The sequence below is a fragment of the Phaseolus vulgaris genome, chromosome 10 (genome assembly GCF_051622355.1).
Source record: "Phaseolus vulgaris cultivar YP4 chromosome 10, ASM5162235v1, whole genome shotgun sequence".
NCBI lineage: Eukaryota > Viridiplantae > Streptophyta > Magnoliopsida > Fabales > Fabaceae > Phaseolus > Phaseolus vulgaris.
Window position 1 is genome coordinate 18,418,168 of NC_143507.1, and position 72,089 is coordinate 18,490,256.

The 72,089-nt window shown below is 39.3% G+C and overlaps 1 protein-coding gene across 11 annotated transcripts; it reads left to right on the plus strand.

Moving 5' to 3' along the window:
• The first annotated feature begins 36,519 nt into the window (after positions 1-36,519).
• Positions 36,520-55,193, plus strand: LOC137818273 (pentatricopeptide repeat-containing protein At4g18520, chloroplastic). 11 transcript variants are annotated; one of them, XM_090296464.1, is made up of 14 exons: positions 36,520-36,918; positions 37,776-38,119; positions 38,344-38,512; positions 38,925-39,077; positions 41,141-41,248; positions 41,927-41,971; positions 42,076-42,246; positions 42,395-42,565; positions 42,746-42,893; positions 43,932-44,057; positions 45,810-45,951; positions 46,081-46,436; positions 46,545-46,769; positions 51,680-55,193. In XM_090296464.1, exons 1-5 carry the CDS (start codon positions 36,765-36,767, stop codon positions 41,158-41,160), a joined length of 840 nt encoding a protein of 279 aa, XP_090152590.1. In that variant the 5' UTR covers positions 36,520-36,764; the 3' UTR covers positions 41,161-41,248; positions 41,927-41,971; positions 42,076-42,246; positions 42,395-42,565; positions 42,746-42,893; positions 43,932-44,057; positions 45,810-45,951; positions 46,081-46,436; positions 46,545-46,769; positions 51,680-55,193. The 11 variants fall into 11 exon arrangements, with proteins under 11 accessions (XP_090152590.1, XP_090152584.1, XP_090152592.1 ...); XM_068621583.2 differs by having other exon boundaries at positions 36,586-36,918; positions 37,773-38,119; XM_090296458.1 differs by having other exon boundaries at positions 37,773-38,119; positions 38,925-41,248.
• The last annotated feature ends 16,896 nt before the right edge of the window (positions 55,194-72,089 follow it).

Sequence of the window (72,089 nt, forward strand, 5' to 3'; positions counted from 1 at the left end):
TAGAATTAAGGAGGAGTTAACCTTGATTAGCTAAAGGTTTCTAGAAGCCTTCACTAATCAAGGGACGGTTTGTGAAGCCATGTGCACCCATGTGCCCATGTGCCTCACATTTCCATTTCATTTGGCTTACATTTCATCTTCTCTTAGCTTAACATTTACGGCCTCCTTAGCCTATAAAAGGAGAAGCCCATCACTTGTATTTGCAAGATTAAATTGAGTAATGTTATGCTGCCCATTTTGTGCCATACTTGCTCCTTACCTAGTTTCTAGGTTTTAATCTTCCTTCACCATCTATCCAAGGGCTGGTCGAACCTCCCTTCTTCCATACTCTTCATGCACCTTCAAGGTCACCACAACTCCTAGGAGGACCTTGCCGATTTCATACATAAGCTTCCGCACCATATTACCAAACATCCAAGAAGAGCTCCTTGAGAATGCCATCATTTGGTATCATGAGCAAAGGTTCTTCAAAGATGAGTATTTCTTGGTCATTTTCTTTTTTAGTTCTTCTTTAATCCGTGTTGTTCTTCACATTCCATATTGTCTTGCTGTTTTTTAATTTTTGCTTTGAATTGGTGTGCTGTTTGGAAATTCCAATCGGTGCATCTTGTTCAATTGTTCTTGAGCAATCTTTGTGCAATTTTTGGTAGGATTCCATATACATTGTGTTGCTGTTTTATTTTAGGTATTTGAGTCCTTATCGCAATTTTTATTTGGTTCATTTTATGTTCATTTGAGTCTTTTAATTTCTGAGTCTATATGTGTTTTGTCTAGTCATGTTCTTCCAAAATGTCATCAAATCATAGTAGTACTTTGTTTGGCTTATTTTGTTTCTTGATTTTGGTCTAAATGTTTGATTTTAATCTGTTGTGTTTTTGATCCTTTGGTGCCTTTTATTTTTAGCTTGAGTTCATATTTTTGTTTAGATCTACACAAATTCCTTTTCACCAATTCCATTGTGTTTTTTCTTTTGGTATATCTTGCTGTTTTTTCCAGATTTACAGAATCCTCTGTTTTGCATAACTCTGTGCTGGCTGTTTTGCTTAAGAAAATTATTTTCCCACATAGGAAATTTCTGATCCTCTGTATTATGCAAGATTGAGGTGTTACAGAAAAGACAAAAAAAGAATCAGTTCAAAAAAGTCAATAGGAGAAAAATGGTAAATATTATAAAAACAGTGTGCAAATTTGGCGCTACAGTTGGCGTAACTGAATACTGATTTTAGAAAATTTATTAAAAAAAAATGGTTCATACGTTTGGAGTGAAACCGACGCCAGAATTTAGTTGAGATCTTGAATTATTGGCATATAAATTTTGAGAAGCAAATCTTAAAAGGACAGCTCAGCATAAATCGGGGAAAATCATGCTCTCTGGCCCACAACAACTTTTCAGTGGTGCTGTTTTTAATTTTGAAATCAATTCTAGTGCTATTCTTAGGATCCATTTTGTGTGCCTACCTTTCTTTGAGTACCTTTATTTGCTTGTCTAATATTTCTTTGGAACTCTTTCTAGTTATCACAATTTAATTCCATTTGTGTGGTACTGTTTTTCCAATTAATTTGTTTCTTGCTTTAATTCTTTGGCCTCTAAATTTGGTGGTGGATTGATTCTCAATTGGTGCTTATTTGAGTGAAAATTTGACTTGAGTGAGGTCTAGTTTTCTTGATGGGTGCTGGATTGGAGAATTAATTCCCTAATTCTAAGAGGAACAAAGGCAAGGGCAGAAAACAAATACCTACCAAAAACACCACAAACATTGGAAGGCCCAACAAAGAAAAGACAACCAAGGAAGTGCCATTAACAAAAAATGATCAACAAAGGGAGTTTTCTTTATTTCCTTTGCAACTTAAATTTTGTTAATTACTTCTTTAATTACGTGATTAGACGGTGAGTGTGTCTTTAAGGGCTCCAAGTGTCCAAGAAGCCTCACCTAGGGCCGACTAGTGTAGAACTATCTAGTTTAGCAATTGTTAATTGTTTTAATTGCATCTCTTTGCTTTAGATAGTTACGTTTTTAATTGTTTTGTCTTGCTTAAAGCTTTGTTAATTCTTGCTTGGTTAATTAGTTAGTTGCATTGTTTTCTTGCAGTAAAATCTGATTTCTCCAACCTAATTGTGGTTTACTAAGGGGAAGCTTTATGTGAAGACATTGAGAGATAGCCTTTGGCTAAGGCAAGGCTTGGTATTTAAGTAGTCCATTGTGACTCACCTCCCTTACCTGGAAGACTACCTTCTTTGATTTCCCTAAATTTTCTCAAAGTAAAATACTTCTACACACAAAGCTCTAGTCATGTCTTCTTCTTCTCATTCTGCAAAGTCTATTGAAAGTGAAGTAAAATCTTTAAAAACTCTTTTGAAAGAAGTTTCACAAGCTGTGCAATTCATTTCAATTAGACAATTGGAGAATGAGACTAAAATCAATGAGTTGACTAAAGCCAAGGAAGAGAAGTCTCAAAAATCAAAAAAATCTCATACTCATACATCCCATTCTAAAAGAAATGAGTCTCTAGGGGAGGGTAGCCTTAGAATCAATGACTATTACCAACCACCCCCTAGAAGAAATAGGCAAAGGGAGGAAGAGAGCCCAAGGGAAGTAAGGGTAGACCTACCTCATTTCTATGGTAAGGAAGATGTAGAGGTATACCTAGATTGGGAGATGAAAGTAGAGCAACTCTTTGCTTGCCATAGGGTGAGTGAAGAAAGGAAGGTACCCTTAGCAACCCTTAGTTTCCAAAGCAATGCCATGTATTGGTGGACCTCTCTAGAGAGAGACCGACGTCTTCATAGAGAGCCTCCCATAGAATATTGGAATGACCTTAGGGGAGCCCTAAGACGTCGCCACATACCTTCCTACTACCATAGGGAGTTAATGGACAAGCTCCAAAGACTCCAACAAAAGAACATGAGTGTGGAAGAGTATAGGCAGAAAATGGAGCTCTACATGATGAGAGCATCCATTAGAGAGGAAGAAATCACCACCATATCTAGGTTTCTAAGTGGGCTCAACCTTGAGATAAGGGATAGAGTAGAACTTCTACCCTACCAAAACTAGAATGACTTGGTTCAACTTTGCATTAAACTTGAACAACAAAATTTGCGCAAAACTACAAGTCAAAGGGTGGGTTCTTACTCCAACTTGTATCCCAAGAAAGACTTTAAAAGGGAAGGTAGCACATCTATAGACGAACCCAAAGAAACTACCAAACCTTTAGTGAAAAATGCTTCCACCCCATCCATCCGTGCTAGGGACACCAAGTGTTTTAAGTGTTTTGGAAGAGGGCATGTGCAAGCGCAATGTCCAAACCAAAGGGCTTTGTTCTTAAAAGGAAAAGATGAGTACACTAGTGGTGAGGATGAACCTAGTACACAAGAAAAGGGGGAAGGAGAGAGGATAAATCCTTTGGATGGGGACTTATTGATGATTCAAAGAATCCTCCACAATCAACCTAGTGCATCCATCGAGACACAACGAGAGAACATCTTTCATACTAGATGCAATGTTTTAGAAAATATATGCTCTCTTATTGTGGATGGTGGATCATGCTGCAATTGTTGTAGCACTAGATTGATTGAGAAACTAAATCTACAAGTAGTTCCTCATCCAAAACCTTACAATTTACAATGGATCAATGAGAATGGAGAACTACGTGTAGACAAACAAGTGGAAATCAAGTTTTCTATAGGTAACTACAAAGACAAAGTTTTATGTGACGTAGTACCTATGGAAGCTTTCCACATCTTATTAAGTAGACCATGGCAATTTGATAAGAAAACCTTGCATGATGGTCTAACTAACGAGATTTCCTTCATCCACAAGCACAAAAAGTTTGTACTTAGCCCTTTACCACATTCCCAAGTGGTAAAAGACCAAATACAAATGAAACATAAGAGGGATGAAGAGAAAATAGAAAAAGAGAAAACTTTTGGGAAACAAAAGGCGTGGGAGAAGAGTGTTCCTTCCCACAAGGTCATTCAACAAGACAAGCACATTGAAAATACCCTTGGAAACATGCTTCTTGTTGAACAACCTAGCCTTACCTCTTGTAAAGGAACACTTGCAAGCATAAGCAAAAAAGAAGAGTCTTTAAAAGAAGCTTGCATAGATAAAGACTATTTCTCAAATGTGCTAGGATATCCCCAAGAGAATGTCAAGTTATCTATAAGCATCTACAAAAACAAAGTTTTGTGTGAAGTAGTGCCTAGAGCAACTTGTCATGTCTTATTGAGACAACCATTGCAAAGTGTACAAATTTTCATAAACAATGGTTGTACCAACGAGACTATCTTTACACATGAGAGAAAAAGTCTACATGAAGGAGAACTCATGGGCCAAATTAGAGTTGATAAAACTCTAGAGCTTTTAAAAAGAAAACTTTTGTCACCCATGAGAAAAGAGGTTCAAAGACATTACTTTAGGTACAATTCTTGTTTTCAAACTACACCTAAGGCAAAGTCTCAAGAACTCTATACTTCTTCACCTTTTGTAAATGATCCTTGGGAAGACACACATTTCATATTAGAGCTTCCTAAGACAACAAAAGGTTTTGATTCCTTCTTCATGGATGTGGATAAACTCTTTCTAAGAAAAGTGACAAGCCTCCATGATTTATCTTCAAAAATAGTGATGGATAGAGCTCCAAAATTTGAAAACATAGCTCTTCCTTCTATGCTTCACGAAATCATGAGGGACACCCACAATTCTTGGGATAAGAATCATTTTCCTTTTGAGCATGCATACAATGGAGTAGTCCACAAGATTACTCATATTTCTCCATTTGAAGTTGTATGTGAACATAGTCCTCTTGCCCTTTTAAAGTTGTTACCATCTTCTAAAGGAATTATGCCTAAGGGAAAGGTAACTACTATTGGAAATTTTAGAAAACATAAGAGGATTAGAGGACACATACAACCATCAAAAGGGAAATATTGTGAGAAGTTGCCAAAAAACAAAAGAAAAACAAAAATGGCAACTTCACACAATTAAATTTTCTCCAAATGCTCACACTAACTTCTTCGGTTTGTTTCAAGATTCCCATAGATTGACATTTGATCCGGGAGGACACACCTTGATGAAGCAAGAGGCACTTATCCGAGATCAAGTATGAAGATCTGAGGATAGATCTTCTAATGAAGGAGGAGATGATGGACACCATCCAGCCACAACCATCCCCTTAGGAAGCAAAAGCATTGGATTTGAGGACAAATCCTTTTCAAGAGGGAGGGGATGATGGAAGAGGGCCAAGCACAACCTTCCATGAAAGGCAAGAGCCAAGTCAAGAGCGTCTAAGACCAAGCTATGAGCGTCTAAGATAAGCTAGGAGCGTCTAAGACCAAGCTAGGAGCGTCTAAGACAAGCTAGGAACGTCTAGGACAAGAAGGCCAAGCTAGGAGCGTCTAGGACAAGAAGACTTGGATCAAGCTATGAATGGAAAAGTGGCATACTAGCAGATATTCCGTGAAGGCCCATCAAGTGTAGTTTAGCTTTAATTGGGGTGTAAATAGCATAGCCATGTGGACAAATGTTTATTTTTTCTGCACATTAGAATTAAGGAGGAGTTAACCTTGATTAGCTAAATGTTTCTAGAAGCCTTCACTAATCAAGGGACGGTTTTGTGAAGCCATGTGCACCCATGTGCACCCATGTGCTCCATGTGCCAATGTGCCTCACATTTCCATTTCATTTGGCTTACATTTCATCTTCTCTTAGCTTAACATTACGGCCTCCTTAGCCTATAAAAGGAGAAGCCCATCACTTGTATTTGCAAGATTAAATTGAGTAATGCTATGTTGTCCATTTTGTGCCATACTTGCTCCTTACCTAGTTTTTAGGTTTTAATCTTCCTTCACCATCTATCCAAGGGCTGGCCGAACCTCCCTTCTTCCATACTCTTCATGCACCTTCAAGGTCACCACAACTCCTAGGAGGACGTTCCCCATTTCATACATAAAGATGCCAAACTAAGAGGGGTGTAGGCGTAATAGGGAGGTGCCAAACTAAGAGAGGAAGTCACACCTTCCTCATGCTCTAGGATTGGCGCCACTTTTAGGGGGGAATTTTGAATTTAATTAGCTCTTCTTTTCAGCACCTCTTAGGCTATAAATAAAGGTGCTTACCTTGTAAAATTCAGATTGGAAAATTGTAATAGAGAAACTCTACTCAATTTGAGAGAGAATTTGTGAGAGCTTGCTTCTCCTTCACCTTGTCTTATCTTGAGTGCTTTTGGTTCTCTCAAGTGGCGGCACTAGCTCACTCATCTTGGAGTCTTCATTCTCTAAGTGGCGTGATCATCAAACCAAAGCATCCATCTCCATAAGTTCTTCTTTCTTTCATCTCCATTATCATACAAAGCATAAACATGTCTTAGCTTCTTTGTTCGGTTCATCTTCCTTCTCTTGCACTTATGTTCGGTTGTTTGCATTTGTTTTTGTTTTGATTCGGTTCTGTAGCTCCAATTCACATTTTGTTCAGTTCTTATGCTTTCTTAAGAGTTTTAATCTGTGCAATTGCATTTTTACACAATTTGTTCAGTTCAATTAACAATAGATGGCTCCTCCATATGAGTTTGGTGTTTGGTGCAAGTCTTGGTGAGTTCTTGAAACATAGAACCTTGATCCAATTCTATTATAAGTGCCTAAGCTATCTCCAACTCAAGTTGAGTCCATAGAATGTCAAAGAATCATCTCTTCTTTGCTATTGGATTCATATCACAATGCCTCAAGAAGAATAGCCGTTTTGCATGGACAGATGAGTGTGAAGCAGCGTTCCTCAAGTTGAAGGAGTACTTGGCGACGCCAACAGTGCTTTGCAAGCCACAAGTAGGCGTCCCCCTCTGATTATACTTTGCGGTAACAGAGTGGGGCATTAGTTCTGTGCTGGTCCAGGAGCAAGACCAACTGCAGAAGCCCATTTACTTCGTAAGCAAGGCTTGCAAGGCCCGGAATTGAGGTACCAGTCACTGGAGAAGGCGCCACTAGCAGTGGTGTTCTCAGCCAGAAGGCTCCGCCACTATTTCCACAGTTTCACAGTGGTGGCGATGACAAACCTACCCATCCAGAAAGTACTTCAGAAGCCAGAAGTAGCAGGGAGGATGGTTCGTTGGGCGGTGGAGTTGTCGGAGTTTGATATCCAGTACGAACCCAGGGGATCCATCAAGGGGCAAGTCTATGCTGATTTTGTGGCAGAACTATCACCAGGAGGAGATCCTTAAGAGGTAGAATTGGGGTCAAAGTGGATGCTCTCAGTGGATGGGTCCTCCAACCAGCAGGGGAGTGGCGCTGGAATAATCTTGGAGGGGCCTAACGGAGTGTTGATCGAGCAAGCTTTACGCTTCGCCTTTAAAGCAAGCAATAACCAAGCGGAGTACGAGGCGTTGATTGCTGGGATGCTTTTGGCCAAAGAAATGGGCGCTCAAAGCCTCTTGGCAAAGAGTGACTCACAATTGGTCACAGGGCAAGTAACGGGGAGTATCAGGCAAAGGATCCACAGATGGCCACATACTTAAGGTACGTCGAGGTGTTGAAGGGAGCCTTCGCCGCGTTTGAGCTGGTGCATGTCCCTAGGGAGCAAAATGCCAGAGCTGACCTGCTTGCCAAGCTGGCCAGCTCAGGCAAGGGGGGAAGGCAGAGGACTATCATCCAAGAGACCCTCAAAACGCCGCGAAAGTTTGTGACCGACAATAGGGTGGATGTCCTTCACATTAGTACAGCAAGAGGAAAGCCAAGCAGCCATCGCTCTCTGAGTCAAGACACGGCGAGGGCACCTGCATCAGTACTTATGCGACCTCGCCAGAAGAAGAGAAGGGCGTACAGGTATGCGCCTTGGAGGAAGGAGACACCTGGATGACCCCCTACAGGCGATACCTCGCGGATGGGATCCTCCCAGCAGAACCAGAAGAAGGCAGGAAGGTCAAGAGGAACGCATCAAGGTACACCTTAGTGGATGGGATATTATTCAGACATGGGTTTACGCACCCTATCTTGACGTGCGTAAGTGGCGACGAGTGCACCAGGATAATGGCTGAACTCCACGAAGGTATTTGTGGGAGCCACGTGGGAGGAAGATCCTTGGCATCCAAGGTAGTACGTGCAAGTTTTTACAGGCCAACGGTAAGAGAAGACTGCGTTCCATACGCCCAACGCTGCAAGCAGTGTCAGATGCATGCTGATTGGCACAGGGCGCGGCCAGAGTCATTAGAGACAAGAGAAATACGCAAAGGTAAAATCCTCCTTTGCCTTTGGGCAATGACCAGGCAGGCGACGCCTTCATGAGGAAGATTCCTTACAGATACGAAGACCAAGCGAGGTTCTGAGCGAAAGGGCCAAGAGAAGGGTGTGCCTCACACCTTAAGAAGAAAGAATAAGAGGGAGAGACACGTGCTACCTAAAGAGTAAAGGCGAACCAACCAAGAAATACTTCGAGGGCAAGTACCAGTTGTGCCTTTGATATAGAAAAGAAAGCAGAAACAGATAAAAGTGCAAGAGAAGTTAGAAGTAGACAAGAATGTGAAGATAAAGTTTAAGTATGCATTAAAGCAAATCAAAGGTTATAATTACAGATAAGGTTCATAACAATTACAAGTTAAGCAAAAGGTAACTATATACACATCAAATGTTTTTGTTGAAGCACAAGGTAAAGGCTATTCCTTATAGGCCTCCAAAGGCACAAGCTTGCCATCGACCACTTCGTTCAAGGGGCTACACCCAGAGACGTCGATGCCAGGGTTCACACAGGCAGCTTGAACAAGAGCCTTTTGCAAACCCATCAGCGAAACTGGTGGCAGCCTCCCCTATCAGCTTTTCCTCAGCAACCTTGAAGTTGGCGGCTTGAGTGGTCATTTCTTGGTCTTTGGAGGCCAAAGCAGCCGACAATTCTTGAACCTTGGCTTGGAGGGTGGCGTTCTCACTGGCTAATCGGGAGAATTCATCAGTCTTGTCCGCAAGTGTGACCTCAGTTTTTCCCAGTGTTTGCTCCTGATCCACGCACTGCTCCTCGAGTTTCTTCTGATGCGCTATTGAGGTCTTCGCCTCTGCTTCCAGATCAGCGATCTTCACTCGAAGGGGCACCACCTAATTGAGGAGCCCAGCGTTGGCTTGAGACACCTCATGCAACCGTTTGTTGGCCTCCTCTTTTGCTTTCTGCGCCACCCTCAGAGAGGTTTTGTACGCGTCCTCCTGACGCCCCTAGTGGGTGGCTAGCCTCTCCTTCTCCTCCTTTAGATAAGCAACTTCCTTCTCCAGCGCTTGGAAGGTAGAAGCTTTGACAGCCTTAGCCCTGGCCTACACATGCCAAGAGTGGGTGCAGGACATGAAGGCACACATGTAGTAATACAGACTTTCCCTCTGGGGCCCTTCAGCTTGGCCACGTGGGGACGACCTACCCAAGAGACCCCTCAGTGAATCTTGCATGGGAAGGGGGAGTTCTAGGGCAGGTGGAGGAACGGTTGTGGGCTTAGCTTCGACCCCTCCCTCCAAATCCATTGGTTGAGGGGGGGAAGTTGCAGTTGGAGGGTCCTCCCTCAAAGATTCGGCCCCATGCGAGGAGGAGGTGGCAGAAGTAACTTGCTGAGGGGCGTGCTGGGTTCTTTTTCGTTTGAAGACTTGCCCCTCAGCGGAGTCTTCATCGTTAGAAACCACCTCCACTACCCTTTTTCCCTTGTCAAGGGGGGCTGAGGGGGGAGCAGATTCGGCCAGCGCGAGAGGCATGGCCGAAATAGGAGGTGGAGAGTGTTGAGGCTGATCAGGAGAAGGTTGGACTGATGGAGTTGATGGCATCGTGGAAGGTTGAGGGCGAGAATTGGGAGAAGATGGAGAGGCGTTGGAGGTTGGAAGGGGGGACGCCGAAACCCCATCTTTGGACTTCAAGGCGTGAGCCAGTCTCAGCCTTCATTGTCTATCCATTTTTGAATCTGCACCAAAAAGATAAATGCAGTAGGGGTCAAGCACAAGCCAAACACTATACAAAGGAAGCAGATAAGTCATACACTAAGAAAAAACAAGAAAATGCAGGGAAGGAAGAGTTGTAGGGATGACTCTCATACTTATGTATTTTGCTAGAGCCTCAGCGTTGTACTCTAGGCTTATCAGAGTGGCGGTGTCGAAGCCCCCCGCGCTAGTCAGAATTTGACAAGCCTCTCGATCGTTCGAGGGCAACTCGTCCAGGGATTTGGGCTTCACGGTCTTCACCTCTTTCACCTAGTACAGGGGGAAGCCGTCAAGGGCGGTGGGGTCAAAGTCGAAACAACAAACCTTGAAGAATTTGCCCTTCCACCCCTTAAAAGATTGTTGGAATAGAGTCAGGAGGACCCTTCCAGGGATGTTGCTGAGGCTCACCCAGAGGCTCTTCCCCTGCTTCTTCACCTCGAAGAAATGAAGGAAGATGTCGACGGAGGGAGCGCGCCCGAAGAACCCGCACAATATGTCGAAGACCTTGACAAAGGCCCAGCCGTTGGGGTGCAGCTGGGCTGGGGCAATATTGATCTCCGTTAGCAGTTCCCTCTCAAACCTGGAGAAGGGCAAGCGCATCCCTATACGCTTGAAAACCACCTGGTAGAAATAGAAGAAGGGGACCCCGTTGTTGGCCCGCTCATCCCCACATACAGGCTCCCCTAAGGTACAAGGGAGCACTGCAATGTTGTCATCATGCCTTTTCGCGAAGGCACGATGGTCGTAGGCGCTTGACTCTCCTACGTGATCCCTCCAAGCTTTTGTGGAGACCAAGCTCGAATACTCGTCGAGCAGTTCGTCTGGAGCCCATGGGTAAAGGGCCCTATGGTTGACTTTGGGGGGTGGAGGGTTGGTCATTGTTTTGGTACGCGCCATTGATGAAGGAACTGGAGAATAAAGAAGAGAAAAGGTTTAGCAAATGGGGTCAGGAAGAAAAAGGGGAAGAAGCCCTAAGAAAGCCCCTACCCACGCGAGAAACCCAGAGAGAAGGAGAGAATGAGGAGATTCGGGGAAAAGGGGAAGAACACAGAGAAATGCAAGAAAAATAAACACTCTCAGGCAGTTATGAGATCAATAAAGTAAAGTGTAAGGAGGATCGGAGTAGAAAAACCATACCTTTGTGGTTGGGAGTGAGAAGATGCAGAGGTTACAGAGAAGATGAACAATAAGAAGGAATGCAAAGAGTGAATGAAACAGTGGTTTGAAGCGCGCGTTTTTGAAAGATGTAACGTTAACTTGAAGCGCTAACAACACTCATCCCCAGCCACAGGATCATGCCACGTGTCGGGAGATTAGCGCGCAACTTAAAACGTCACATCTTCAGCGCAGAGAATGTCGCGTCAGATGCTTAGAGAATGTCACGTCAACTGATCAAAGGAATGTCACGTCAGCAGGAATGCCATGTGGATGCTAGGGCGTTGACCAAAGTCAAAGTCAACGATTAAGGCAAAGTCAACATATAATGGGACCACTCGAGGAGTCCAAGGAAGGAAGTCAACAGACTGACCGCTTGGGGCGTCGCCAAGACAAGGCGTCACCAAGATGAGGCGTCGCCAAGAGAAGGCATCGTCAAAATAAGGTGTCACCAAGATAAGGCGTCACCAAGATGAGGCGTCGCCAAAATAAGGCGTCGCCAAGATAAGGCGTCACCAAGATGAGGCGTCGCCAAGAGAAGGCGTCGCCAAAGTAAGGCGTCGCCAAGAGAGGGTATCGCCAGATTGAAGCATCATCGGGTTAAGACGTAGCCCAAACAGTAATAAAAAGAAGAGAAAGGTGGCTTCAAGGCCATAGTTTTAGTACTAGTAGAGAGTAACCTGACTCGTGAAGTACCCATGCCACCGCTGGGAGACCCTGGGGCCGATACGACCCATGAGAGGGCCACGCCTAGGGGAGAACCACGTGCATGATACGAGAGAAGGGTAGATACACTCCCAGGGCGAATGACAAGAGACTGGGGCGCATGAGTTGGCACCCAGAAAGTCATCCCACGCGCTAGATGCACTTCAAGGGAAGAGGACTCGCACAATGGAATAACCCTAAGTTGGGTTACGACGCTGTGAGGCTCTCTGTGTAGAATAAACGATCAAGTCAGAAGAACACGTGGCAAATAAGCACTGAAAACATCAAGGCTTTCCTAAAAGTTCGCTAAGGTACGCGTTAATTCAGTTAAGTTTCGAACGTTTCAAGGGATATTTTTATATGCTTTCAATGCGCTTTAACGCGCTTTAAATGTGGGAGGTGTATAAAATGGGGCCTTGGGACGTTTGAAAAGGGATCCGAGTTTTGACCTAATTCTCGCAGTTTCACACACACGTAAACCCTAGTTGTTTCGCTGCGCACCCACGATACGCATAGACAATTAGGGCAACACACTATTAGTCACTCAGTACTATTGGACCACCTTCAAGAGCACCCAGTCACGGTGTTCCGATACGGAGGTGTGTCACCTTTGATGTTTCTCGTTAGCTGACTTGATCATCCGAGTGCAAACAGCCGCGAGGGCGCCCCTTTGTTCACATCTTTTCAGGTACTCACAGACGGAGCAAAACGAAGGTGCCCTAGCTCGTGAGGACAAGCCACGCATAGAGACGATCCTGGTCAACCGGCAGGAACACCCACGAAGCAGATGACACTGGAGATTACGTGCACAAGTTGGTACCCAAGCGGCCACTCTATCATTCGTTGCACTCTAGTTAAGGGAAGTTCATGTGCCATATACGCTAAGATTCTATGAATAGCGGCCCAAGGACATTCTCCAAGGAACCCTAGTCAAGGGCAATGACGCAAAGGTAAACCCTAGTAAGGTATGCAGTTTCTAAGACTGAAGTTGATATACACACTTTGTGTTTCTTTGTCCTAATACTTACTGGAGCGTCGGAGTGCAAACGGTCGCTAGGGCGCCCCTTTGTCTTTACAGGTGAGAGATTTCTTGATCAATAAGGCACGATTATCAAGCAAGATCGAAGGGCCAAAGCAGCTGTTAGAGTCAACCGGCGAAGGGAGTCAACCGATAGGAACAATAACCTTATTTATACTCTAATTTTGTTGATTTATGCAGCAGACAGATTATGCCCAAAACCAGACGATCTAACACATTGTATTAGACAGTCTACAATCAAACTTTTTTATTTGTTTGAAAACAACAGTAATCACTCGCTCAACTCGACTTGAGCCTAGATTGAAAAATCTCCATTTAGGCCTGAATGACTTGGCTCGACTTGTGTCTAGGCCCGCTCAGCTCGACTTGTTTCCGATCTCACTATGTTTAACCTAAAATTGTTGACTCGAATTGACCTAGGTTGGGCCAACTTGCCTCGACCTAGTTTGGGTCGACTCTACTCAACCTAGGTGATATGATTCCAATAACAAGATAGAGATATTTCATAGACATGTTATGGAGTCAACTTGAGTTGGAATTTGAATAGGCACTTTTCTAGAAATGGATCAATGTTCTTTCATCAAGAACTCACCAAATCTTAAGCCACCACACCAAAACTCATGTATAAACCCATTTCTTGTCAAATGAATCGATTGAAATGAACAAGAATGTGAAAGCACCGATTAAAACTACCTTAGAATCAAATGAACCAAACAAAAGCAAGAAAGAAAACTAAAAAACCGATTAAAATTGCTAACAAATGAAATGAACTGAACAAAACAAGGAATAGAACAAATGAACCGAACAAAAGTGCAAGAAAAGCCTAAAACATGTTTCTAGAGTTTATGTGGACATGGAAATGGATGAATAAGATGGAAGGAACAAGAGAACTTATGTGATTGGAGTCCTTGGAGAGGAACACGCCACTTGAAGGATGCAAAGCTCCAAGATGAGTGTAGATGCCGCCACTTAAGGCTCCAAGATTGCTCTCAAGATAAGACTAGGTAAGAGAAGACACAAGTCTCTCAAGCACTCACCAATTTGGGAGAATTTCGGTAGTCAAAATATCAAATCTGAATTTAGAAGGACTCAAGCCCTCCTTATATAGGAGGAGGACCGGTCATGAAGTACAAGAAGCTTACACAAGAAGCTATCCAAAAGGTCCCTTGCAAATCTCCCACTTTCTAGTGCCTAAAGTGAGTGATGAAAGGGTCAACTACTAGAATGTTCTAAAAACTAATATCTAAAGATGCTTTACATAAGAGGTATCTTTAGGTTTCCCTCTTAGCACCTTTCCTAAAGACTATATTTAAGCATTTTAAAGTTTATACAAAAGATACTACAAAAAGAGAAAACATTTGACCACTACTTCCTAATTCCTTAAATTTGCTCCTAGTAATCCTTTGAGGTGAAAAGGATGATGAGCGAATATCCTTTTGAGCATCTTCATCTTCGGCTTCTTCTTCTTGAGCTTGATCTCCATCACTAGGTTTGGGCCGACTCGCTCGACCTATGCTCAGGTTGTCTTGGCACAAATTGGGCCTGAGGCCACTTGCTTAATTTGGGTTCGGGTTGACTCGACTTAGTCTGGGCCCGATTGACTTGACTCGACCTAGGGGGTTGACTTAGCTTAACCTAGGTCAAAGTTGGACTTGAGCCCAGTCTGGTGTTGGTTGGACTTGACTTGAGCTGACTCGACTTGGCCTAGGCCTCAGACCAACTTGACTTAATATGGGGCCAGGTTGAGGCTGATTTGACTCGACCTTAGCTTAGTGGACTTGACTAAACTTCTCTATGATGAATCAACTCAACCTTTTCCCATGCCAACTCGACTCAATTTGTGCCCAAGTTGACTTAAGTCGCCTTGAGCCCGACCCAGTACTACTTTACTTGGATTTGGTCTAATCTACCATTTCATAACTTGAAAAGACATAAATACACCTTAATTTTAGAGTTTTAAAATCCAAAAAGTTATTCAACCCAAATTCAATTAAATGGGTTGAATTTGAAATAAAAAAAAAATATGAATTTGAATTTGAGATGAGGTGTTATGATGTTGCTTTAATGCATGGTAGTTAAATTTTATTGCTGTTTTGGATTTCTAAAAATAATTCTATTTTTTCTCTTATTGATAATCTCAAAAAAAATTCTTATATTCTTAAATTTAAATTTCTTAACAAATATTTCAAATTTGAACAAAGTTATATAAAAATAAACAAGTTATATAATAAATATATATTAAAAATATTAAATTTTAAAAATACAATAATATGATGAAATTGTGAAGGCATATCTTTTGTGGTGGTGTGATAGAAACAAGTTTCCATTTTGTATCCTCATAGACAAGAATAAAGATGAGGATAAAATAGTATTTGTAACAAATTTGTAGAAGTAAGAGGTGAAAACAGAAAACATAAAATAGGTGGGAATAGTAGCCCATATTGACAAGTTAATTGATTGAAGCCCAAATTTATTTATTGTTTTAACCCAATCTGAAATGTGATGAAGGAAATTACTTCCTGCACTTAAATACTTCTTACACTCCCAAAAGTTTTAAATACGGATTTATATCTTACTATTTTGACTTCTGGATTATTGGGTAATCTGTAAATGAAAGTGTAATTTGGAATATAATTTTTACTTTAAAATTATACAATTCAAAAGTTAATGTTATATTTTGAATTAAACAAAGGCAATATTATTTCTAAATTATATTCCAAAATCAATCATTTTTCACTTACAAAAATATACAATTTAGGGAACTTTAAATTGTACAACCTGAATAATTTTTGGATTATCGAATTAAAAAAAAAACTTCAAACCAAAAAAAAAAAAAACTTCAAAATCAAACTTAAATCTCTTATCCACCTTCAAGTTTCACTATTTGTACTTCAATTAAATTCTACAAAATTTTGTTCAACTTAGAGCACAAATCAATGTTGCAAGTGTGTAGAAAAGCTCACAAGAACACAGAACCCACGAATCCTCTTTTATTGTCTGTACCGACCAGTCTTTGGACGTCGTTGACTGCTAGTGGACGTGGGGCCACGTAAGCTAGGACCCACAAGCGGCAATGGCCAGCGCCTTGCATGTGGCACGCCCAGGGCGTCGAGGAGTGGTCAGGCCTCGGTATGCCCAGAGTGTCTCGCAGACAATACGCCAGAGGGTCGAGGAGTGGTTAGGCATCGGTCATCAGGATATACTGGCGTGTCCTCGGACCTCGGCAAGTTAAAACAACGGAGCTGGGCCACGTGAGGTGGATCCCAGACAACACACCAGTTACCAGTAGGGAGAAGCCTAGATCACGAGGTGCCCATGCGTGCGGTGTGGATGACACATTCAGGCGTAACACAAGTAAAGAGCCACTGGAAGAGATAAAGCCCGAGAAGGTTACGTTCCAGGGGTGGACTGCATGCATGGCACGTGAATAACTAGGGCACTCCCAGGATGGATGACCCTAGAGATTAGGTGCACAAGTTGGTACCCAGGTGGTCATCCCGTGAGAGGTTGCACTCCAGTAAGGGAGCCTTACGCGCTAGATTGCCCTAAGAGTGGATGATAGCGGCGCTAAGGCACACCTTCAGTTACCCTAATTGCGGTTAGTGGAAACAGCAGAAACCCTATAGTATATCAAGGGTAGTATCAAACCTAATAAGGTACACAAGTTTTACACAACTTTGACACTAAGACACACAGATTACACAGAGAGCTTTTGACAGCTTAGTCTTGGTGTTTCCTAGCCCTACAGTGACCTGAGCGTTGGAGTGCAAATGGCCTCTAGGGCGCCCTTTGTCTTTGCATTTTCAGGTGTTTGATTGGAGAAAGGCACGGACGAAAGCAGGGATAACTAGGCGTGTGATCATCGCAGACACGCAAAGATAATCGAGTCAACCGGCAAGAACATTTGGCGCCCACCGTGGGGCACAATTTAAAACAATGTCCCATCCGCAGGAACAAGAAAGATCAACCAAGATGAGAAATACGAGGCAAGGATCCGTTGCACCGAATAGAGGCGAAAGCCTCACCCTGCAACAAATCATGGAAACGATGCAGGTTCTCGAAGAAACGGTGGCTACATCAAGAGAGGATCAAGAACGCATCTAGATTGATCTGGTTGCGTCGCTAACAAGGAATGAAGAATTGAAAAGAACCAACAAGGAATTGCGCAGGCGGTTGCAGAATCAAGAAAGGGAGCGTGAGGTGGAAGATCAAGAACCTACAACACCACCTAGGGATTTTCCAATGCTCTTCTCGCAGGCGATCATAGACGCTATGATACCAGCCACGTTCGTGGGGCCCAAAGCCACCTTCACAGGGGTAAAGGACCTAGAGGCTCATCTCATGGCCTTTCATACGTAGATGATGTTGGTTGGGGGCTCTGATGCAGTGCCATGCAAGCTATTAATGAGCACACTGGTGGGAACGACGATGGATTGGTTCATCAACCTCCCTGATGGCCATGTGACGTCATGCGCAACCATCTAAACTGTTTAGGGAGCAGTACATCGTGAATCGGGCTCCCTACCCATTTCTTACGATCTTTTCGACGTAAAACAATATCAGGGAAAGTCCCTGAAAGAGTTCCTCAACCCTTTTGGGGAACAGGTGGTGAGGCTGAACACCAAAGATGAAACCATGATGGTGCATGCGTTCAGGAAGGGAATCGTGCCCGGATCCTTAGCGAATCACTCATCAGGAACCGCCCCAAAACTTTCGACGAGATAAGGCGTCGAGTGGTGACTCACATTGCCGCGGAGGGAGAAGTCAATGAAAAGCGCACGTGCGTTGTCCCTACGCGCCCACGGACACCAAGTCGACCTCAACCCCTGAGGGTGCATGAGGCAACGACAGAGAAGAGGGCCCCAGCGAAGCAGCAGCCTTACGAGCCCTGGAAGCCCCAGGCTAGGGGGCGCGCAAGGGAGAATGTGCCACTTAGGCACAACTTCGTGGTAGAATTGAAGGACCTGATCACCGTCCCCAACATAGCAGAGAGGTTGAAGATACCCGCTAAGACTGACAAGAAGTTAGGGCCTAACAAGAACGCCTGGTGCGAGTTCCACCAACCGTTTGGCCACCCCATACGCAATTGCTTGGCGTTGGGATATCAGTTAGACGAGTTGTTGAAGAATGGTTTCCTAAAGGATTACTTGGTGGAGTCACAGGGAGCCCAAAACTCGACAGCGTCAAGAGAGGATCAGGGGCACGAGATACCCGTACATGGCAAAATTCACACCATTGCGGGGGGATTCTCAGGCGGAGGGTGCACCGCTTCTCAGTGGAAGAAGTGTGCACGAGCAGTAATGTCGGTAGAGGCACAAGAGGCAAACGAGGCTCTCGACGTTGATCTTGTCTTCGCCAAGGCTGAGCTCCGAGGTGTTTTCCCCCACGACAATGACTAAGTGATGATCTCAGTAGTGACCGCGGGGAGAAAGGTACATCGTGTGCTGGTGGATCAGGGAAGCTCAACAGACGTGATGTTCTGGACAACCTTCAACAAGCTGCAGTTGTCCCCTAACCAACTGAGGCCTTATATTGGCTTTTTGTACGGCTTCGCGGGAGACCAGGTGGAGGTGCGTGGGCACTTAGAGCTGAGGACCAGCTTCACAGATGGTGCCACGTCCCGCATGGAGAACATCAGGTACCTCGTCGTCAATGCCCCCTCCGCATATAACATACTGTTGGGTAGACGTACGCTGAACAGGATGAGGGCGGTGGCGTCGACGAGGCACATGAAGATGAAACTGCCTGACTTGGGAGGAAGGGTGATAACAATCAGGTCGGACCAGAAAGAGGCTAAGAAATACTACGAATACAGCCTCAAGACCAAAAGAGAAGTGTTCATGGTCACCACGAGGGCACCAAAAGGGGTTGCCCCTACAGAGATCGCCCGAGAGAGGCGACCCGAACCAGTAGGAGAAGTCCTGGAGAGGGAGATTGGAGGCAGGACGTTCAAGCTTCACAAATTACTAGGTCAAGCAACACATGACCAGATCATCGAGGTCATAGTGCGACATCTGGATGCCTTCGCGTGGTCCGCCTCGGACATGCCAAGCATAGACCCAGACTTCTTGTGCCACCGCCTCACCATGGACCCCAAGGTCAGGCCTGTCTGCCGGAGAAGAAGGAAGTTCAACGAAGAGAGGCGACAGGTCATAAAAGAAGAGACGAAGAAGTTGTTGAGCGCCGGCCACATAAGGGAGATCAAGTACCCTGAGTGGTTGGCAAACATGGTCCTGGTGAAGAAGGCCAATGGGAAGTGGAGGATGTGTGTTGACTTCACGGACCTCAACAAAGCTTGCCTGAAGGACTCGTATCCTGATGTGAATGCAATAGCAAGAATACTTGATTCTTTGACATTCTTAGGAACAACTTGAGTTGGTCATGAGTTAGCACTTTAATTAGAATTGGATCAAGGTTCTAATTCAAGAACTCACCAAGACTTTGCACCGAACCAAAGCTCACATGGAAGTCCATGTATTGTCAAATTGAATCACCACCATAAGAATTGAAGAAACAACAATTGAACTCAGCCAGTGAAAGGAAAATACCAAACAGAATTGAAAATACAACAAAGGCACCAAACAGAATTGAAGAACAAGTAAGCTTGGAACATGAACATGAAAAAGAAACAAAGAAAGAGAATAGAAAACTTATGGAGATGGAAGAATAGGTGAGTGATCACGCCACTTAGAGTGTGGATATCAAGGCACCAAAGCTCTTCCAATTTCTCTCTCAAATTGAGTAGAGTTTTCTTACTTCAAATTCCAAATCTGATTTGTACAAGCCAAGCACCTCTATTTATAGCCTATAAGGTGCTGAAATGCAAAGCTAATCAAATGCAAATGTGCCCCTAATGACATGTGACTTTCAGAGCCAACTAGTGCATGAAGGAAGTGTGCCTTTCCTTCCTAGTTTGGCACCTCCTAACTCCTATCTACACTCCTCCCTAGCATCCCTTACTAAGTTCACACCCCCCTAAGCTTCTAATATTTCTAAACTATAACTAAGGATGCTTTTACAAAAGAGGTTTCTTATGTTTCCCTCTTAAGCACCATCTACCAAAGATATTACAAATAAAGAAAACAATTGTCCATTATTTCCTAAGGCCTTGAACATGCTTCTTGTAAGCCTTTGAGGAGGATGAATGACGTCTTGCACATCTACCTCTTGATCCTCTTCCTCTTCTTGTCCTTGTTGATTGGCTTCTATTTGTCCTTGGCCTTGATCTCCATCATACTCCCCGAGTTGGAGAGAATTCGTCCACGAATTCTGGAGACCTACAGAAAAAGGAGTTAGATCGCTGACATTAAAAGTATGACTACCTAAGAATGTATTAGGCATATCTAACTCATAAGCATTGTCATTAATCCTCTTGAGGACTTGGAAAGGTCCATCCCCACGAGGCATTAGTTTGGACTTCCTTTGAGTAGGAAAACGATCCTTCCTCAAGTGAAGTCAAACCCAATCTCCCTCATCAAACAACAATGCTTTTCTCCTCTTATTGGCAAGTTCAGCATACTTGCCAACCTTCTTCTCAATTCTCATCTTGATGTCTTTATGCAAAGTTTTTACAAAAGAAGCCTTTTCATCACCATCTTTGCACAAGACATCTCCAAGATTCGGAATAGGAACAAGATCAAGAGGTGTTAAGGGATTAAACCCATAAACAACCTCAAAAGGAGAATGAGAGGTGGTAGAATTTACTACACGGTTATAGGCAAATTCAACATGAGGTAGTAAATTCTCCCACACTCTAGGATTCCCAGAAATGAAGCATCTCAATAGTTGGCCCAATGTTCGATTGACCACCTCGGTTTGACCATCAGTTTGTGGGTGGCAAGTGGTAAAAAATAAAAGCTTAGTTCCAAGCTTGCCCCACAAGGTCTTTCAAAAGTGACTCAAGAACTTTGGGTCTCTATCGGACACAACAGTTCTAGGGATCCCATGCAAACGAACCACTTCTTGAAAGAAGAGGTTTGCTATATGACATGCATCATCCACTTTTTGGCAAGGAATAAAGTGAGCCATCTTTGAAAAACGATCCACTACCACAAAAATGGAATCCTTTCCCTTTGATGTCTTGGGTAAGCCTAAGATGAAATCCATAGATATGTCTACCCAAGGCATTGAAGGGATAGGAAGAGGGGTATATAAACCATGGGGGTGCATCCTAGATTTAGCCTTGCGGCAAGCTATGCATTTATCACACCAACTATGAACATGTTTATGCATATGAGGCCAATAAAAATGATCATGCAACACATCCAAAGTTTTAGCAACCCCAAAGTGACCCATTAAGCCTCCCTCATGTGCCTCTCTAACAAGAGATAATCTAATAGATCCTTGAGGAACACAAAGACGTTTTCCCTTAAAAAGAAATCCATCTTGTATAAAAAAATCTTTGTGTCCTCCCATAAGACACTCTCGATAGATTTGAGAAAAATCAAGGTCATCATGATAAAGATCCTTGATGTGATCAAAGCCAAGAAATAAAGAGCCTAAAAGATTGAGCAAAGTATATCTTCGAGAAAGTGCATCGGCCACAATGTTTACTTTGCCTTCCTTGTGCTTGATCACATAAGGAAATTGCTCAAGGAATTCCACCCACGTAGCATGCCTTTTGTTGAGCTTGTTTTGGCTTTTCAAATATTTAAGAGATTCATGATCACTATGGATCACAAACTCTTTAGGAAAAAGATAATGTTGCCAAGTATACAAAGCTCTAACAAGGGCATATAACTCCTTATCATAAGTGGAATAGTTGAGATGACTTCCTTTCAATTTCTCACTAAAGTAAGCTATGGGGTGGCCCTTTTCAAGGAGGACAGCCCCAATGCCTATGTTGGAAGCGTCACACTCTATCTCAAAGGTCTTAGTGAAATTAGGAAGGGCTAATATGGGAGCATTAGTCAATTTTTCTTTTAAAAGCTCAAAAGCGTTTTGTTGTGCTTCTCCCCATTGAAAAACCACATCCTTTTTCACTATGTCATTGAGAGGTGCGGCTATTGTACCAAAGTTAGGTACAAAGCGTCTATAGAAAGACGCAAGTCCATGAAAACTTCGGACTTCATTCATGTTTGAAGGTGTAGGCCAATTTTGAATGGCCACCACCTTAGCTTGGTCCACATGGACCCCTTTGCTACTTACAACAAACCCTAGGAATTCTATATGGTCAAGAGCAAACATGCATTTAGCAAGATTAGCATACAATTGTTCCTTCCTAAGGGTTTCTAAAACTTCTCTAACATGCACTCTATGGTCTTTCAAAGATAAGCTATAAATGAGAATATCATCAAAATAAAGAACAACAAACTTACCAATGAAAGGTCTCAACACATGATGCATGAGGCGCATGAAAGTGCTTGGTGCATTAGTTAAGCCAAAAGGCATAACTAACCACTCATATAGACCAAAGTTGGTCTTAAAAGCCGTCTTCCATTCATCACCCGGTTTGATACGGATTTGATTGTAGCCGCTTTTAAGATCAATCTTTGAAAAAATTTTGGAACCATGTAACTCATCCAACAAATCATCAAGTCTAGGTATGGGATGCCTATACTTAATTGTAATGTTATTGATAGCCCTACAATCCGAACACATCCTCCATGAACCTTCTTTCTTAGGGACAAGGATGATAGGCATAGCACAAGGGCTCATGCTATCTTGAACCCAACCTTTTTCTATTAAAGCTTCAACTTGTTGGCGAATTTCCTTGGTTTCACTTAGATTGGTCCTATATGCTGGACGATTGGGTAAAGAAGATCCCGGGATTAGATCAATTTGATGCTCAATTCCTCTCAAAGGTGGAAGGCCTTTGGGAGGATCTTGAAAAACATCATTAAACTCCTTTACCAAATCTTCCAAACAATGAGGACTATCAACAAGTGTTTCTAACTTAAGAGGTCTAGGGATAGCTAAGAAAATAGGATTGTGAGACACTATTTCCCTTTGGACCTCATGCCTAGACACAAGAAGTGTAGGCTTAGTAATTTTTTCTTTTTCACTCTCCCTCTTTTTTTTCATGACTATTTGGTCCTCATGAACTTCTCTAGGTGAGAGAGATTTGAGAGTAATCTTGTGACCATGGAAATCAAAAGAAATTTTGTTTGTAAAGCCATCATGTAAAATTTTTCGATCAAATTGCCAAGGCCTTCCTAAAAGCACATGTGTGGCTTCCATGGGCACAACATCACACAAGACCTCATCTTTGTACTTGCCAATAGAGAAATGGATGAGGACTTGTCTATTCACAACTATTTCACCAACTTCACTAAGCCATTGTAACTTATAGGGCTTAGTATGAGAGATAGTAGGCAAGCCAAGCTTATCTACCACTCTTGTACTAGCCACATTGGCACAACTTCCCCCATCCACTATTAAGGAGCAAATGTTGTTTTGAATAAGACACCTTGTATGGAAAATATTTTCCCTTTGACTTTCGTCAAAAGGTTGGGAAACTTGGCCAAGGAGTCTTCTTACAACTAACAAATCACCTTCTAGTGGACTCTCACTCTCATCCCCACTTGATTGCCTAGAAAAGGAAACATGTTTAGGAGATTCGGAATCATGTTCACTAACTACAATGCCATCATGCATGTACATACTTCTTTTAGAGGGACAATTCGCAGCTATATGACCATATCCTAAACATTTAAAGCATTTTTTATTAGACGTTTTTGTTGGGGATTTAGGCCTAGAAGTAGATGGCTTAGATTCCTTGGGTTTGAAAGAAGAATCTTGGGAAGGAAATTTTGAAAAAGACTTTTTGTTCTTCAAAGATTTGGAGTAGTAACCATCATTTGGGGAATTTTTAAAAGAGTTTTTCTTAGCAAGTTGGGCTTCCACCTTCATTGCTAGATGAATTAAAGACCCAAATGATGAATACTCTTGTAATTCCACAATATCTTGGATTTCCTTCCTTAGTCCACTAACAAACCTAGCAATCAAAGCTTCGTCGTCCTCACGTATCTCTAACTTACATAAAAGCGTTTCTAATTCTTTATAATAAGCGTCCACACTTAGCGTGCCTTGTTGAAACCGTTGGAGTTTCAACATAAGGTCTTTCCTAAAGTAGGGCGGCACAAATCTAGCGCGCATTTGAAACTTAAGAGAGTTCCAAGAGTCCACGGGAGGACCCTTGTGAAACATAATGTCCTTTCCAAGTCCATGCCACCATTGCATGGCATAATCACAAAATTCTAAAGTAGCTAACTTATACTTATGCTCATCTTGGACCCCATGTAGGTCAAAAATCTGCTCACACTTTGCCTCCCAATCTAGATAGATGTTAGGATCACTATCTCCATTGAAGCTTGGAAGTTTGACCAAAGGAAGTCTAGCTTTAGCCTCTCGGTAATAGCCATTGTCACGGTGGTCTCTCCCTCTAGGATCATAGCCATGAAAGGAATGAGTTGGCTCCCTTCTTCTTCGCACTTCTTCATGGCCAAAAGCATTGGATGAACCCCTAGACGAATGTCTATGTGAATGGTGCGCTGTATGGTGAGCATGAGACGGTCCAGCTTGTTGCATGTCCAGTTTTTGCAACCTTTCCTCCAATCTTCTAATATGGCGTTGAGCTTCTAGTAATTCACCACGAAGAGAAGCTTTAGAAGGTGAATTCTGCTTGCAAGATTCCTCACTAGAATATGGAGCCATTTTATCAAAGAGAAACAGCAAACACAAAACAGCAAACAAATGTTAGGAAACAAAGTCAGCTAAAAGAAATGGAAACCAGAACCGAAGTGAAGTGGTCACTGAAAATTCACTCTCAAAGAAAGAATGCTCTCTGCACCAAGCTTATCTCAAGGCCTTAGTAATCCTCAAGTGAAAAATTCCAAAGCAAAAGCACACAATCTTGAAAGTACTTCACCACAAAACCAAATAAGAAAGAATGACAAACAAGAAAAGGTAGATGCAAAGAAAGGTAATTGCAAAAGGAATACTATATGTAAGACAAACTCAAAGATTAATGAATGAAAGACAAGCAAGAAAATAAAGAACTCAATGAAGAAAGAAGGCACACCAAAAGAGTCCTAGAGAAAAGTACTAGAGTAGATTTAAGAAACAAAAACAGAACTACAAGAAAAAATGTTGTATGCAAACTCTGCTATGTTTACATATTTAACTGGAATGATTGAAAGCGAACTGGAATGTGAAAAATTAACCACAGAAACTTCAATGTCTCAACTCAATAATGGCACTGGAATGAGTTAAAAACAGTAAGCCAATTGAGAGAAATAAATTTTTCAAAATCGCTGCCAAATTACCGTATTTTTTTGGGCAGAATTGTACACTTTTCGTATTTTATTTATCATTTTTTGTGTACTTGGAATTTTTGAGTACTTCTTTTTGATATGCTTTTGTAACACTTTGAAGAATGTAAATCCAAATTTTCACAAATTTCCAGTGAGCCAATTAATTGCAGTAAATTGAAAACAGTAGCACGTTTGTAAGAAAACAAAGTAACCTATTTAGGAATGATAAACAGTATGATGAACTAGCAAAGACATAATGGAAATTGTGTATAGGAACTTGCATAGGTCTAGAATACAAGCATGAACTCAAATCTAAAAATGAAAATGCACAAAGGATCAAGCAATAAACTCAGAAACAGAAAGTAAACCAAAGCAAGAAACAAACAAAGCAATAAAAGTACTACAAGAAGTGATGACAACTATGAAATAACATGACTAAGACAAAACTTGAAATGATTAAAAAATTAAAAGACATATCACAAGATATAACAACAAGTGAAAGGGAGCTTAAGGTCAGCTCAAGGAAGGAGAATGTCATTCCAAAAGAGCAGCCAAACTCATATGAACAATGAGTGCCATAATCCTTTCCACAAACACTTGGTGTAACAAAAAGAAAAAACAGCAATGAAACTCAAAATAAAGCCTAAAACAGAATGGTAAACAACTTGAAATAAAGAGCTCTTGAAAATAAAGTGCAACACAACTCAAAAATTAAGCAAAAACAAACCTAAACTCTAGATACCACATGATGTGAATGCAATAGCAAGAATACTTGATTCTTTGACATTCTTAGGAACAACTTGAGTTGGTCATGAATTGGCACTTTAATTAGAATTGGATCAAGGTTCTAATTCAAGAACTCACCAAGACTTTGCACCGAACCAAAGCTCACATGGAAGTCCATGTATTGTCAAATTGAATCACAACCATAAGAATTGAAGAAACAACAATTGAACTCAGCCAATGAAAGGAAAATACCGAACAGAATTGAAAATACAGCAAAGGCACCGAACAGAATTGAAGAACAAGTAAGCTTGGAACATGAACATGAAGAAGAAACAAAGAAAGAGAATAGAAAACTTATGGAGATGGAAGAATAGGTGAGTGATCACGCCACTTAGAGTGTGGATACTCCAAGATTAGTGTGTTGCCGCCACTTGAGGTTCACCATTGACACCCAAGATAAGACTTGATGAAGGCACCAAAGCTCTTCTAATTTCTCTCTCAAATTGAGTAGAGTTTTCTTACTTCAAATTCCAAATCTGATTTGTACAAGCCAAGCACCTTTATTTATAGCCTATAAGGTGCTGAAATGCAAAGCTAATCAAATGCAAATGTGCCCCTAATGACATGTGACTTTCAGAGCCAACTAGTGCATGAAGGAAGTGTGACTTTCCTTCCTAGTTTGGCACCTCCTAACTCCTATCTACACTCCTCCCTAGCATCCCTTACTAAGTTCACACCCCCCTAAGCTTCTAATATTTCTAAACTATAACTAAGGATGCTTTTACAAAAGAGGTTTCTTATGTTTCCCTCTTAAGCACCATCTACCAAAGATATTACAAATAAAGAAAACAATTGTCCATTATTTCCTAAGGCCTTGAACATGCTTCTTGTAAGCCTTTGAGGAGGATGAATGACGTCTTGCACATCTACCTCTTGATCCTCTACCAAGCATCGACGCCTAGGTGGACAGTGCCTCAGGCTGCAAGATGCTCAACTTCCTGAATGCTTTTTCTGGGTACAACCAGATCAAGATGCACCCTAGGGACGAGTGCAAGACAGTGTTCATGACTGAGCTGTCTTGCTACTATTACACAGTGATGACCTTCGGGCGTAAGAATGCAGGCGCCACCTACCAGAGGCTGATGGACAGTGTCCTTGCACCCATGATAGGGCGAAACGTGCAAGCCTATGTGGACGACATGGTGGTGACCTCACAGGTGAAAGATCAACATATGGCTGATTTAGAAGAGCTATTTACAACAATAGCTAAGTACAGACTGAAGCTGAACCTCGAGAAGTGCGTGTTCGGGGTGGAAGCGGGTAAGTTCTTGGGTTTCCTACTCACCGAGTGTGGGATAGAGGCGAACCCCGAGAAGTGTGTTGTGATCCTCGTGATGAGAAGCCCAATCTCCGTGAAGGAGGTGCAACAGTTGACAGGGCGGATGGCCGCTCTGTCTAGATTTGTATCAGCTGGGGGAGACAAGGGTCACCCTTACTTCTAGTGTCTGAGGAGGAACAACAGGTTCATCTGGACCAGAGAGTGCGAAGAGGCGTTGCTCAAGTAAAAGGAGTACCTGGCTAGTACCCCAGTGTTGTGCAAGCCACAACTGGATACTCCACTCCGCCTATACTTCGCTGTGACGGAGCGGGCGCTCAGTTCGGTCCTCATGCAGGAGCAAGACCAAGTGCAGAAGCCTATATACTTCGTAAGCAAAGTATTGCAAGGTCCTGAAGTAAGATACCAGGCCCTAGAGAAGGCAGCCTTGGCGGTGGTGTTTTCTGCTAGGAGACTTTGCCATTATTTCCAATGTTTTACAGTGGTGGTGATGATAGACCTGCCTATCCGTAAGGTCCTACAGAAACTAGACGTGGCGGGAAGGATGGTATGATGGGCAATGGAACTATCAGAGTTCGATATCCAGTACGAGCCCCAAGGTCCTATCAAAGGCCAAAGTTACGCAGATTTTGTGGTAGAGCTCTCTTCGGTAGATGCACACCAAGAGGAAGCCAACTTCTGGTGGGTTCTCTCTGTAGACAGGTCCTCTAACCAACAAGGCAGCGGGGCGAGTGTCATATTGGAGGGACCGAACGGGCTTTTGATCGAGCATGCCCTGCAGTTCGCCTTCAAGGCCAACAACAATCAGGCGGAGTACGAGGCCCTCATCGTTGGCATGCTGTTGGCGAAGGAGATGGGAGCGCAGAGTCTATTGGCGAAGAGTTACTCCCTATTAGTCACAAGTCAGGTGACTGGAGAATACTAGGCCAAGGACCCTCAGATGGCCGCATATTTGGGGTATGTCCAGATCCTGAAGGGGTCATTCGCGGTGTTCGAGCTGGTGCATGTCCCAAGAGAGCAGAATGCCCGAGCTGACTTGCTAGCTAAGCTCGCCAGTTCAGGTAAGAAGGGCAGGTAGAGGACGGTCATACAGGAAACCCTAAAGACACCTCGAACTTTAGACACAGATAACTGGGTGGTGGTGCACCAAGTCAACACGACAAGAGGAGGGGCGATGAGTCATCCGTCATTGACCCATGAGACACTGCAGACCCCCAAGGTAAGCATATATCCAATCCTGGGGGAGGAATCAATGCAGGTTTGCCTGGTCGAAGAAGGAGAAACCTGGATGACGCCCTACAAGCGTTACCTAGCTGATGGGATACTTCCGCTGGAACCCACAGAATCCAGAAAAATCAAGAAAAATTCTGCCAAGTACACTCTCATTGACGGAGAGCTGTTCAGACACGGGTTCACCCACCCAATCTTGGTATGTGTAAACAGAGACCAATGCATACGTATAATGGCAGACCTCCATGAAGGGATATGTGGGAATCATATCGGTGGACAATCTCTAGCATCAAAGGCCATTCTGTTGATCAAGTGCTTTGAAGAATTCAAATTATGCTTTGAAGAATCCAAATCCTTTGTGCTTGTTGCAAGGCTGTGTTGCTGTTGTGTTTTGGGAGGGATCTGGGTAGTTTTATATGTAATCCACTCCTTTGTTGAATCTAAAGCTAATGTGTTTTAAATCCTTTTTAAAATAAAGTGTTTTTCAAACTAAGTGAAAAATAACCTGTTGTTTTGTCGAATCAACCGGTTGTTTTACTCTTAGGAGTTTTTTTGAAAAGGTTGAAAACTGTTTAAGTTTGGTTGACTTAATTGCCAAACCAAACAATCGGTTATTTCGTGGTTTCAACCGATTGTTTCTTTGAAAATCCTAACAGAATTCTGTTTTGGTGGTTGAATGTGCTTTAAATGATTTCCAACTGAATACGCTCCTTCATTAAATGCTTTGACCAATATTTGGAAAATATAAATAGTTTGTTTAAGTTTTCAAACAAGGAAGAGAAATACTTTTGAGTTTTTCAGTTGTGAAAGAGTTTATTCAAGATTTGAAAATTCACATCAAAGCTTTGGGTTTTCTAAGAGAGTGGAATAGGATTGCATTTGTATTGATTTCAGATTGTTTTGTAAACAAGTGTAATCTCTTCTCAACCTTTTGTATTTCTGGTGTTGTGTTGCTAAGGAGTGTTGTGTGCTCTTGAGGTGGTCAAGATTAATACTCTTGGTGTGTGAATTGCCAAAGTGAGTGTGTTTCTTGAAGGGTTCAAGGTCACTACTTTGGTGGATTGTGTGTTGTAATTTGGTTTGATTACTTAGTGGATTACCAGTGGTTTTCTGGGGACTGGATGTAGCTCTTGGTTTAAGAGTGAACCAGTATAAACTGTTGGTGTATCTTTCTCTTACCCTTAAACTCATTTACATTCTGTTTTTAGTTTTTACTGGTATAAACAACCGATTGTTTTTCTGCTGCTTTGTTGTTTTATTGAACTTGCTCTTGGCTAACCTGATTTCTGTTATGGATTCATGCAAAGAATTTTGTTAAACTTCAAAAAGATTTCAAAAGCATCTCTTAAACAATTCACCCCCCTCTCGTTTAAGGCCATATATTCTAGAATTGTGTGGGCTTACCACACCACTCCCTAGTCCATCACAAGAGAGACACCCTTCAGCTTGGTGTATGGGTTGGACGCGATGATTCCAGTGGAGATCCAAGAGAGCTCGCCACGCTTCCAGAACTTCGTGGCCGAGGAGTCCAACGAAGAGAGAAAGGTGAATCTGGACCTGTTGGATGAAGTCAGGGAGGAAGCAAGAGTGAAAGTTGAAGCATTAAAGAGAAGGGTGGAGTATAAGCACAGCTCGAAGCTGAAGCCTCGCCAGTTCCAGGTTGTCGACCTGGTGATGTGGAAGGCCCACCCATATAAACTAGAGAACAAGTTGTCCCCCACGTGGACTGGTCCTTTTAGAGTAACTGAGGCCCTTAGGAATGGGGCATACAGGCTTGAGACGCTGGAGGGAGGCGCGATTCCTCGTGCATGGAATGCGACCAACCTCAAGTTTTATTTCAGTTGAACTGAAGCATTATACATAGTTCTTAGGGGACGCTCTTTTTCCCTTATAAGGGTTTTTTAACGAGGTCACCCAATAAATTTTGATTGAAGTATTCTTGAATGTTTGTACAATGCAGTTATGAACCTGTTTACTTGCGTTAGAGGTCTCGAGCGAGGGAAAGGTAGGTTCGTAGAGAACGCCTTCCCCCTCGAGTGAGAACGCCAAGGTTGAACGAAATGGTTCACCAGTGAAATCCTCCTTCGCCTTCGAGCGAAAACGAGGTCAAATACGAACTTTTGCCTTGGAAGTGGGAAGGATATGTTCGCAGAGAACACCCCCCTCCTCGAGTGAGAGCGCCAAGGTTGAATGAAACAGTTCACCAGTGAAATCCTCCTTCGCCTTTGAGTGAAGGTAAGGTCAGTTACGAACCGTTCACTTGGGTTAGAAGTCTCGAGAGTGGGAAGGGTAGGTTCGTAGAGAACACCTCCCCCTCAAGTGAGAACACCAAGAATGAACAAGTATGCTTCACCAGAGAAATCCTCCTTCGCCTTTGAGTGAATGTGAGGTCAGATACGAGCCATCCCCTTGCGTTAGAGGTCTCGGGCACGGGAAAGGTAAGTTCACAGAGAATGCCCCCCCCCCCCTCGAGTGAGAACGACAAGACGAGGGCAGCATGACTCGCCAACAGTATCAGTAAAGCGCCTCCTTGCTCGGCAAGGTAGGAGTGAGGTCAGTTAGAAGGTCTCTCTCTGCCATGCCTTATGGAATAGGTACGAAGAGCGGCCACCAGAAGTTCCCTCATCTTTGCCTATAGGGGCGAGATCATTACAGGTTAGTATACACACCCTCGTTGCCTAAGGAAGAGCCTATGGTAGGACCAGGGTAGGTAAGCGTGCTACCTAAGGTTCAAGTGTTCGTCGAGGGCATTGTTAGACGTGTTAGCGTGAGCTACGACAGTTAACAATCAAAGACGAAGAATGCAAGTTAGAGTGAGATGAGGACGTGGCATTCGATAAGTTGAGATCAAGTAAACAGCTAAAGCAGTTAAGGTTGAACAAAGCATTCATAAACATAAATATAATTGTTCACCAACAATACAACAACAAATTCCCTATGAGCCTAAGAGGGAGGGGCAATGGGCACAAGCTGCCCATCGACAACCCGCTTTAGCGCGGAGAAAGTGGTGAGGTCCAACTCAGGGTGCACGCAGGCAATCTGAGCTAAGGCATCCTTAAACCCTCCTCCGTAGGCGTCGGTGACGTCTTCCAGGAGCTCTGCCTCGACCTTCTTGAAGACCTCAGTCTTCTCAGCAAGCTCATCCTCCACTCGACCCAGCTGGACTTCTTGGGAGACGACCCTCTCCTCAGGCTTGACCATTTTGGCCTTAGTTGCCTCCGCCTGCTCTTCAAGCTCCAATACCCTGGTGCGTAAGGGTAGGACTTTTGACTCCAGCTCAGTGTATTCTTGACCCTTGTCGAAGAGTCGCTTCTTGGTATCCTTCTATGATTGGCGAAGGCAGCTCAACTCCTGGGTCAGGGCAGTCTCACGGCGGGCAAAAGCTTGGGCCTGGTGAACGAGCTCTTCTTTTGCCTTGGCCTCCATTTCTTCCCGCACCTTGGCCTCTAGCTCCTCTTAGGCCTTCAACCTCGCCTGGCTCACAAAGGCGAAGGAGTCGGCAAGGAAGTCCCTAAGACTTAGTCCCATGCGCTCTTCCAACGCACTCTCACTCAAGACCTCTGAGGCCCTCCTCTCTTGGAACCTCTTCAGGGCATGTTGGAGGGCGGAAGGTAACTCTAGAGCTGGCGGCATCGGGATACCCTCGAGAACACTTTCCCCACTGCCTTCAATAGCAAGCGGATCGTGGGGAGAGGAAGCGTTAGGAGGATGCTCCCGATACGATGAAGGAGGGGCTTCAGTGAAGGAGTGCGAAGCTGCCGCCGCGACCACCCTTCTCCTCTTGAAGGTAATAACCTCTCCCGTGACCTCGTCGTCAGAGTCGACAATCACCACAACAACAGGTGGGTTGGGAGAATCTTGAACAGGAGGGGCAACAACCAAGGGGCTGGCATCGGTGGGAGCAACAATTGAGGGGCGAACATCGGTAGGGACGCCTTGACGGCGAGCAAGAAGCTCAACTAGCCCGAGTTTCTTCTTCTCGTTGAGCACCATACCTATACCAAGAGAATGAGCATGATATTTTACAATAAAAAAGAAATAAGAAGTGCAAGTAAAGACTAAGAAAGGGCAGGACGATACCAATGTAGCCCTTAAGGTCTTTGGGGTTGAACTCATGCTTGATCAACTGAGCGATATTGAACACCACTCCCAAGCTTGTGAGAAGCTGGCAGAGTTCACGATTAGGGGGGGTCAGCTCCTCAAGACCCTTTGGTTTCTTGAGCTTCAGATTCCCCACCCAATAAAGGGGAAACCCATCTAGTAGAGTGGGGTCACGAGGAGCGCAACATACCCTAAAGAACTTCCCCTTGAAGCCCTTGTAGGATTGCTGGAAGAGGGTTAGGAGGGCTCTCCCCACCACACCGTTGAAACTTACCCAGAGATTTTTCCCTGGACTCTTAGCCTCGAAGAAATGGAGGAAGACGTCCACGGAAGGGGTGAACCCAGATGGTTGCACAGGATGGCGAATGCCCTAACGAAGGCCCAGCCGTTGGGGTGCAGTTGGGTAGGGGCTATGTTTATTTCGGTTAGGAGAGCCTGCTCGAACCCTATGAAAGGCAGACGAAGTTTAATTCGCTTGAAGATGGTGGCGTAGAGGAAGAAGAAAGGTTCCCCGTAGTTGACGCGATCGTCGACACACACACACAGGTTCACTTGCTGTGCAGGGGCGAATAAAGACGTAAGCGTCGCATTCCCCCTCAAACATGCTTGTCATGTGAGCGGCTTCGTCCTCCCGATGCTTGGCCACATCCGCACTAGAGGTAAGCGTAAAGGTCTCAGCAAGGAGGTCCTCAGAGGCCCAGGGGTAGAGGGCCTTGTAATCAATTTGAGAAGGGGGGTTCGAGGTTGTTTTGGTTCTAGCCATCTGAAAGGGAGTCAAAGAGGGAGAGAAGAAAAGAAGAACAAGGAAAGGTTTAGAAGGAGTTGAGGATGCGACCTAGAAAAACCCAGAAACAGAGATGCAGAGGAAAACAGGGAAAATACAAAGTGCGAAAATCCTAAGTGCAAGAATGTAACCAGTCCAGACAATTATACAATAGTGAGATAGCAGAGCAAGGGTGATCAATGCACAAAGTTCATACCTTTTGATCGAGAGGGTGGAAAGTCTTGAGCTTTGACGAAGGAAGGTTGAGAGCTTTGGTAGAAAGGGTGAAATGATCACAAGAGTTTTCAGAGAAAGTGAGGGAATAGTAGCGGAGCGCACGTTTTTGAAAGAGTTAACGTAAACTAAGAAGCACAAACGACGTTAAGTCCTGATCGTTGGATCAAGGCACGTGTGTGCAGATTAAAACAGACACAGAGAAATGTCACTTCGGTACACTGTTCACGTCTTGTCACATAGAGCCACGCAGGTCGCCAGGGCGAGGACTTAGTCTCTTTGTTGAACAAGTTAACAGCTCGAGACTGGGGGGCTTATGTACCGACCAGTCCTCGGACGTCGTTGACTGCTAGTGGACGTGGGGCCACGTAAGCTGGGTCCCATGAGTGGCAAGGGTCAGCGCCTTGCATGCAGCACGCCCAGGGCGTCGAGGAGTGATCAAGCCTCGGTCATCAGGATATACTAACGTGTTCTCGGACCTCGGCAAGTTAAAACAGTGGAGCTAGGGCACAAGAGATGAATCCCAGAAAACACACCAGTTACCAGTAGGGAGAAGCCTAGATCACGAGGGGCCCATGTGTGCGGTGTGGATGACGCGTTCAGGTGTAACACAAGTAAAGAGCCACTGGAAGAGATAAAGCCCGAGAGGGTTACGTTCCAGGGGTGGACTGCATGCATGACACGTGAACAACTAGGGCACTACCAGGATGGATGACCCCAGAGATTAGGTGCACAAGTTGGTACCCAGGTTGTCATCCCGTGAGAGGTTGCACTCTAGTAAGGGAGCCTTACGCGCTAGATTGCCCTAAGAGTGGGTGATAGCGGCGCTAAGGCACACCTTCAGTTACCTTAATTGCGATTAGCAGAAACCCTAGAGTATATCAAAGGTAGTATCAAACCTAATAAGATACGCAAGTTTTACACAACTTTGATGCTAAGACACACAAATTACGCAGAGAGTTTTTGACAACTTAGTCTTGGTGTTTCCTAGCCCTACATTGACTTGAGCGTCGGAGTGCAAACGACCTCTAGGGTGCCCTTTCTCTTTGCATTTTCAGGTGTTTGATCGGAGAAAGGCACGAACGAAAACAGGGATAATTGGGCGTGTGATCGTCGCAGACGCGCGAAGATAATCGAGTCAACCGGCAAGAACATTGTCATTTAATGCAACAGAGGTAAAATTGATATTTTGCATTTATGGGGTGCATGAGAAAAGCATAAGGTGCAAAAAGAATTCATCGTAATTGATGAACCGAACACATTACTATTTGGGCCAAAAAGAAAAAAACAAAACAGTTGTTCCAAAAAAAGTGTTACATTTTCCATAAAGTTAAATTATGTGAATTTCGTTTTAATATTTTTAATAAAAAATGTGTCATTGACCTTGTAATTTGATTTTAACCCGTTCTATCATAATTTTAATCTATGAGAAAACATGTTTTATTTTCTCGTTTATTCTTACAACACCTTAAACTTCAAATATTGAAAAGTCATTTGATATACACTCACGGTATATTGTTCCTTCCTTATTCTCAACATAAAGGTTCCTTATTATTTTCTCAAGCCATGCATTTTATAATAAACTTCATAATATTCTATGGTTGGAGTAATTAGTATATTTTAATGGTGACTTATTCATACAGAGGTTTTAGGCAAATGTCTTCTCATATATTATTATTTTAAAAAATTTAGCATGGGGCTTAAACGTCTTTTTAATCATCATTGTGTTGTTGATGTTAGTGATTTTGGATTAAAAATGAGTTCAAGATTCATCAGTGACCAAATCTGTAAATATTTTGTATCAATAACATAATTCAACAAATATGTGAATATAAACAATTCTCACTTTCTTTATTATTATAGCTAGTTGTTAAATAAATCATATAATTAACATAACCATTTAATATCATTAGTAAGCATAGAATAAAATGATTGATTTCTCCTATGGTATTTTGTAAATTTGATAATACTTGTACTTATTTCGATAATATAATTTTGTTAGTTTAGAAAAAAAAACTTGACACACTTTAAATTTAAGATACTAGCATGCTAATATCAAAATAAGATAGATAACATATGTTTGAAGGATTTAATTGAAATAATTAAAATTTGACAATTTCATATTTACAGGATAATAATACTATTATTTTTTATGGGATGAAAAAAAATCTGTGTCATTGTTTTGATAAGTCTATGAAATATAAAACAGATTTAAAAAAAAAAGACACCTCCGAACTTTTTCTGCCATTTTATTAAAAAACAAATGTTAAAAACCATTTTACTAAATTAAATATTCACCCTAAATTTATTTTATTCAAATTTTATTTTATTTATATTCACAATGTTAAATAATTGGTATTTTATTTCAATTAAGTTTACAAATTGTAACAGGAATAATGTTTTAACCAGATAGGATTTATATGTATAAATAACTTATTATATTTTATTTTAAAATAATTTTAACAATTTGAAAAAATTATAATATTATAATTTGATTAGTTTTTTATCAATCACACATTACTCATAAATTTTCATAAATATTTTTTATTGTTTTTTTTCTTTTTTTCTCTTTCATCTCAAATTCATAATTTCATCTCCTTCAAAATTCCATCTCTTAAAACAAAGCATTAAATATATATATATATATATATATATATATATATATATATATATAAACAATAGTTAATTATTTATAATTTTTTTACTCTTTATAAATATGAACAAATTTAATAAATAATAATAAAAACAAACAATTATAAAAAAGATAATGAGAACAATTTGAAATATTAAATAAAGATATTTTGTTTGATTGCTAATCAAATAACAAACATTAAAACAAAAATTTGGTATATGTCAAATACAAAATTATTCAATATTTACTATTAAATAATTTAAATACATTAAATAAAATGCATTTACCACGTCTTATTATAGATTAAAACTTAATAAAAATTGAGCTTGTTTAGATAAATTGATTTAAAAGTACTTATACAAAAATTAAAATCCAAATTTTGAATTTTTTTTTTAAATAAACCAATTTTATGTTGCTTGTCTGAAAGATGGTTCTAGGAATTAGACCCCTTATCCCTCACTGAACTCTGTTCATTCCCTTGCCTCTTTAGATACTTCACTTCCCACAGTATCAATCCATTCTTTCAGATATTTTTCAACTTCTTTCATGTTTCATCCACATGCCTTTTATTTTCATTTTTAGTTTTGATTTTGCTTCACCACCACTGGGTCAGAATTCAGAACTCTTCCACCACAAAACCTCACAATCTCTTTTTATACTTTGACCCATGGAGTTACCATTACGGACCGCAATTCTCCATTCCTCTTCTTCCCTTCAACCGAGATTTCACACTCACAAACCCACTCAAGATTTAACCTCACCCTTCTCCTTGTTCATTGCAAATTCACTTCGTCTTCCATGCTCCACTTTTGCTTCCAAAGGTCAGTCTTTACTTTTCAACTCCACTTTTTGTCACCCTATCACCTTTTTTTCTTTGTTTCTGCGTTATATGTTATATATTGTTGTTGGGATAGAACTTAGAAGGTAAAATCAGCATATGGAGTTCCTTATTTTTTTTGTTTATCTTCAGTGTCAGTGACTTGTTCCACTTAACAAACAAAACAATGGGGAAGACCCAGATTGATTTTTGTTTTGTTTTCTTTTTTTTTAAATGTTTTGATGTGATTAAAGAGTCAATAAATTGTAGCTTTTCCCAGTTGAGATGTATTGGTAACATTAAATGTTATGTTTTTTAAACTCTTCTTTGATTTCTTAGTTTTTGTTCAATGAAAAAAAATGACCAAAAGATTACTAGAGAAGGATTGAGTCTAAAAGATGGGAGAAAACATCCCAAATACAAAAGTCTTGTACTCCGTGAACACCATGGCAAGCATGGAAATGAGCAGAGCATTATTTGCTTTTCTAAGGCAATAGTTGGCAAAACTACTTTAAATATTGAGTGGCCAAATATTTTGATATTTGAAACTTGTTTGATATTAAAACGGTTTATCTCTGCCAAAAAGAAAAAATTGTTAGCTTGTAACTTGTTTGATATCAACACCAGGAACCAAAGCTTAACTTTCGTCCATGTGTAGTAACTAAAGTCATAAGGACTAAATAAATAGTTTACCCTTTTTAATATAATAAGTAGCAAGTCTTGAAAGTTGTAACCCACTGTGATAGTGTATTTACAACATAATTGTATTGTATTTATCTCACTTGAATTGATGGTTCGTTTCATGAGAGGATCCTAAGTCCTGTTATGCTAATTATGGTAACTTGTTCCTTGATCTAGCAGATCAGCAACATTACTTTCCAGCCACTGCACGTGAAACAAGGGCAGTGCTGAATCCCATCAGTAAAGGGTTTTCATGCACTGGTGCCTCTTGTGGTGATAGTTATTGTGATGATGATGATGGCATGGGGTTCTTGGATAACTATGAAATGATCTTTAGAGATTGTGACAAGCTAATCGAGTCTTTCATGTTGCATGAGACCGATTGGAGAAAGTTTTTAATTTTAAACAAGAAGTGGAGCAATATTAGGTCCCATTTCTTTAGACACTGTCGGGATAAAGCAGATACCATAGACAATCCAGTGCTGAAGAACAAACTGCTATGGCTTGGAAAGAAGCTTAAAGAGGTCTTTCATTGCTTATTTGATATTGAAAATTATACCCATCACTATGTCATCGTGATATTGGTTACTAATTAAAATCGGTCTGGCACAGTTCTATCTTACCTTTTACCCCCACCCCTATAACAAAAATGTCATTAATGGAAACGTTGTATGTCTAAATATTATACCATTCCTTTAAATTGTTATTTATGTCATTCACACATTTATTCAATACTCCTCTTCTTCAGATAGATGAAGAGTTGCAGAGACACAATGAACTTATCCTAATGATCAAAGACAATCCATCTGAAATTAGTGAAATTGTTTCAAGGAGTCGTAGAGATTTCACAAAAGAATTCTTTATGCATCTTCATACCATAGCTGAATCTTCTGTCGACAATATTGAAACACAAAATGGTGAGACTAAATGCTTTGAATTCTTATAAGAGTATATTTTGCTTTTAAGTATTTGGTTTGGTCAGCCACAGAACTGAATGATATCCCTTTAGTTCAGAGTTTTCAAATACTTTATTATCAATAAAGTTAGTGTTGGTGCCTTATATAATCAAATTCATCCACAGAATCATATTATATTTTCATTCTCATCTCTCCAAAAGTTCTTTTATAACGCATTGTTCAGTTAGTATTTGTCTGGCATAACCTTAATCTAGGATAAACTGTGATAATATGCTTAGGGATTTTTATGTCCTTGCAAGGTAGGGATCTTATAGCACTTGACATGTTATATATTGAAGAAATGAGTCAATTTATAGTTCAAACTTGCCTATTCAACTAATCTGGTACTTTTTCACCATGTTTATGTAACAAGATTTTGCAAAGCTTTGGAACATGTGCTTGGCTGCTGTAAAAGTTTACGACAGTACAATTGAAAGCATTGAAGCACTAAATGCTGCAGAATTGAACTTCCAAGATATTATGAAGTCTCCCTCGGATGCTTCCTGCTGGAAGATAGACAACATAGGTGAGAAAAATCAATGCTTCAATCCAGAATTAGTAGCTCATTGGCTACAATTGTGTTATAATGTGGAAGAAGTCGGAAGGGTACATGCAATTGTCTTGAAATGTTTTAGACATTCAAATACTTATGTTGATAATAATTTGATTTGTAGTTATTTAAGATTGGTTGAGTTGGTTCGGGCTCGTCGTGTGTTTGATGGAATGCCAAGAAAGAATACGGTTACATGGACTGCTATCATTGATGGATATTTAAAATGTAACTTGGATGATGAGGCTTTTAAGTTATTTCAAGATTCTGTTAAACATGGGGTTCCAGCCAACAGTAAGATGTTTGTTTGTATCATGAATTTGTGTGGTAAAAGAGTGAATTTAAAGCTGGGGAAACAAATCCATGCTCGCATTTTGAAAAGCAGATGGAGGAATTTAATTGTGGACAATGCAGTTGTTCATTTCTATGCACAATGTGGAGATATATCAAGTGCATTTCGGGCATTTGATTGTATGGCAGAGCGAGATGTAATATGTTGGACAACTATGATCACTGCCTGTTCCCAACAAGGGTTTGGGTATGAAGCTATGTTATTGTTGTCACAAATGCTAGGTGAAGGGTTCTTTCCTAATGAATATACTATATGTAGTGCACTAAAGGCTTGTGGAAAGAATAAAGCATTGAAATTTGGAACACAACTTCATGGTGCCATAATAAAGAATATTTGTAAGAGTGATGTTTTTATAGGAACTTCCCTAGTTGATATGTATGCAAAATGTGGATTGATGAAGGATTCTAAAGACGTGTTTGATAGAATGAGAATTAGAAATACAGCTACTTGGACATGTATTATATCAGGATATGCTCGAAATGGGTTTGGTAAAGAGGCCGTAAACTTGTTTCGATCAATGGAGAGTAAAAGAATGCATGTTAATAAATTGACAGTTTTAAGTGTCTTGATGGCTTGTGGCACAATTAAAGCTTTGCTAATTGGAAGAGAGGTTCATGCACAGATAATCAAACGTATTATCCATACGAACATGTACATAGGAAGCACTTTGGTATGGTTCTATTGCAAGTGTAAAGAATACTCTTATGCTTTCAAGGTGCTCCAGCACATGCCATTTAGGGATGTTGTTTCTTGGACTGCCATTATCTCTGGTTGTGCCAGACTTGGGCTTGAACTTGAGGCTCTGGAGTTTTTGCAAGAAATGATGGAAGATGGCGTGTTGCCTAATTCCTATACTTACTCATCAGCCTTGAAAGCTTGTGCAGAACTAGAAGCTCCAATGCTTGGAAAGTTAATTCATTCCTATGCAAGCAAGTCTCCTGCCTCGGCTAATGTATTTGTGAACAGTGCTTTAATATACATGTATTCAAAATGCGGATATGTTGCTGATGCTTTTCAAGTTTTTGACAACATGCCAGAGAGGAATTTGGTTTCTTGGGAATCCATGATCTTGGCTTATGCATGGAATGGACATGCTAGAGAGGCTCTGAAGCTCGTGCACAGAATGCAAGCTGAAGGTTTAGTGGTGGATGATTATATCCATACAACAGTTGTTAGTGCTTGTGGAGGTGTTGAGCATGGAGACATTCATCAGAATAGTGAATCTTCACATTACTTGCATTCTTCGTAATCTTGTACTAGCTAGGAGCATCAATGAATATTGAAGAACAAGTAAATGTACCTAATTAGATTATAGCTGTAGCTAAAGGATACTGCATATTCAGTAGATGAGGAGGATACATAATGATTTTTTAGAAACATTGTGCCACCAAATACCAGTGATAGCTTTCTTTTGTTCTCTTTTTATCTACCATTTATGTAAAAGAATGAACAATGATGAGAAAATGGAAAATGAAAAGGAATATCTCAATCACTTTGTCATCAAATGGGCTTTGTAAGAGTGACATTGTCTCTGAAGACTCCATTTATGATGAAGCATGCACTCTCATATTGAGTTTTATATTGTGTTAGATAATGTAGAAGTATTGCCTTAATTATATACATAATTGCCTGTTGTTCTTTATGGTTGGAATATATTGGTCGACGTGTCTCACTTACTTCGTAGCAGAAGTTACACACTGTAAGTAGGCCGACATCGACTTCAGAGGCATGAGGAGATCTGCTCTGAACCTGGTGGAGTGATGGATTATGAAGAAGATTGAAGCCGACCAAAGAGGTAATTTGAAAAAACTGTGTAACAAACTAGTATTTGATCATGCCCTGATCAAAATTGATTTTCTAACTTTACATCATTGTTCTTGAACTACAAGTTTGACATGGATATGGCTGCCACTTTTGTTTATCTGTCCATGCCTTAAATGTGGCTGCATACACTATGTTTTGAAGTGTATTCATATTATCAATGGGAATATAGATTAGATATGGCATTATAAATATATATTGGGTTCTGTAGGCATCTAGTTCAATTTTTTGTTTTTAAAAAAGCTAAAAGAATATTATTAAAGCAAAAGCCAAGTTTAGAGCACAAGATATGCCCATTAGAGTAAACCAAATGAGTTCTTTAGTTGCTTGCCTGATTTTATTCATGGCATGCGTCCACAGAGGATATCAGCTTTTGCAGACAAGTATATCTCATCGATATTGCTCTTGTCTATCACACCACAAAGCGAGATAGGAAACAAGGAGAAAAAAGGGGGAAACCTGTTAACTTTTTCGAGGTTGTATTTAGGAAATTGATGGTGTTTCTTGAACCATGTTAATCTAATACTGGGTTGTCAAGAACAAGCTGAGATGGTGGTGCGGCTATTTATTTTTGGGTTGCTGAATTTATACTACTGTTTTGCTTTGTATTATGCTTCATATATGCTGCTTCAATTGCATTGTTATGAACAAGGTGGGTGAAAAGCTAAAAGCTGCTGAAGTTCTTCTGGAAAGTAAGGTAGTACTAGTAGTTACACTAGTTATTACCTCATTGGATTTTTTTCTTCACTTCTTAATAACCATTATTTCCATACAACTTAATGCTAGTAATATGTTTGACAGAACCTTGAAATAAAAACAATCAATGAAGAGAAGGGGGCAGCACTGGCTGCACAATTCGCTGCAGAAGCCACGCTTCGAAGAGTTCATGCTACACAGAAAGATGATGAAATGCCTCCTATTGATGCTATTATTGTGCCCCTGGAGGCAGAGTTGAAGCTCGCTAGGATGGAGGTACATTTGGATTACTATGTTATGCATTGAATTGATTTTTAGCTGGGATTGGATGGTAGTTAATTTAGCTATTTGATGTCCCATGGATGTCTCATTTAATGATCAGAATCAAGTCTAAATTGTTTATCCTTGTTGCTATTTTTTTTAGGTGGCAAAGCTGCAGGATGACAACAGAGCACTAGATCTGCTAACCAAATCAAAGGAGGCTGGACTTCTTGAGGCTGAGATAAGAGTTCAGATTGCTTTGGCAGAAGCATCCTTGGTTGATGATCTGCAAAACAAAAATCAAGAGTTAATGAAACTGATTGAAATATGTCAGGTTTCTGATTTCTTTTAATTTACTTGTGCTTATACTTGCTAGTAAGGCATGTATATTTTTCATGCTACTCGTGGGCATGTTCCCTGTATATGCTCATTTTTGTTTATCAGTTACTTTGCATTGCCCTGATTAATATGTTTCCCTATTGATAAATGCTTGATGCTGTTGTTATCATATTAGGATTCCTTACAAGCGCAAGCAACTTTTGATTGCAATGGACATGGCCTTTGGCATGGAGTACCTACATGGAAAAAACATTGTACACTTTGACTTGAAAAGTGACAACTGGCTTGTTAATCTCCGAGATCCACAACGCCCAATATGCAAGGTTTAAATGCTTGATACTGATGTTGTCATATCAAGAATCTTGTTTCGTTGCATCTTATTGTGGGGTAGATATGCTTTCAGTATTTTGTATGAGATAAGCTAGATTGCACATTTTCTTTCATATATGTTTAGGATTTAGGTTCTTATTAATTTATAACCTATTCACCATTAAAGTCTTTGGAATATACTGAAGTGGCTTACCTTGATGGATCCTGATGAGATAGAATGATCAGTTTGTTGCTTTAGTCCAATTTAAGGAATTTGACCCATCAAAAGTACTAAAATATTGTTTGTGATATTTTTATATTGACTTTGTCTAAGATCAAGATATACCTGTTAACCAGGCATAGGTACTAATTCGATGTGCTGAAAGTTTATTCTGGCATCATGTGATTTCTATGAACCACCAATACTTTAATTTGTGCTGTGTATTTGTATTTGATGCCAGTGCTCTTTGGATACTTCAACATAAATATTAGCCAAGTATACTGGACTTTAAATCAAGTTATGAATATCCAGTACCCATATGAGATATAGAAGTGTGCAATATATAGAAAGAAGAAACAAGTAAAAATGGTCCCTTGATGAACCACAGATAGAAATCATTCCTCTATATGAATGACATTGATACTATTCTATGAAGCCGATTACTTAAATTTTTTATTTTGTTTTTACTGATGTCCAGAAGTAAGTTCATATTATGTTTTACGAATTTTTACAATATGTGGATATGTACCTTACGCATGTCATATCTTATATATTGTTTGAATAATTATATTTGTTGCACAGACTACGTTTTGAACGAGTGCTCTCTGCACAATGTTTATATCATAAGCCATTAGCATATTTGTGTGTTGAATTAGTATTTAAAATGCTACAGTTTGAGATTTTTTTGAAAATAACCTAACTTGCTCATCTTTCATGCATATGGAGAATCAGTGTTCTTTTTCTTGATATTTTAAGTTATTAATAGTTCATGTCTTATTATTATAATTGAAAATCTTTATTAATTCAAATTTTCTATTCTCTTCTTTGATAGGTTGGTTGTATAACAAGATTGGTTTCACAAAAAGATGTTCATCTTATTAGACATGCAATATATCTAACATTGGAGTTAGGAGGACAATTTATTCTACTTGGTTCAAGTCCAATGCAATATATTCAGGTTCGTGTTTTCTTTCCTTGTGGTTGAAATTTATAGGTATTCTATTGTTTCTAGAAAGGAGCTGATCAAACAGTATAGAATAAGAAGATAGTCAATAAAATGCACTATAGGTGGGATTCATGTTTTGGTGAAATAAAATAATCACTATCCTAATCACATTGTTAATTTAAGTTTTATTAATCTGTATTTTGAAGATAGGGATTAGCTAGTCCGATTAGAAAACTAATTTGAAGACAGGACTTTAGTTTGGTCCGAATAAAATAAACTACAAAGCAAGGCTTAAAATATTGTTCAAAGGACAGGAAAATCTGCAAAAAACCAGAGTTCATAATGGGTTAATAAAAAAGGCTAGATATCATGTTGATTACTCTTAAAGAAATTAATAATCAATGTGAAGTATTTGTCATATTTGTGTTTCTAGATGGAAACTTATCAATTTCAATATTATTTTGTATTGTTAAAACTTCGGCCAATGTAATACGTAATTTAGGCTTTTGTTTGTACTTTGAATGTTAAGAACTTCGAAAATGGTATTATATTTATACGTTTTAGTGTCTTGAAGTTGCAATATTTAATATATTTAAATATTTATTGGTTTCTTTTATTTTATAATTATAAACATTGAAAATCATTAATTTAAAACTATTTATTTCAGCTATCAGATATTGGAAATGGTGCTTCATACCTTTCCACATTACTCAATTTTTTTTAAAAAAATCTCCTTTCACTCCTTAGAAAAATGAACTAAACGTGACTCTTCCTTCTCTCTACAAACTCTTCACGAACAAAACCATCTCTTCACGAACTACTTCGTGAAACACTCTTCCCTTCACTGTCGCTCTTCACTCTCGCCTTCACTCACTCTTCCCTTCTCTGTCTTCTCACTCTCGCGCGCCCTAAACCTAACCCTCACTCTCGCCCCTTTCACTGTCCTCCAAGATTTTCCACGTATTCAACCGTACAATAGAAAATCGCAATTCCTCCAAGATTTCGTATAGGTAACTCCTGATAGGATGTGGTCTTTTGTTTCCTCTAAGGATTAGAGTTAATCAATACAAAATCGCTTGATTATAGTAAAATTGACTAAGTTTTTATTTATTAATTACTATTAATTATTAACTTTTGATTCGTGTCTGTTCATTTAATATTTGCAAATAATGTTGTTGCAGTGAGTTTATGATGATGTTTGCTTTGCTCTGTTATGCATCTGTATTGTTAAGTTCAGGTAACGGTAGCCATGGTTTGTGAAGGTTCTTTATTTTATAGGATCTTTTAGGTTATATCTAGGATCCTGTCAGTGATCATTGATTTTTTTTTAAAAAAATTATCTCATGATTTGGCTATTGAAATGTAGTGAACTAGGGATTTGGTTATGAGAAAGAGTAAATATAAGTATTAAATGAGGGATAAGTGAGAAAGAGATCAAGAATGCTGGTTGTCACTTGCATGTAGATGATGCACCCTCTTAAATTAAGCTTTGTCCTTCGTTTGTCAATTATTACTATTCAATTCAACAAGAATATTAATAAAAAAGAACATATTGAAGTTTTGATATGCCTTTGCTTTCAGATCTACCATTCTGTTGGACGAATGGCAATAGCATTATTGAAAATAGTTAGAGCTTTAGTCTGAGATGAACGAGGATAACAATTTTGACTAAATAGGAAATGATGTATTGAAAGTCAAGATACTGTCTTGCATGATGATTCCTTATCTGAGCTGACTCTATTTGTTTATTGTGACTTATTTCAGATTGATGTATTCTAGCAATTTATGAAGTTACCGGCACCTTGAACTAGCTTCTGTTGATGTGATTTCCAGCTACTTTGCAGTGGAAGTTCAGAGAACCCACAAACTCCACGTCTTTCACATCATAAGTACTCTTCTTATCAAAGTAAGTTTAATAAAATCCATTTTTTTTTGTGTTGGCCTGGGTGTGCAGATTATGATTTTATGCCGACTCCTTAGTTCGTCTACTGTCGTTTCTTTTATTCTTTTTATTAATTTTTCTACACGTGTACAGAGGATTGTCAAACTTCAGAATCATGATTCAATGAGAAAAAGTCAAGGGTTCAAAGTAATATGAAGAGGAAAAGGAGAAGATGCACCAGAATGAGGGTGGATAATGGCACTAGAAGAGGACCCAATACAGGGTCTTGTGAAGTGGAAAGGTTTGGGTTTGAACCTGGTCCAGAATTTACCTTGGAAACATTCCAGAGATATGCAGAAGATTTTAAGCTCCAATACTTCAGAAAAAATGAGAATGTATCTCATTTGGGTGCTAATACAACAATTTTAAATGGTACCTCAGAGCCTTCTGTGGAGAGCATTGAAGGTGAATATTGGCGGATGATCGAGAGTCGAACTGAAGAAATTGAGGTCACATTATGTAGAACCTCAATAATTTTCTGCTGCACGAAACTATTAGCTATTTGTTGCCCTTATTATATGCTGCTCTGCTTACATTTAATTTTCTATCACTTCCAGGTGCTTTATGGAGCTGATCTGGAAACTGGGATTTTTAGGAGTGGTTTCCCTAGTAAATCTAGTCAACTAGGTTCTGATTCACATGAACAGTACATAAAGTCTGGCTGGAATTTAAATAACTTTGCAAGGCTTCCTGGATCTCTACTCTCTTATGAAATCAGTGATATATCTGGTGTTTTAGTGCCATGGTTGTACATTGGAATGTGCTTTTCCTCCATTTGTTGGGTAAGGACTACATAGTTTCCTTATTTTCTAGCATGTATTTCATTGAATTCATCACAATTTGTGTTATGCTTGAGACCAAAGAAAAAGATTGAAAAAAATGCTTCATTTCTGATTGATTGAACTGTACAAAAGGATACATTGAACTGTAAAAAAATGCTTCATTTTTTAGCAACGCCCTTCCTTGGCGACGCCTTGCCTTGGCGGCGCCTTATGTAGTCACTCTGTTGACTTCCTTTCTTTGGGGCCCTTCGTGTGGTCCCACCATATGTTGACCTTGGCCCCGACGTTGACTTTGACTTTGGTCAACGCCCGGGGACGGGACGGTACAGCATGCTCATCGTTTTTTAAGTTTTTGGAAAGAGACTTTATCGCCTTTGTGTAGTTTCAAGGCAACGGCGAATCCAGATTGCATGCATTCAGTGCAAAGTTTGAAAGCATAAAGTTTTAAACCCTCATCGCCACTTGGCAATCGGAGGTGAAAGTTAAGTTTTAAGTCCTCATCGCCACCTGGCGATCGGAGGCACAAGTATAAAGTTTTCTAAGTCCTCCTCGCATTGAGCGAGTTCAGGCAAGAACAGATTACAAGACCTCTTTGCTTAAGCAAGTTGAGGCAAGTTTGAAAGTCCTCAGTGCATTCAGGGGAAGAGGAGATGTAACCCCTGGGCAAGTTGAGGCACCAGAGAAAGTCCTCCTCGCCTTGAGCGAGTTCAGGCATGAATAGATTACAAGACCTCTTTGCGTAAGCAAATTGAGGCAAGACTGCAAGCCCTCAGTGCATCCAGGGAAGAGGAGATGTAACCCCTGGGCAAGTTGAGGCACCAGAGAAAGTCCTTCTGATGGAGGAGGGCCAAGCTCACCACACTATGAAAGCCAAGTTCCAAAACTAGACCATCTAGACCCATGTGGGGAGCGTCTAGACTCAAGAGGAGAGCGTCTAGACTCAAGAGGAGAGCGTCTAGCACAAGATGAGGGGCGGCTACAAAAGGAGCATCTAGGAGGAAGCCTAGACCGTCTAGGACCTATCACTAGGTCCATGACCAAGCACCTTCACGCACAAATGGGTCAAGCAACGGATTGGAGGGATAAAAACTTATACATGCTACATGGAGGCCCATTAGGGGTGGCTTAGTAGTTAGTGTAGTGTTAGAAAGCATAAACTTGTCTTATATGTGATTTACCCTAGATTTTGTGCACATTTTAGAACATTGCCTCACATGGCCGGCCATGTGCCCATGTGCTCCATGTGGAGTAATTTCCATTTCATTTAGGTAGCATTTCATCTTCTCTTAGCTTAGGATTTACGGCCTCCTTAGCCTATAAAAGGAGAAGTCCATCACTTGTATTTGGCAAGATTAATGAGAGTAATGTTATGCTGCCCACATTGTGCCATACATTGCTTTTGCCTAGTTTCTAGGACCTAATCTTCATCTTCATCACCTACCATAGGGCTAGCCGAACCTCCCTTCTTCCATACACATTATGCACCTTCAAGATCACCATAGCTCCTAGGAGGATCTTGCACATCTCAATCCATAGCTTCCGCACCATTTTTCACAACATCGAAGAACAGCTCCATGAGAATGCCATCACCTTCTAACCCTCGATTGAGTTCAGGCAAGATGAAACTGAAAAGTCAGGGGTGTTAACGATCTCAAGTATGGGAAAGGAAGGTTGGTAGAAGACGCCTTTTCCCTTGAGTGAAACATCAATATTGACCTAGTAAGGATGGCTGGGGAAGGTTCGCAGAGGACACCTCACCACCCAAATCATTGTTCTAAAACTCAGGGAGGTGGAGAAGGATCCGAAAGGCGGCTCTACCCCCAGATGAGGGAACAATAATTTAAGCTATATAAGGTTAAAAACTCAGGGATGGTAGAGGGAGATCCGAAAGCCAGCTCTCTTCCGGTCAAGCAAAGATGTTTCAGTTAAAAAGAAAATGGTATCGCCGAAAGCCTAAGGCTTTGAGATTGAAATAGAAAGGAGATTACACGGCGAGAACCAGGTCAGCAAAGTTTTAGGCAGTAACCTAGAAATACACATGTCACGCCTACTGCTTAGCAGATCAGGCAAGCGAGATTTCATATACTAAGAATGACCCACGCCTATTGCTTAGTAAGTGATTCGGTGTCAAATATTATTCCCCGTTTGTTCAAGTTAAGTCGATTTCCAAAAATTAAACGTCAGTTGTGCTAAGTTAATTGGGTTGAGTGAAAACCAACCAAGTTATCAGGTGATCGCACAACAGATAAGTTAAAGCCACGTAGGTCGTCGAAAATGCAACCTCTTAGTCTTTTCGCTGAACAAATCACAGCTTAAGACTGGGGAGGGCTTGTGTACTGATCAGGTCATCGAGTGTGATGACGTGGACAAGAGAAAGGCGGGTGGTCAAGAAGTCAAATAGTCGCCGTTTGTAGAAGTGGCGCTCTGCAGTATACATAATCGGTTGTCGCCGGGTTGGTGTCATTGCCGTGTTAGATAACGAAAGATCAGGTGGTCTGGCATCGCCGCAAGAAGCACATCGCCGAATTTCCCAGTAAACTCAGTTGAAGCTGTTGGGGGTTCAGGCGAGGAAGTTCAAGCGTGTGAGTTCAGTAAAGACAAGAATGCCATGTGGATAATGGGCGCGACCTTAGTCTTTTCGCTGAAACAAGTGTCAGCTCAAGACTGGGGGGCTTGTGTACCGTCCCGTTCCCGGGCGTTGACCAGAAGTCAAAGTCAACACATGGTGGGACCCCTCGAGGGACCCAAGGAAGAAAAGTCAACAGGTCGACCGCTTGAGGCATCGCCCAAGAGAGACATCGCCTAAGGAAAGACATCGCCTAAAGTAAGACATCGCCTAAGGAAAGACATCGCCCAAGAGAGACATCGGGCCTTGACAGTTCAGAACAGTAGCAAGGAGAAGAGAAAGGTGGCTTCAAGGCCATAAGTTCTAGTACCAGTAGGGGGACACCCGATCACGTATGTTGCAGAACGCCTGATGGAAGAGGGCCAAGCACAACCTTCCATGAAAGGCAAGAGCCAAGTCAAGAGCGTCTAAGAGCAAGCTAAGAGCGTCTGAGACCAAGCTAGGAGCGTCTAAGAGCAAGCTAGGAGCGTCTAAGACCAAGCTAGGAGCGTCTAGGACAAGCTAGGAGCGTCTAGGACAAGCACATATTCCGTGAAGGCCCATCAAGTGTAGTTTAGCTTTAATTGGGGTGTAAATAGCATAACCATGTGGACAAATGTTTATTTTTCTGCACATTAGAATTAAGGAGGAGATAACCTTGATTAGCTAAAGGTTTCTAGAAGCCTTCACTAATCTAGGGACGGTTTTGTGAAGCCATGTGCACCCATGTGCTCCATGTGGCCCAAGTGCTTCACATTTACATTTCATTTTGCTTACATTTCATCTTCACTTAGCTTAACATTTACGACCTCCTTAGCCTATAAAAGGAGAAACCCATCACATGTATTTGCAAGATTAAATTGAGTAATGTTATGCTGCCCATTTTGTGTCATACTTGCTCCTTACCTAGTTTCTAGGTTTTAATCTTCCTTCACCATCTATCAAAGGGCTGGTCGAACCTCCCTTCTTCCATACTCTTCATGCACCTTGAAGGTCACCACAACTCCTAGGAGGACCTTGCCCATTTTATCCATAGGCTTCCGCACCATATTACCAAACATCCAAGAAGAGCTTCTTGAGAATGCCATCATTTGGTATCATGAGCATAAGTTCTTCAAAGATGAGTATTTTTGGTCATTTTCTTTTTGAGTTCTTCTTTAATCCGTGTTGTTCTTTACATTCCATATTGTCTTGCTGTTTTTCAATTTTTGCTTTGAATTGGTGTGCTGTTTGAAAATTCCAATCGGTGCATCTTGTTCAATTGTTCTTGAGCAATCTTTGTGCAATTTTTGGTAGGATTCAATACACTTTGTGTTGCTGTTTTTATTTTAGGTATTTGAGTCCTTATTGCAATTTTATTTGGTTCATTTTATGTTCATTTGAGTATTTTAATTTCTGAATCTATATGTGTTTTGTCTAGTCATGTTTTTCCAAAATGTCATCAAATCATAGTAGTACTTTCTTTGACTTATTTGTTTCTTGATTTTGGTCTAAATGTTTGTTTTGAATCTGTTGTGTTTTTGATCCTTTGGTGCCTTTTTTAGTTTTAGCTTGAGTTCATATTTGTGTTTAGATCTACACAAATTTCTTTTCACCAATTCCATTGTGTTTTTCTTTTGGTATCTTGCTATTTTTTTTTCCAGATTTACAGAATCACCTGTTTTACATAACTCTGTGCTGGCTGTTTTGCTTAAGAAAATTATTTTCCCACATAGGAAATTTCTGATACTCTTGATTATGCAAGATTGAGGTGTTATAGAAAAGACAAAAAAAGAATCAGTTCAAAAAAGTCAATAGAAAAAAATGATAAATATTATAAAAACAGTGTGCAAATCTGGCGCTACAGGTGGCGTAACTGAACACTGATTTTAGAAAATTTATTAAAAAAAAATGGTTCATGCGTTTGGAGTGAAACCAACGCCAGAATTTAGTTGAGATCTCGAGTTATTGGCATATAAATTTTCAGAAGCAAATCTTAAAAGGACAGCTCAGCATAAATCGGGGAAAATCACGCTCTTTGGTCCACAACAATTTTTTCAGTGGTGCTGTTTTTGATTTTGAAATCAATTCTAGTGCTATTCTTAGGATCCATTTTTTGTGCCTACCTTTCTTTAAGTACCTTTATTTGCTTGTCTAATATTTCTTTGGAACTCTTTCTAGTTGTCACATTTTATTTCCATTTGTGTGGTACTGTTTTTCCAATTAATTTGTTTCTTGCTTTAATTCTTTGGCCTCTAATTTTGGTGGTGGATTGATTCTCAATTGGTGCTTATTTGAGTGGAAATTTGACTTGAGTGAGGTCTAGTTTGCTTGATAGGTGCTGGATTGGAGAATTAATTTCCTAATTCTAAGAGGAACAAAGGCAAGGGCAGAAAACAAATACCTACCAAAAACACCACAAACATTGGAAGGCCCAACAAAGAAAAGACAACCAAGGAAGTGCCAATAGAAAAAAAAAAAGATCAACAAAGGGAGTTTTCCTTTATCTCCTTTGGAACTTAACTTTTGTTAATTACTTCTTTAATTACGTGATTAGATGGTGAGTGTGTCTTCAAGGGATCCAAGGGTCCAAGAAGCCTCACCTAGGGCCGACTAGTGTAGAACTATCTAGTTTAGCAATTGTTATTTGTTTTAATTGCATCTCTTTGCTTTAGATAGTTACGTTTTTAATTGTCTTGTATTGCTTAAAGCTTTGTCAATTTTTTGCTTGGTTAATTAGTTAGTTTGCATTGTTCTCTTGCATTAAAATTTTGATTTCTCCAACTTAATTGTGTTTTAAGTGGTTTAGCAAGAGATAGCTTTGCGTGAAGGCATTAAGGGATAGTCTTTGGCTAAGGCAAGGCTTGCTATTTAAGTAGTCCATTGTGACTCACCTCCCTTACCTGGAAGACTACCTTCTTTGACTTCCCTAAATTTTCTCAAAGTAAAATACTTCTACACACAAAGCTCTAGTCATGTCTTCTTCTTCTTCTCATTCTGCAAAGTCTATTGAAAGTGAAGTAAAATCTTTGAAAACTCTTTTGAAAGAAGTTTCACAAGCTGTGCAATTGATTTCATCTAAACAATTGGAGAATGAGGCCAAAACTAATAAATTGACTAAAGCAAAGGATGAGAAGTCTCAATTTTCAAAAAAATTACATTCTCATGCTTGTAGCTCTAAACATCATGATTATCTTGGGGAAGAAAGTCTTAGGACAAATGAATATCATCAACCATCCCCTAGGAGAGCTGAAAAGAGAGACAAGAAAACCTAAAGGAAGTTAAGGTAGAGCTACCTCATTTCTATGGAAAAGAAGATGTAGAAACATATCTATATTGGGAGATGAGGGTAGAGCATTTGTTTGCTTACAACCATGTGAGTGAAGAAAAGAAAGTACCCTTAGATACCTTAAGTTTTCAATGTGATGCTATGTATTGGTGGAATGCCGTAAAAAGAGAGAGACATCTCCACAAGGACCCTCCCATTACATCTTTGAATGACCTTAGGGGAGCCTTGAGATGTCGCCCTATTCCCTCATATTACAATAGGAAGTTGATGGACAAGCTCCAAACACTTCATCAAAAAGATATGACTGTAGAAGAATATTGGCAAAAGATGATATCATATATTGAGAGTACAAGGATTAACGAGGACAACCATACCACCATAGCTAGGTTTCGAAGTGGTCTCAAACTTGAGATAAGAAACAAAGTTGAACTTTTACCTTATAGAGATTTAAATGACTTGATTCAACTTAGCATTAAAGTTGAAAAACAAATTTTGAGAAAACAATCAAGTAAAAAACAAAGTTCATACTATGTATCTTATGACAAGGATGAGTTCCATAGAGGGAAAGAACATATACAAGAACCATCTCTAGAACTTTCCCAAAACTTAACCAAGCATATCTCTCACACTCAAGCTAGAGAAATTCCATGTTTAGAATACCTTGGCAATAATCAATTAGCATCTCAATGTTCCAATGAAAGATCTATGAACTTAAGGGACAAAGATGAGAACAGTAGCTAAGAAAAAGAAGCCAGTGAGAGTGAGGAAATTGTAAAAATAGAAAAGCAAGAGAACCTTGTGAAACAAAAGGCGTGGGAGAAGAGTGTTCCTTCCCACAAGGTCATTCAGCAAGGCAAGCACATTTAAAATACCCTTGAAAACATGCTTCTTGTTGAACAACCTAGCCTTACCTCTTGTAAAGGAACACTTGCAAGCATAAGCAAAAAAGAATAGTTTTTAAACGAAGCTTGCATAGATAAAGATTATTTCTCATATGTGCTAGGATATCACCAAGTGAATGTCAAGTTATCTATAAACATCTACCAAAACAATTTTTTATGTGAAGTAGTGCCTAAAGAAACTTGTCATGTCTTATTGAGACAACCATTGCAAAGTGTACAAATTTTCATAAACAATGGTTGTAACAACGAGACTATCTTTACACATAAGAGAAAAAGTCTTCATGAAGGAGAACTCATGGGCCAAATTAGAGTTGATAAAACTCTAGAGCTTTTAAAAGGAAAAGTTTTGTCCCCAATGAGAAAAGAAGTTCAAAGACATTACTTTAGGTACAATTCTTGTTTTCAAACTACACCTAAGGCAACGTCTCAAGAACTCTATACTCCTTCACCTTTTGTAAATGATCCTTGGGAAGACACAAATTTCATTTTAGAGCTTCCTAAGACAACAAAAGGTTTTGATTCAATTTTCATGGATAAACTCTTCTCTAGAGAAGTGCTACATCTTCATGGTTTATCCTCTAGCATAGTGTTGGATAGAGCTCCAAATTTCGCAAACCATGATTTGAGGATTCTCTTTGGAAAACTTGCAACTAAGTTGTACACTTTAAATTCTTATCATCCTCAAAGGCATGGTCAAAATACATTTGAAAATCTAGCTCTTTCTACTATGCCTAGAGTAAACATAAAAGACAAACACAACTCTAGAGATGAGCATGCACACCATAAAGTAGTTCACAAAACTACTTATATTTCTACCTTTGAGGTTGTAGTGGGCTAAATCATCTTCCTTCTTTTGAGATGTCACCATCTCCTATAGGATTTGAGCCTAAGGAGAAAGTAACCACAATTGAAAATTTTAAAATGCATAAGATGATTAGAGAACACATACAACACTCAAAAAAGAAATATTGTAAAAAGTTTCCAAATACAAAAGAAAAACAAAAATGGCAACTTAGTGAACTTAATTTTCAAACTGACACCTCTGTTTTATTTGATAATTTCCGTAGGTACACGTTTGACCTGGGAGGGCAATCCTAGTTCTCAAAGCAAGAGGCTGGTATCCGAGATCAAGTCTGAAGATCTGAGGATAGATCTTCTTAAGAAGGAGGAGATGATGGACACCATCCAGCCACAACCATCACCCTAGGAAGCAAAAGCATTGGATTTGAGGAAAATCCTTTTCAAGAGGGAGGGGATGATGGAAGAGGGCCAAGCACAACCTTCCATGAAAGGCAAGAGCCAAGTCAAGAGCGTCTAAGAGCAAGCTAGGAGCGTCTGAGACCAAGCTAGGAGCGTCTAAGATCAAGCTAGGAACGTCTATGACCAAGCTAGGAGCGTCTAGGACAAGAAGGCCAAGCTAGGAGCGTCTAGGACAAGAAGACTTGGATCAAGCTATGAATGGGAGAGTGGCATACTAGCACATATTCCGTGAAGGCCCATCAAGTGTAGTTTAGCTTTAATTGGGGTGTAAATAGCATAGCCATGTGGACAAATGTTTATTTTTCTGCACATTAGAATTAAGGAGGAGATAACCTTGATTAGCTAAAGGTTTCTAGAAGCATTCACTAATCTAGGGACGGTTTTGTGAAGCCATGTGCACCCATGTGCTCCATGTGGCCCATGTGCTTCACATTTACATTTCATTTTGCTTACATTTCATCTTCTCTTAGCTTAACATTTACGGCCTCCTTAGCCTATAAAAGGAGAAACCCATCACTTGTATTTGCAAGATTAAATTGAGTAATGTTATGCTGCCCATTTTGTGCCATACTTGCTCCTTACCTAGTTTCTAGGTTTTAATCTTCCTTCACCATCTATCAAAGGGCTGGCCGAACCTCCCTTCTTCCATACTCTTCATGCACCTTGAAGGTCACCACAACTCCTAGGAGGACCTTGCCCATTTTATCCACAGGCTTCCGCACCATATTACTAAACATCCAAGAAAAGCTTCTTGAGAATGCCATCATTTGGTATCATGAGCATAGGTTCTTCAAAGATGAGTATTTTTGGTCATTTTCTTTTTGAGTTCTTCTTTAATCCATGTTGTTCTTTACATTCCATATTGTCTTGCTGTTTTTCAATTTTTGCTTTGAATTGGTGTGCTGTTTGGAAATTCCAATCGGTGCATCTTGTTCAATTGTTCTTGAGCAATCTTTGTGCAATTTTTGGTAGGATTCCATACACTTTGTGTTGCTGTTTTTATTTTAGGTATTTGAGTCCTTATTGCAATTTTATTTGGTTCATTTTATGTTCATTTGAGTATTTTAATTTCTGAATCTATATGTGTTTTGTCTAGTCATGTTTTTCCAAAATGTCATCAAATCATAGTAGTACTTTCTTTGGCTTATTTGTTTCTTGATTTTGGTCTAAATGTTTGTTTTGAATCTGTTGTGTTTTTGATCCTTTGGTGCCTTTTTTAATTTTAGCTTGAGTTCATATTTGTGTTTAGATCTACACAAATTCCTTTTCACCAATTCCATTGTGTTTTTCTTTTGGTATCTTGCTGTTTTTTTTTTCAGATTTACAGAATCCCCTCTTTTGCATAACTCTCTGCTGGCTGTTTTGCTTAAGAAAATTATTTTCCCACATAGGAAATATCTGATCCTCTGGATTATGTAAGATTGAGGTGTTACAGAAATGACAAAAAAAGAATCAGTGCAAAAAAGTCAATAGAAAAAAAATGATAAATATTATAAAAACAGTATGCAAATCTGGCGCTACAGGTGGCGTAACTGAACACTGATTTTAGAAAATTTATTAAAAAAAAATGGTTCATGCGTTTGGAGTGAAACCAACGCCAGAATTTATTTGAGATCTCGAGTTATTGGCATATAAATTTTCAGAAGCAAATCTTAAAAGGACAGCTCAGCATAAATCGGGGAAAATCACGCTCTCTGGTCCACAACAATTTTTTCAGTGGTGCTGTTTTTGATTTTGAAATCAATTCTAGTGCTATTCTTAGGATCCATTTTTTGTGCCTACCTTTCTTTGAGTACCTTTATTTGCTTGTCTAATATTTCTTTGGAACTCTTTCTAGTTGTCACATTTTATTTCCATTTGTGTGGTACTGTTTTTCCAATTAATTTGTTTCTTGCTTTAATTCTTTGGCCTTTAATTTTGGTGGTGGATTGATTCTCAATTGGTGCTTATTTGAGTGGAAATTTGACTTGAGTGAGGTCTAGTTTGCTTGATAGGTGCTGGATTGGAGAATTAATTTCCTAATTCTAAGAGGAACAAAGGCAAGGGCAGAAAACAAATACCTACCAAAAACACCACAAACATTGGAAGGCCCAACAAAGAAAAGACAACCAAGGAAGTGCCAATAACAAAAAAAAAAGATCAACAAAGGGAGTTTCCTTTATCTCCTTTGCAACTTAACTTTTGTTAATTACTTCTTTAATTACGTGATGAAACGGTGAGTGTGTTTTCAAGGGCTCCAAGTGTCCAAGAAGCCTCACCTAGGGCCGACTAGTGTAGAATTATCTAGTTTAGCAATTGTTATTTGTTTTAATTGCATCTCTTTGCTTTACCAACCAAGTTATCAGGTGATCGCACAACAGATAATGATGGCAAATTTCATGAAGGTCTTCTTGAATCATGTAAGAAAATGGTGCGGAAGCTATGAAGGTGTGTGTGCAAGATCCTCCTAAGAGTGATGTTGATCTTGAAGGTGCATGATAGGTATGATCATAGGGAGGTTCGGCCAGCCCAAGGAAAGGTGAAAGATGTGAAGTTTAGAGCCTAGAGTTCTAGGGAGAAGCAAAGCTTGGCACAAAATGGTAGCATAACTTTACTCACAATAAACTTGCAAATACAAGGTGTAGGCCTTCCTATTTATAAGCTACATGGCCGTAGAAGCTAAGCTAATATCAAATGAAATGCAAATCACCAAGCACATGTGCCATGTGCTCATGACCGGCTAAAACAAGAGAGGTTCTAGAATGTTCACTCAATTATGCTTTCTACACTACTCTAATTACTAAGCATCCCTAATGGGCCTCCATGTAACATGTACATGGCTTTCTCTCTTCCATCCGTGGCTTCATTCAATTGGGCGTGAATGTGCTTAGCCATTGATCTTGTAATTGGGCCTAGACAGTCTAGGTCTTCCCCTAGACGCTCCATGTGTAGCCTCCCCTCTTCACGTCCTAGACGCTCCTTCCTTGAGTCTAGACGCTCATCATGGTCTAGCTTTGGGTCTTGGCTTTCATGGTGGGATGTGCTTGGCCCTCCTCCATCATCCCCTCCCCCTTGGAAAGGATTTGTCCTCAAATCCAGCTCGTCATCGTCATTGGTACCTACAAATGGAGAAAGATCAATTACATTAAAAGTGTCATGAACTCCATATTCAAGAGTTAGGTCCAATTTATATGCATTGTTATTGACTCGCTTGAGGACTTGAAAGGGTCCATCTCCTCAGGGACTTAGTTTGGACTTCCTTTGAGTTGGAAATCTATCTTTGCGAAGGTGAAGCCAAACTAAGTCTCCTTCCTCAAAAATTATTTCTTTCTTCCCTTTATTGTTGTATTTTGTGTACTTCTCATTTTGTTGTTGTATTTGAAGCCTAAGAGTTGTGGTAGCCTTGGAGGTGCATGAAGAGTAGGAGAGTGAGAGAGGTTCGGCCAACTCTCTTTGTAGGTGAAAGGTTTGAAGATTAGAGACCTAAATCTTAAGAGATATTAGGCAAGGGAGTAAGAATGGCACATTTGGCAGCATTTCATTACTCAAATTAATCTTGCATATACATGAGCCAAGCACCTCCTTATATAGGCTTGGAGGGCTGGAATTTGAAGAGCCAAATACAAAAGAAATGAGAGCCAAATTCAAAGTGTTGGCACATGTGAAAAGTGGCGCCTATTTTCAGCCCATATGAGGTAAGATTCTAGAATGTTTCCATGTGCTAATTCATCTAGAACTTACGCTCATCTAGGGTCAAATTGGGTCCGTCCTAAGTTTAATTAGAAATGGATATTTCTAATTAAACTTAGGTTTAGCTTTTTAAGCACCACTTTGCATGTTTCATCACATTTACAAAAAAGATTTAAACTATGCTACTTTGACTAGAAAAGTAAGAAAAACTATGACACACTAAAGTCTATGACATGTAAAATGTGTCCTCTTGACCCCTCTTTGACTATGACTCTAGTGTTTGCCTCAATGTAGCAATTTGGTGGCCTCTCAAAGGGTTGGTGTTGGAGCCTCTTCCATCACAAGATCAATTCCTTTTGCAACCAAACTTTTGCCCCCTCATTTTGGATGCATTTGTCACAATTTCACACCAAGATTGCTCAAAAACCACGAGTTCACTTTTTCACCAATTTTGCTACCAAGGCACAAAAAGCCAATCCACCCAACTTACCTAAGCCAAAACCCAACCAAGACCAATTCCTTTTACAAAAAACTTTTCACGCCTTATTTTGCATACATTTGTGACAATTCCAAGATTGCTAAAAAACCATGACTTCCCTTTTTCACCAATTTTGCTACCAAGGCACAAAAAGCCAATCCACCCAACTTGGCTAAGCTAAAACCCAACCAAGATCAATTCCTTTTGCAACCAAACTTTTGACACCTCATTTTGGAAGCATTAGTGACAATTCCCCACCAAGATTGCTCAAAAACCATGACTTCACTTTTTCACCAATTTTTCTACCAAGGCACAAAAAGCCAATCCACCCAACTTGCTTAAGCCAAAACCCAACGAAGATAAATTCCTTTTGCAACCAAACTTTTGACACCTCATTTTGGATGCATTTGTGAGAATTCCCCACAAGATTGCTCAAAAACCATGACTTCACTTTTTCACCAATTTTGCTACAAGGCACAAAAAGCAAATCCACCCAACTTGGCTAAGCAAAAACCCAACCAAGATCAATTCCTTCTGCAACCAAACTTTTCACACCTCATTTTGCATAAATTTGTGACAATTCCCTACCAAGATTGCTCAAAAACCATGACTTCACTTTTTCACCAATTTTGCTACCAAATTACAAAAAGCCAAGCCACCGAACTTGTCTAAGCAAAAACCCAACCAAGATCAATTCCTTTTGCAACCAAAGTTTTCAAACCTCATTTTGGATGCATTTGTGACAATTACTCACTAAGATTGCTCAAAAACCACAACTTCACTTTTTCACCAATTTTGCTACCAAGGCACAAAAACTAGGCAAAGCCACCAAACTTGGCTAAGCCAAAACCCAACCAAGATCAATTCCTTTTGCATCCAAACTTTTCACACCTCATTTTGGATGCATTACCTTGTTTCTTGAATTCATGGTTATGCAGGGAATCTAGATGAACATGAGGCACTGAGTCATCTGATCAGGTTCTAGGAAGGAAAAGATTAACATTGGAGCTGAATCAATGTTATGTACCAGTCCATGTCTCTCAATAAGTCAAAAGAGGGTTCTTGATCACAAACAAATGACTCATTGAAGAAACTTAATAAAGGATAAGACCTTCCTTATCTCTATCTTTAATTGTTATTTTTTTTTCAAATTCATGCTTATATATCTCTTGTTAAATGTTCAATTACATCTACATTGAATCTTATCTGCTCTTTCTTAATAATTCAAAATCTGTTATACTGTTGCAGAAAAACAACTGACTGTTTCCTCGAAACAACCGATTGTTTCCTCTCTGACAGCACTATGAAAGAATGAATTTAATTCTTTTTTTTAATTCTGTCTGTTGCAGATCTCAATTATGAAAGAATCACGACTCAATAAAGCTGTGTTGAAAGCTTGATCATGTTCTGGAGGAAGTTACAACATGTCATAAAGCAATATATTCCAAAATCTTAAAAATTTAAAAGTCTTTATGACTAGTCAAAGAACACATGTGATGACCATGTGATTTTCTGCTTTTTCTGACGTTTTCTATGGAGGTCTTGGTCAAGTCTTTTCTAAACCCACTCACATCAATTGAATGCACTATGGTTCAGTTTCTCTTTAAATTCTAGTGTAGTTGTTCTCTCACAAGAACAATCAATTGAGCCATCTCTTGCAACATCTCTTGCTCTCCTTGTGTGAGTCTTCTTTGCCTTTTTTTCTGCTATCATGGAATCCACTCCTCCTACATCAAAGAGGATCAAAACAAGAGTTGTGAGGTCTGGAGGGATACTAGAGGGCTGGTTTTCAAGAGACAATGAGCTCATTGAAAGGTATCAATTTGAAACTAGCACAAAGGTGATCAACAACCCCAAAGTTGTTTTCTTTGATTGGCCGAAAAGCCAAAAGCTAGACAATGTGAGGAAACTTCTCAAGGACCAGCTGCTGAGAAGGTTCTTGGAGATGAAGGGAAACATATACCCTGATTTGATTCGGGTATTCTACACCAATCTCAAGTTTGAAGGAAACAATCTTGTTTCTTATGTGAAGGGTGTTGACATGGAGATCACTCACGATGTGTGGACTGCTATAGCTGGCCTGAAATATGCTGGTCTAAGGATCAACAAGGGAAATCTTGGAGTAGTGGAGGATTTTAACAAAGTCCAATACTACAAGAGTTGCTTGAAGAATCAACAAGCCCAAGTGAGAACTTGTTCGGTTGGAGGCTTAAAGCTGGATGAAAGGGTGTTTGCTCTTATTGTAACTTGGATTCTTACTCCAAGGGGGAGCAACCATTTTGTCTTAACAGAGGAAGACCTTGTATACATCTACTGCATCATGAAGAAGATCAAGATCAACTGGATCCATATCATTAAAGAACACATGCAAAAATCCATGAGGTTAAGGGATTACCATTATCCCTATGTTGTTTTAATCTCTAAATTCTTGCTCTATTTTGAAGTGAATCTTGAAGATGAGATCTCTGCATCTTGAACAATGGCTCTCTAAGCAAGATGGGATTCACCAAAATAAATGGAAAATGGGTGAGCAAAGATGGTGATCATGGTGGTTCATCAAGTGCCGCAACTGTTGATTTTGATGAAGAAGATCAAGCTACTGACATGGATATTCTCCATGAAGAACAACCTACCACAATTTTTGGTGTTGGAACCAGTGCAGGAGATCAAGGAGATGAAATGCCATCCATGTCTTCTTTTGAAAGATACATGGTGAATAGGCTTGATAGCTTTTCCGAGAATCAAAGAAATCTCCATGATTTATGTGTGAGCAATTTCCAGAATATAAACAACAGATTCAACAACATGGATACTCGGTTTATGACCTTGGATGAATAGATTGAAGTTGTTCAGAATCATATCTTTGAACTCCAGTATGGCAAGAATAATTAAAGGAAAAACAACCGGTTAAATTCTCTAAACAACCGACTGTTTTTTGCCCTGTATCAGTTTAAGTGCTTTTGTTTTAAATTTCTGTATAATCTGGAACAATTGCCTTTTTATCTCTTCTTATTGTCTATTTGTGAAGACAAATAGGGGAGATTTTATGCTGTGTTGTCTTTTATTTTCTGCAAACTCTATGTTGTGTTTAAGTGTTTAAGTGAGCTTTTTTTCTGCTGATAGACTGGTTTTTAATACTGCTGATATGCTGTTTTTGTTCTTCTGTTCTAACCTTCTATCAGAGTGCTTTGCTTAAACTTTGTTTTGCAGGAACTGTTTCAGATTCAATCAAATCCAACACTAGAAACCAAGGATTTGTCTTCATCAAATAGGGGGAGATTATTGAATCAAGTGTGTTCAAGCTTTGAAGAATCCAAATCCTTTGAGTTTGATGGAAGGCTGGATGTGCTTGCTTTTGCTGAGGTGTTTTAGAATAGGATCTGGGGTAGATTATCTGTGTAAATCCACTCTTGATTGAATCCAAAGCTTAAGTATTCTCAAACCTTTTGAATTGAAAGTGTTTTTCAAACTAAGTGAAAAACAACCTGTTGTTTTGTCGAAACAACCGATTGTTTTACTCTTAGGTGTTTTGAGAAATGTTGAAAACTTTTTTTGATGGTTGACTTGTTGTCAAACCAAAACAACTGATTGATTCGCACATTCAACCGATTGTTTGATTTCAAACCATAACAGAAAATTGTTTTGAGTGTTGACTAAGCTTTAAATGATTTTGTAACTCAATGCACTCCTGTTTTAAATGCTTTGACCAGTCTTCGAAAGCTATAAAGAGTTTGTTCAGCTTTTGTAACAAACAAGAACTGAGATTTAATCATAGAAAAACATATTTGAGTTTTTCACTGATTTTGCTTTCAAGAGTTAAAGATTGCTTTGAGATTGCTTTGATCAAGAGAGAGTGGAATAGGATTTTCATTTCTATTCATTTCAGATCATTTTGTAACAAGTCTAATCCTTCTGTACTTTGTGTAAACTCTGGTGTGATAGGCCAATAAGTGTTGTGTGCTCTTGAGGTTGTCAAGATCCACATGCTTAGTGGTGTATGTGCTGAGCCAAAGGAAGTGTGAGTCTTGAGGGGATCAAGGTTCTTTGGTGGTGTGTGTAAGTAATCAAGGTTTGGTTACTTAGTGGATTCCCCAATAGTTTCTGGGAAGACTAGATGTAGCTCTTGGTTTAAGAGTAAACCAGTATAAACTGTGTGTGCAATCTCTCTCTCCCTTAAACTCTTTAATTTCAGTTTGTATATTTTAACTGGTATAAACAACCGATTGTTTCGCGAAACAACCGATTGTTTTTCTCGTGTCGTGCTAAATTGCTTTGTGTTTTTGGCAAACTGAATTCTGAATCAAGTTTTCTCAAAGGAATTTCATTCTAGACTAAAAATTTTACGAAAACCCTCTTTAAACCATTCACCCCCCCTCTAGTTTAAAGCCATACATTCTAACATAAGAGACTCCTATTTATAGGAAAAAGTCTCTCAAAAACTCACAAATGATAGTGTGACAAGTGTCACCACCTTATTGGTGCAAATCCTTTCCATTAAGGAGACATGTGGAGACTCATGCCTTCCTTGCCTACATTTCTATTTGCACCCCTCTTTTACTATTTTACACATTACTTTGTTTTCTATTTACATATTTCTCTACTTCGGCCCAAAATACAAGGCCAAAAACTTCCTAGCTACTCTCTACAATTTTTACAAGGCTAAGAAGAAGAAAAAGACTCTACAAATTCTTCATTAAAGCTAAATCTTTGTCTATCTTCTTGGTCGAAAGATTCGAGGCTGGACGGTTTCCATCATCCCCTCCCTCTTGAAACGGATCTTTCCTCATATCTGAATGATGCTTAATGACAGTAGCCTCTGTTTATTTGATGTTTTCCTCCTGGATCAAATATCAATCTACAATAAACATCAAACAAACATGAGATAAATTTCTTTTTTAAAAGAAAATTAAAACAAAAGAAAACTAAACAAAAATAAGGCCCTTTTGTCTTTAAAATTCTTTTTAAAAAAAAACATAAGGCTCCTTTCAAAAATATTTGTGTTCACTTTGTGTTGTTTATTGCCCAAGGTAGGCAACAACATCACAAAGTTTTGTTTTTGAGATTTTTGTAAAGAAGAATGAGCATTATATAATTGAAAAGAAGAGTTCAAAGTATTGCAATCCCCCTTTAAGGATTCTTTCTCAGCCATGCTTTCAGGGGATGTCATAAAAGACTTTTCTTCTTTGTAGGTTTCCTCTTCTTCTTCCTTTTTAATCAAACATTCTTTTGTGTAGGAAATATTTATATCTATATCTGGTTCAGTTCCAAACATAGATTTTTCTTCAAGCACATCCTCACGAGGGTTTTCTAAAGAAGATAAAATGTTATCGATATCTGATTCAACTCCAAAAAAAAGAATTTTTTGTACTTTCCTTTTCTATCATCACTTTTTCTCTCTTTTCTTTCTCTTCTCTATCTTTCCTTTCGTTCTCCTCTCTTTTTCTTTTCTCCTTCTCTTCTTTCTTTCTGACAAGAGCTTGAAATTTTTCTTTAAACTTTTTTTCTCTTCTAGCATATTCTTTTTCTGCGTATATAAAGTTTCTTCCTTTTTCTACAAGCTCTTTCATTTCTTCTCTAAGCTTCTTCTTTCTAACATATGAAGGCGGAACAAAATTTCTTCTCATACACATCTTCAATTCATCCCAATTCAGCATTTCTTATTTTCTACCAATTCTAACATTAGCTTCCCTTTGTGTCCACCAAAACCTAGCATATTCTTGAAAACTTAGGGGTAGCCATGGAAAATTTACTAAATTCATCCAATTGGTGTTTTTCAAAGATTTGATCAACCTTTGTCTCCCATTCTAAATATGCTTCAACATTTTTATTTCCATCGAAGTAAGGAATGTATACTTCAGGCTCTGCAGAATAATGAGGATAATAAATCTTTGTTCTATAACTATGCTTCTCATCTCTATGACTATTTCCTTATTGCCCCAATTTTTCATGTCTATACCCTATTTTCCTTTCTTTTTCCAGGTCTTTTGGATGTTCTATACTTTGTTTTTCTTTAACTTTTCTCTCCTCTGTTCGCCTTAAAATTCTAAGTTCCTTCTCAAGAATGGCAAGATGAGCATCTCTTTCAATTTTTTCCTTTTCTATTTGAATAATCTTTTGTTGTCTCCATAGTTGAAGTGACTTAAGTTCTTGAGAAATATTTTTCAATTGTTTTGGTGAAGAACTTGAATCACTTCTACTATGATAAGAAGTATACATAGACATATTAATTTTTGTATTTAAAATAATTTTCACAAGAAGGAAAGTGAGTTTAGAACACAAGGTAAATTCCCAGGAAAGAGAGGTGGGTCACAATGGACACTCTTAAGTACCAAGTCTTTCCTAGCCAAAACTTATCCCAATGCACTTCACAAATCTCCTTCCAATGAAAACTTCTTCAACACAAAGAGTTTTCTAAAGAAAGAAACTAAAAGAAACTTAAAAAAAAAACTAAGAATTTAAATTGCAAAAATTTAAACTAGACGACTCCTAATGGTGAGGCTTGTTGGCACTTATGAACCTTCAAGACACACTCACCGTCTAAAGCATGTATCTAATAAGCAAATTAAAGAAAAATTGTAAGAGATGGAAGAACACCAAAGGCTCTTCCAAGATACCTAAACTACTATTTTACACATTACTTTGTTTTCTATTTACATCTTTCTCTACTTTGGCCCAAAATACAAGGCCCAAAACTTCCTAACTACTCTATACAATTTTTACAAGGCTAAGAAGAAGAAAAAGACTCTACAAACTCTTCATTAAAGCTCAATCCTCGTCTATCTTCTTGGCCGAAAGTTTCGAGGCTGGATGATTTCCATCAGAGGTGGGCTGGAGCAGGCGAGGCTTGGGCAGCGGCAAGAGGAACATCGGCGAGAGGAACAATGGCAAGAGGAACAACGGGGGTCGAGCCACCTGCACCATCAAGTGACTCTTGGCGCCGGGCAATTACCTCAGCCAGTCTATTCCTTTTCTCCTCGTTGAGCACAATAGCTGCACAAGAAAAATAGCACGATTCAGTAAGCTACAAGACATAAGAAACTAACCACGATAGGCAGCTAACAAATGATGGAAGAATGTCTTCATTCTTGGAGTTTTGTTGGTGGAAATTGGCGGAAGCTCAATGGAGGTCTACGGTGAAGGCTCTCCTAAGAGATGTGATTGCCTTGGAGGTGCAGGTTAGGTATGAAATGAGAGTGGTGAGGCCATCTCTCTTTGGTAGGATGAAAGTTGAAGATCAATAGTCTAACCTTGAGAGGTTTTTCACAAGTAGTGATATTGGCTCAAATTTGGCAGCAATTCACTATTATATTAATCTTGAATTTACATGAGCCAAGCCCTCTTATCTACTATGTTTAGAGGGCTGAAAATTCAAATGAAAGTGGAGGGAAATTCAAACGAGAAGCATTTGAATTTGGAGCCTATTAAAGGAAAATAAATAATAGGGTAAATTCCTTGTGTATATTGAACTCATAGGGTTATGTTTATATAGGAAAAGAAACATATGGACTAAGCCCATTACTTAAATATGAGATATCTAACAATATCTATAATATCTCATAATATCAAATAATATCTAATAATATCTAATAATATTTAACACTCCCCCTCAAGCTGGTGCATATAGATCATATGTACCTAGCTTGTTACAAATGTAATCAATCTTAGGCCCTCGTAAGGGTTTAGTAAAAATATCTGCTAATTGATTATTTGAATTAACAAACTCAGTCTTGATATCTCCTGATATAATCTTTTCTCGAATGAAATGACAATCAATCTCAATATGTTTTGTCCTTTCATGAAAAACTGGATTTGAGCTAATATGAAGAGCAGCCTAATTATCACATATAAGTGTCATTTGATTAACCTCTCCAAATTGCAATTCTTTAAGTAACTATTTAAGCCAAATAAGCTCACAAGTATTCGAGGCCATAGCTCTATATTCTGCTTCTGCACTAGATCTTGCCACAACACTTTGTTTCTTGCTCTTCCAAGAGATCAAGTTATCACCAATGGAGACACAATAACCAGAAGTTGATCTTCTATCAGATGGAGATCCTGCCCAATCAGCATCTGAATAACAAACGACTTTAGTATGGTTATTATGACCATATAACAAACCTTTTCCAGGAGAGCCTTTAATGTACTTCACTATACGAATGTCTGCGTTCCAATGATCTTCACATGGAGAATTAAGAAATTGACTCACCACACTAACTGCAAAGGAAATATCAGGACGAGTAACAGTGAGATAGTTCAATTTTCCAACTAATCTCCTGTACTTCTCAGGATCTGAAAGAGGCTCCCCCTGATTGGGTAGAAGCTTGACATTAGGATCCATGGGAGTATCAACAGATTTCGAATTCATCAACCCAATTTCCTCCAAAATATCTAATGCGTATTTTCTTTGAGAGATAACAATACCAGTATTGGATTGTGCTACCTCAATCCCCAAGAAATATCTGAGTTTGCCAAGATCTTTGGTCTGAAAGTGTTGACAAAGGTGTTGTTTTACTTGTGAGATGCCATGGTGATCACTGCCTATAAGAACAATGTCATCAACATATAGTACAAGATAGATACACCCAACACTCGAGTGAATGATGAACTAGAAGACGAGGTTGTATCACTAGACATGTATAAGACCCCTTAGAGCAAAATCTTTTTTTTTTTTTTAAGAAACAACCCAAGTCAACTCCCAGGAAAGAGAGATGAGTCGCAGATGGAAAAACTTAAAAACCAAGTCTTTCCTAGCAAAGTCTTTCCCGAATTGCTTTAAAAAAAAATAAAAAATTCAAAGAGTAGCAACTGAAGTGTCTGCCCTAAATACAAAATCCAAAAAAAAAAAAAAAAACTAATGCAAATGTTACACTTAGTGCTAAAAGAAAATAAAAAAAAATAACAACAATAAAAATAAAAGCAAAAATAAATAAAAATGGTAGAAACAAAATAATAACTAAAAATAGAGAAGATATAAAATAAAGTATAAACAGAATAAAATAAAGATAAATATATAAAGAAATAAAAAAAATAAAGATAAGAGATATAGGAGATAAAATAAAATAAAATAAAAACAAAAAGAAAAATCTAGAATATTATATATATTTTTTCGTTTTTTTATTGTTTTTTTTTTTAAAATTAAACAAGAAGAAAAAAAAATCCTGAAAATTAGATTTTTTTTCCTTTTTTTTTCTTATACTAATGAATAAAAACTAATAAGAAGAAAGCAAAATTTAAATATGCAAAAAAAATAAAATAAATTTAAATTAAATGAAATTAAATTAAATTAAATTAGAAAAAAAAAGAGTAAAATAAATTGCAGATAAAGGAAAAAAAACCTGATCACCAAAATCGAGTTGGAGTCCCCGGCAACGGCGCCAAATTTTATAGCAGTTGTTTTGCTATCAAATTAATATGATCCCAGACGTTGAGCATGTATAGATAGGTCTCTCTACCATCGGTGGCAATGTTCCAATCTTCTTCAAGCTTCCTAGCCATGACCCTAGTGATTGGTCCAATATGAAATGGTGGTGGGCTTTCAGTTGTAGTGGTGCTTGGCCCTCTTCCATCATCCCCTCCCCTTTGGAAAGGATTTGTCCTCAAATCCAAGACGTCTTCTTCTTCATTTGTACCTACGAAAGGAGACAAGTCAATGACATTAAAAGTATCACATACTCCATATTCGACAAGTAAATCTAATTTATAAGCATTATTATAGACTTTCTTGAGGATTTGGAAGGGTCCATCACCATGGGGACTAAGTTTGGACTTCCTCTTAGTTGGAAACCTATCCTTCCTAAGATGAAGCCAAACTAAGTCTCCTTCCTCAAAAATGATTTCTCTCTTCCTCTTATTGTTGTATTTGGCATACTTCTCAGTTTGTTGTTGTATTTGCATTTTAACCTTCTCATGCATTTTCTTAACAAATTCAGCTTTTATAGCTCCTTCCTTATGCACAAATTCTTGTGGATTAGGAAGGGGTAACAAATCCAAAGGAGTAAGAGGGTTAAAACCATATGCAACTTCAAAAGCAGAAGCATTAGTAGTCTTGTGAACTACTCTATTGTAAGCAAATTCAATATGAGGAAGGTACTCATCCCAAGATTTGTGGGAAAGAAGATTGAAGAAAAATAATCGGTTGATATCACGAAACAACCGATTGTGAAGCTTGGAAGACAAGTCTTTGTTGTTCTTTCTATGTGTGTATTGCTTTATTTTGGACTATTATGTTTTCAACTCTTCTAGAGAATCTCTCATAGCAGGTTATGATGGCACAAATAGGGGGAGAATATGGTTTATGTGTTGTCTTAAACTGCATAGCTATGTTTTTTAATTTCTGCTGCATTCTGGTTTGGTATGGAGTTGTTGTTTGGTATGTTTTAGCTTAGTTTTTGGGCTGATTTTTCTACTGTTATGGCTATGTAGAAAACTAGTTTTTGTGCCATCATAACCTGCTATGAGAGATGCTCTAGATTGCATAGTTCTTTTATTTTGCAGGTGGTGTTTCAGATTCAATCAAGATCAACACAAGCAACCAAGGATTTGTCTTCATCAAATAGGGGGAGATTGTTGATCAAGAGTGATCATGCGCTTTGAAGAATCCAAATTCAAGGTGTTTGATGAAAGGTTGGTGTTGCTCTGTGTTTGGGTGGGATCTGGGTAGAATAAAGTGTGATCCACTCCTCTGTTGAATCTAAAACTGATGTTAAATCAAGTGTTTTTCCAACTAAGTGAAAAACAACCTGTTGTTTTGTCGAATCAAGCGGTTGTTTTACTCTTAGGAGTTTTGAAAAAGGTTGAAAACTATTTTGGTTTGGTTGACTTAACTGTCAAGCCAAACAATCGGTTGTTTTGTGGTTTCAACCGATTGTTTCTTTGAAAATCCTAACAGAATTCAGTTTTGAATGGTGAATCTGCTTTAAATGTTTTCCAACTGAATACGCTCCTTCATTAATTGCTTTGACCAATCTTTGAAAAATATAAATGGTTTGTTTATGTTCTCAAATGAGTAAGAAAAAGTTTTGAGAAATTGAGTTTGACATAATTGATTCTAAGATTTCGAGATTCACATTAAGCTTTGGGTTTTCAAGATAGAGTGGAATAGGATTGCAATTGTATTCAATTCAGTTTGTACTGTGATCAGGTGTAATCCTTTCTAAACCTATTGTATTTCTGGTGGTGTGTTACCAAGGAGTATTGTGTGTTCTTGAGGCATTCAAGATCAATACTCTTGGTGTTTTTTGCCAAAGCTAGTGTGTTTCTTGAAGGGTTCAAGGTTACTACTTTGGTGGTTTGTGTTTTGTAATCTGGTTTGATTGCTTAGTGGATTACCCAGTGGTATTCTGGGAACTGGATGTAGCTTTTGGCTTAAAAGTGAACCAGCATAAACTGTTGGTGTATTTCTCTCTTACCCTGAACTCATTTAAATTCTGTTTTAAGCTTTGCTTATATAAACAACCGAATGTTTCAAAGAAACAATCGATTGTTTTTCTATTGCTTTGCTGTATAATTGCTTAAATTCTTGGCTAACTTGATTCCTGTTCTGGATTTACACAAAGAATTTTGTTAAACCTGAAAAAGTTTTCAAAAACCCTTCTTAAACAATTCACTCCCCCTCTCATTTAAGGTCATATATTCTAACAGGGCCAACTCTATTCAACCTGGGTTTTGGCCGACTCGCTTGACCTATGCTCAGGTTGACTTGGCACGAATTGGTCCCGAGGCCACTCGCTTAATCTGGGTTCGGGTTGACTCGACTTAGTCTGGGCCCGACCGACTTGACTCGAGCTAGGCTTGGGCTAACTTAGCTTAACCTAGGTCAAAGTTGGACTTGAGCCCAGTCTGGCATTGGTTGGACTTGACCTGGGCCGACTCGACTTGGCCTAGGCCTCGGACCAACTTGACTCAATGTGGGTCAGGTTGAGGCTGAATTGACTCAACCTTAGCTTAGTCGACTTGACTAGACTTCTCTAGGATGAATCAACTCAACCTTTTCCCATGCCAACTCGACTCAATGTGCCCAAGTGGACTTAAGTCAGCTTGAGCCCGACCCAGTACTACTTTACTTGAATTTGGTCTAATCTACCATTTCATAACTTGAAATGACCGAAATACACCTTAATTTTAGAGTTTTAAAATCCAAAAAATTATCCAATCCAAATTCAATTAAATGGGTTGAATTTGAGATAAAAAATATGAATTTGAATTTGAGATGAGGTGTTATGATGTTGCTTTAATGCATGGTGGTTAAATTTTATTGTTGTCTTGGGTTTCTAAAAAATCTATTTTTTCTCTTATTGATAATCTCAAAAAAATTCTTATATTCTTAAATTTAAATTTCTTAACAGATATCTCAAATTTTAACAATGTTATATAAAAATAATCAAGTTATATAATAAATATATATTAAGAATATTAAATTTTAAAAATGAAATAATATGATGAAATTATGAAGGCATATTATTTGTGGTGGTGTAATAGAAACAAGTTTCCATTTTGTATCCTCATAGACAATAATAAAGGTGAGTATAAAATAGTATTTGTAACAAATTTGTAGAAGTAAGAGGTGAAAACAGAAAACATAAAACAGGTGGGAATAGTAGCCCATATTGACAAGCTAATTGAATGGAGCCCAGATTTATTTATTGTTTTAACCCAATCTAATAATGTGATGAAGGAATTTACTTTCTGCACTTCAATACTTCTTACACTCCCAAAAGTTTTAAATACGAATTTATATCTTACTATTTTGACTTCCGGATTATTGGGTAATGTGTAAATGAAAGTGTAATTTGGAATATAATTTTTACTTTTAAATTATACAATTCAAAAGTTAATGTTATATTTTGAATTAAACAAAGGCAATATTATCTCTAAATTATATTCCAAAATTAATCATTTATCACTTACAAAAATATACAATTTAGAGAACTTTAAATTGTACAACCTGAATAATTTTTGGATTATCCAATTAAAAAAAAAACTTTCAAACCAAAAACAAAAAAAAAGCTTCAAAATCAAACTTGAATCTCTTATCCACCTTCAAGTTTCACTATCTTTACTTCAATTCAATTCTACCAAATCGTGTTCAACTTAGAGCACAAATCAATGTTGTAAGTGTGTAGAAAAACTCACAAGAACA

Excerpts from the sequence above, each read along its gene's own strand:
- LOC137818273 (XM_068621586.2), top strand. The coding sequence starts at position 36,765 with ATGGAGTTACCATTACGGACCGCAATTCTCCATTCCTCTTCTTCCCTT. Across the intron at positions 36,919-37,772 it reads CTCCACTTTTGCTTCCAAAG|CAGATCAGCAACATTACTTT; the intron begins GTCAGTCTTTAC and ends TCCTTGATCTAG. Across the intron at positions 38,120-38,343 it reads TTGGAAAGAAGCTTAAAGAG|ATAGATGAAGAGTTGCAGAG; the intron begins GTCTTTCATTGC and ends CCTCTTCTTCAG.